This window comes from Triticum urartu, chromosome 3A, assembly GCF_056163025.1.
Source record: "Triticum urartu cultivar PI428250 chromosome 3A, HENAU_Tu73, whole genome shotgun sequence".
NCBI lineage: Eukaryota > Viridiplantae > Streptophyta > Magnoliopsida > Poales > Poaceae > Triticum > Triticum urartu.
The window spans coordinates 238,883,832-238,955,920 of NC_141875.1; the positions used below are offsets into that span (position 1 = coordinate 238,883,832).

The window sequence follows — 72,089 nt, forward strand, 5'->3', positions numbered from 1 at the left end:
TTCTGGTTCTTCGAAGTTCAACTCTTGCCACTGGCTCGCATCCTTAGGGTGACTCAGCATCTTGTCTTTTTTATCTATCTCCGGATCATTTGCGTCATCTTCTCGCTTCTTCTCCTCCCTATCCGCGTGCCAACGCAGGAGCTTTGCTACCTTAGGGTCCGCGAAATACTGCTGCAGACAAGGAGTGATCAGAAAGTACCACACCACTTTTCGAGGAGCTTTCTTCCTCTTCTTGTATCGAGTGACGCCGCACACCGGACATATGGTAGACTCCGCGTGCTCGTCCCGATAAATGATGCAATTGTTCATGCACACATGGTATTTCACGTGCGGTAAATCCAGAGGACACACGATTTTCTTCGCGTCCTCCAAACTGGTCGGGCACTTGTTCCCCTTGGGAAGACGTTCGTGCCAGAATGACATGTTCTCGTCGAAGTATGCGTCGGTCATTTTGTGTTTTACCTTCATCTCTAGAGCCATGAGCGTTACTTTCAGGCGGGTATCCTCGGGCCTGCATCCTTCATACAATGGAGTAACCGCGTCTAACTCAAGTTGATCCATCTTGGCTTTCTCTCGGGCGGCAGCTCTTGCGTTATCCGTCTGCTTGAGAAGCAGCTCTTGAATATGAGGGTCCTGCACCCAGCCCATCGATGTTCCAGCATCGTCTGCTCCGCCGACATCATCATCTTCATGATCATGCCCGTCGTCTGCTCCGGCATCTTCCTCATCATCATGTCCTGCATCTTCTACATGATGACTGTGTACAGCATCACCGTCGTGATCATCTCCTGGGGATTCTTCGTCTTCTCGCCCGCCCGAGCCGCGGTGGTTGTCTTGCTGCCCTTCCTTATTTCTTGCCCGGCCCCCATGGACGACTTCGTAGTCATCTTCATCACCTTGCCACCGATAGCCATCCATGAAACCACGCAAGAGCAGGTGGTCCCGCACCTGCCCGGATTCCAGGTCCGCAATAAGGCTCTTCAGCTTGCATCTTCGACATGGACATCTTATCTCTGTCTCGTTCTTTTGAAGCATCTCGGCCTTCGCGGACCTCAAAAACCTATTCACGATGCCTTCGGTCATCGTGCGGACCATGGTCGCCTGCGGGGTAGAGCAAAACGATATTTTAGAACCAAGAAAAAATTTGGCATGACTTTCCCTAAAAATAGGACCAAAAAGAATGCTTAATGCCAAAATTCTCGCCGAAACGGAAATGAATCAACATTCCGGCAAAATATTGGCAACTATCGCATTTCAAATACCGGTACACCTCCAAATACAAACACATATGCAACACCACAAACATATGCAACACCACGAACATACATAGATCTAGCTAGGCCATAAAAAGTGCATGTGCACATTGTTGTAGGGAGAACAACATAAATATAGCTTCCCCCCTTACTTACCTATCAAAACAAGGTAATTTAACCACTTAAATTGAATGAATCTATGGTGGAAATGAGGTGAAAAAGAGGAGGCACCCGAGACAAGGAGGAGGTGGAGAGAATGAAGTGGGGAGAAAGTGAGTGTGGGTAGGAAAGGCTGTCCAAAATATCTTGTTGCTGCCCACTTACTAATGGCGCACCAACTCTAAATGCGCCATTAGTAATCCAGGTTACTAATGGCGCACCTTCTGGTGGTGCGCCATTAGTAGTTTTGCAAAAAAAACATACTAATGGCGCACTGTCCCACAGTGTGCCATTACTAGTTTAAACTAGTAATGGCGCATGGTGGAACAGTGCGCCATTAGTAGTTTTGCAAAAAAAAGGAATAAAAAATATAATAAAAAAAACAACATTAGTGGCGCACTTTCCGATAGGTGCGCCATTACTAGTTACAACTAGTAATGACGCATTGTGTCTGGATGCGCCATTAGTATGTTTGGACAGGCGCACTAGTTCAAAAAAAATTTGATACTAATGGCGCACCCTGGGCCTGGTGCGCCATTAGTAGTTTCAACTCTAAAGGCGTATCAGAAGGTGGTGCGCCATTAGCGCACCGCTTGTCTGGTGCACCATTAGTGTCAATCCCATCTATAGCCCTTTTTCTAGTAGTGATCGGTTGGATCATGAAGACATACGACTACATCAACCGCATTGTGCTAACGCTTCCGCTTTCGGTCTATGATGATACGTAGACAATACTCTCCTCTCTCGTTGCTATGCATCACCATGATCTTGCGTGTGCGTAGGAATTTTTTTGAAATTACTACGTTACCCAACAGCCGGATAGATCAAATTAGTGGGGCCGAATTTGACTTTTGGTTTGGGACATATGTGGATATGAGAAAGTGGTTGAGGGCTTTTGGAGCATATCACTAAGCATTTTGAGCAAGCAAGCCATAAAGCAACACCTCATCCCCTTTTAATAGAATTGGCTTTTCCTATGGACTCAATGTGATCTTAGATCCCTAAAATGAAAATGTAGACTCTTGAGATTGAGCCAATGTGTGTCCTTAGCATTTTGTGGGGTCCACGTCTCTAGTCCATGCCATGCCAATCATTGAACTTTCTGACATGATTATCTTGAAAAAGTATTAGTTCAATGAGCTATATGTTGTTAAGAGTTACCAAAACCACCCATGGATTAGTTGCATTTTCAAAGGAATGTAGGGGTAGGAAGGGAATTTGCATGTGACTATTTTTCTTGGACTATAAGACTTATACTTAGGTCATAAAATGCTTTTGAAATTATTTTACATGTTTGAATTCAAATTTATTCTCTAATTGAACCAAATGTATTTAAATTAGGGATATGAGAAAATGGAGGGATAAAATTATGATAATCATATGGGAGGTTAGGAATGTGATAAGAACAACATGTGGAAGACTTTGGAGCAATTAGAGAAGTTTGATTTTTAAAGGATTCAAATCCTTTACAATATGGATTTGAATTGAAACCAAGGTTTAAAATAGTTTCTGGCCTTGAAAACTAAAACTAAAATGGCTGATATTTTTAAAATGTCACATATTATTTAATGGAGGAAAAACATTGATGATGGCATGATATGCAAAATTAACAATGAATTAGAAAGAACAATTGCAAATAAGGGCTTGTTACATTTGGAATGTTTCACTTTTTCTTGGATGCCAATATTATTTTTAGAAATTACCAGCGATATTTGAAATCTTGGCGGCACCACTATCTACACCTACAAGGGTTTCCCTGCAAGTGCTATTCTCTTCTAGAGACATGGCTATGCCTACCTATTTGATTGTCATTGATCCCTACCTATTTGATTGGCATTGATCCTTATTACTCATATATTCCATATATGACTTGATTTTCCACCTAAAATAGCCCATTTCTACAACAAACAAAATAATCAAGCATATTTGCAATCATGTGCTTTTAATAGTCATTAGTTTTTGTCTCTTCCTTATTTTGCAGAAACCCACGGTGTCCCCCCCCCCCCCCGAATTCCAGGAAGGATGCACATGTGCCACTCAGGGGCTACTGATGACAGGAAGGACATCAAGAGCATCCACTCGAGCGGGGGGGACTCGAGTAGGCGTTGAAGGAAAATTACCAAGAAAGTAGAATGGAACAGAATCATTGCTACTGCGCCCCTCGCTACTAGTGGGCCAAGCCTGGTGGCTCGGCCCATTGGTAGTGCCAGGATCACGTGACCTGATCCTGGCGAGAGATATAAGGTGCACGAAGGAAACCGTGGAGGGGACCCACTCTCTAGATAAAACAATCCACCATCCTCCTGTAAGTCGCAAGGAAAAGAGCTTGCAATCCTACAGATAGTTCTCTTTGGCAATCTTCCTGGCCGTCATGAGTTCCTAAGGAATACAAATACTAGAGGCAGGAGTAGGGTCTTACCTCCTCCCGAAGGGCCCGAACCCACGTAAATCCCTTATTTCTACATCTCATTATCTCAATCCACCGGTCGCACGCCCCTCCGAACAAATGGGTCACCCGTCGATGAAATTCCCGGTACTAAATACCGACATCATGCGCCAAGAGCGGCGGGGAATAAGTGGGAGAACAAGATGGTGTGGCGACCAAAATGTTGGAGAAGTGGTAGGACATCATGGAAAAGAAAGAGATGACAAGCGTCAAACACAATGAACTAAAGGAGGAAAGGAAGGAATAGAGATTTAAAGAGTTCATGGATAGGGGCGATTCCAAGGGGGGCGAGGGAGGGCTCTACCCCCCCCCCCCCCCCCCAACGATCACGTTGCCCCTTAATAGCATATTTTTGTGTGTACGCACATGATTTGTGGTTGTCTCGCACCCCCCTGTGCCCCTCGTAGTGAAAGCCCATGTGTATATTAGCAGGTCAAAGCCCATGTATATGCACGTAGTTTAGTAGGTTAAAGGCCAAAATATTAGGAGAAGAAAAAGAAAAGAAAACAGCGCACCGTGGAAGAGGACACGGGCTCACGCACGTACACGGTAGTTTTCTCTGGTCACTTGTTTCCAAAGTTCCTGCGATTGGAAAATCCTCGCCGACACTGCCGCCTCTGCCTAGTAGGCACACAGACAAGTGCCGTGGCACAGCAGGCACATTCCGGCCGGCCAACAACGACCAAGCAAGGAAAAGGGTTAGTTTATTTTTTAGGATTAGATGAGTTTGTGTCTTGTAATCTCATTATAGAACTACATACAAGGAAAACTAATTTGAAATTTTTTGATTCTCTAATTGTGTTTGTGTAGACATGAAGATGAAAAGAGATGAATCAATTCATAAATTTTTATGCCAATTGGTTCGAGCTGTGAGCCATGTGAACGTGATGCAAACGCAAACGATCTGCAACCTAGCCAAGAGAGCTAACCTAATACTGTTGAAGATGATTATCAACCTGATCATTGTTTTAGCCAGCAAAAAGTGGATTAGGGGAAGCACCATCACAAGGAGCCACCATGGACATAGCCAGCAAAAAGAAGAACAATTTGGTAGTCTTCTTCTAGTGTTTACATCAATGAAAACATGGTTTCAGTGTTGGCCTTCTACACGGTCTTAATGTTTTTTGGCTGGGTCGAAGCTCATTAGTATGTAAGAGCTCAAGTGAGGAACTCGCTCTGAGGGAGTCCTGCATTAGGGGGTCCCCGGGCGTCCGGGCTATGTGACGTGGGCCGGACTAGTGGGCCGTGAAGATACAAGATAGAAGGCTTCCCCCCGTGTTTGGATGGGAGTCTCCTTGGCGTGGAAGACAAGCTTGGCATTCGGATATGAAGATTCCTTTCTCTGTAAACCGACTCTGTACAAACCCTAACCCCCTCCAGTGTCTATATAAACCGGAGGGTTTTAGTCCGTAGAGGCAGTCATAATCATACAGGCTAGACATCTAGGGTTTAGCCATTACAATCTCGTGGTAGATCAACTCTTGTAACCCTTGTACTCATTAAAGTCAATCAAGTAGGAAGTAGGGTATTACCTCCATCAAGAGGGCACGAACCTGGGTAAACATCGTGTTCCCTGCCTCCTGTTACCTTCGATCTTTAGACGCACAGTTCGGGATCCTCTACCCGAGATCTGCCGGTTTTGACACCGACACGTCCCCCTATACCAAATTCTGCAAGCAAGAAAGGCTTGTATCAAGAGGAACAAGCTTGCACTTCATACAATGTGCGAGGAGTCCAAGGTCATATACGTCAAAGCCAACCACTTGGATGCCGATGCAGCAGTGTGGGGTTGCCAAATGCTAAGCGACATCATTGCACGCTATGCAAATGGCAGTGAGCAATGATTCTACGTAGCGGCATCAGTTGCTTTTTTTGCAATGTTGGATCCAAATTATTAACCTTATTTCATTTGTTTATTATGCACAATTTATCTTTAAAAGTAGCTTTTAAATGTTAAACATTGAAGAAATTTGACTTAGCGTAAAAGAAGGAAGATGGGGAAGAAGGGCAGACAAGTAGAATTTATTTGGGTGACAAGATTAGGTGGTTGGCGCCCGCACATTGTTCCACTGTCACGTCCGAACGTATCCATGGACGAATGAGGGTGTTGGTTTGGGTGCTAGCCTTAGAGATGCCCGCGAACTAACATGTGGCTGGATGGTTAGAGGGACTGTGGTATTCCCAGCTCCCCAGGGTTTAAATCCTGGTGCTCGCATTTATTTCTGAATTTATTTCAGAATTTCCAACGATGCACATTCAATGGGAGGAGACGTTCACGTCGACGACGAGGCGCCTACGGTGACTTTGTAAATCTCAAGATGATATGTCGGCTCATTATTTTGGAAGTGCTCATAGGAGTAAGGTGTGCGTGTCTACATTCATAGAGGTGAGTGTATGCGCGTGTATATAAACGCTTGTGTTTGTACTTATGTTAAAAAAAAGCTTAGAGATGCCCTAGTTCCGGCTATTCTCCAAATGAAGAACAGAAAAATAAACTAAGCGAAATTACGGACCCTTTCGAGTGCAACGCTGCTGCTTGCACGTATAAAATTTACAGTTCAGTCGAGGCAAAAAAGAAAGGAAAATTGCAGGACGTAGGCCTGACCGCCAAAAAGGGAAAAGAACAAGAGCTCGCGCATGATCACCGTTGAGAATTTGCATTCGAGCTCACAAGTGTCCTCTCAGCATCTTGGTCCTGTACAGTTGCGGGGCTACGTTCTCCTTCTCCTCCTCCTCCTCCGCAGCCCACGTCGTGCTGCCAGGCCGGTGAGATTACGAACAGGTCCGGCGCCTCGGGCGCCGCTTGCCGGTCCTTGACGTGCACACCCACAGCGTCCATCTTCTCCATCTCGCTGTAATCCATCCCCTGAAGGATCGCCGGGATGCCGCCAGGGCTGTAGTGCACGCCCTTGCGCCCCATCTCCAGATCGAGCCCGCCGCTCATCGGAGAGAGCACGCCGCCACCGCCGCCGCCGTACGCGTCGTCGTCCTCCGACACCCACGACCGGAAACGGTTGAGCGAGGGCGGCATCCGCGTAAAGAAGACCTCGGCGATGTTGGCTAGCGCGCCCCTGTTGTAGGGATTCTCCTTTTTGTCGTACCTGTACCTGAAGTTCTCGTACGTGGTCTGGTTGGTGCTCATGAGGTAGAGGTGGAACACGGTGAGGCCGCCGACGAACCACACCGACACGAAGGTGAAGACGATGAGCACGACGGACAACACCTCGCCGCCCATGGACTTCAGCAGTGAGCCGCCGTACTCCTCCCTCTCGGCGGCGATGTTGAGCCACGACAGGGCGAAGACGTAAAAGCAGAGGAGCGTGGACGTGGAGATGAAGAGGAAGAAGAAGCGGTAGTTCCGCTGCGACAAAAGGACACCAGAATCTATATATCAGCTCGAGTCGTTGGTGGCAAATTAAGAGAGAAGAATTGACGAAAGAATTGATCCAAACAGCAGAAAAAGCAGCAATATCAATTCGAGTGCTAGCGACCAATTTTACTCGAGCATATTCTAGCAAGTACTCAGAGAGGAAGCAGGATCACATATGGAAGCGGCCGGCAAATGATATGATAAAAGTTAATGTTGATGCTGCTTTTCAGGCCGATTCTCTGTCAGGAGCAACAGGAGCTATTGCACGCGACCAACGAGGGACTGTTGTAGCAGCAGCCACTTGGTATCTTCCTCAGGTCTTGACTCGAGCGTTGATGCAGCTGAAACTCTGGCAATTCGTAACGGTTTATATTTAGCCGGCAGGATTGGATGCAACAAAGTTCAAGTTGAATCGGATAGCAGTTTCGTGGTGGACTCAGTGCAGAATTAAGATTATACTGGATACAATATAGCCACTATTCTGGAATGCAGAGAGCTTGCTCTTGACTTTGCAAATGCTGATTACTCCCACTGTTTTCGTGAAGCTAACGAGGCTGCTCATATCTTAGCTAGCCACTCTTTTAGCATTAGATCTTCCTCATTCTGGGAAGCTTACATCCCGAACTTTATTTCTCAAGCTATTGTAAAAGATTTGTCTCTGATATGAGGAATAAAGTCTTGAAGTTTCAAAAAAAAAAGAGAGAAGAATTGATGATGCAGTTACTCCTATATGAATGAGGTGACTGACCAGGCCGATGCACTGGCCGACCCAGGGGCAGTGGTGGTCGAACTTCTGGACGCAGTTGTTGCAGATGGAGCAGTGGGACGTGCGGGGCGGGCGGTACAGCAGGCACGTGTCGCAGTACTTTACCTTGACCACGCACCCGTTGACGACCACGTCCTTGGAGCGGGGCACGCGGAGGTGGGGGCTCGCCGCGTTCACCCACTCGGTCGACGGCGTCGTCATGTCCACCACCTGCTGCTCGTCGCCGCACTCGGGAGGACGCGCGTTCCTCGGCACGATCCCCGGATCCCTGCTCGACGTCAGGAGCAGGAATGCCAAATCCTGCAGGCATGTACAACAGGACAAGAATCAGCACTTTGGCAAAAAAAAATAAAAGGACAAGAATCAGCAGCTGTGGTGTTGCTTCCGGTTTGCTGAATTTTGTGAAGCTCACGTACCGCTAGGCCGAGAAGGACCGTGGCGATGAGGACCGGCAGGCCAAGGACATTCTTCTTCTGATCCGAGGTGCTGGAGTTCATCTTTGTGATGCACTGGCAGCATAGGCCGACCAAGGGGCCTATGATTAGAACTGTGGACAGGAAGAGGGAACCCGCGTCCGGACCGAAGATTAGGCGCCCGCCGCAGAGAAATTTCTGAAATCGTTTTGGTGGGAGTAAAATTGCCGTCCGTCAGTTGAAACTAGTAGGAATCGAATGCTTTTATTATGCATAAGTAGGGAGTCTAATGGCTAACAGCTACGTAACAGAATGTGTCGATAATTTATTATGATCATTTCTTGAGATTTTCCTTTGCACCTTGTCCATATGTCAGCTGCTACAAAAACCTTCTTGTCTTATACAGAGGACCGGTTGAATCAATTTGACCAGAAAATGATGAACACTAGATTTTCTTTTGCTAAAAGATTCAAGCACACAAGAAGCAAATGTGACATCTTAATTTCTAATTTTCAGCAAAAAGTACTGGACAAGAGAGATATAGGAAGATGAAGAGCGGCATGTACGTACATTGCTTCCTCTCCAAACTTGATACAGCCTCCTCCGATTCGGCTCTTCTTCCATCCTGCTTGACTGCTTATTCCTCCAAACGGCCGACCTCTTTGTTCCAAGATCAAGGCCCAGTTGCTCACACCACAGGTGACCGACGACGAGGCCTGCCGCCTGCCGATTAGACGTACAGCTACTGGCCGCTCTTCAGTTTCCTCTCTTCTTTTTCTCGCTCTCCCAGTTCGTTATGGCCAAGGCAATGACCATCTCCTGCTTTTCCCCTTGGTTTTCTCTCTCTAGGCGTGGCGAGGGAGGGCGCCAGTTGTAGCTACGTGCGTATTGTTTTCCCTAGGAAATCGATCAAGGTTGGGCTCAACGACCTTCCTGCCCCAACGTGCCGGCCTGAACGACAGGGTGGATCGGCCGGCAAGTCTAGGCGTGTTGGGTCACCTGTCTGTCGGTGTACTAGGATATTCTAGGACTCATGTTCTATTATTCTCTTCGCCTATGTAATTATCAAATAGTAACACTAAAAGAAGGCAATTATCAAGACCTTCAAAATGGTTCTGTTTAATTGTTTTCTTAGGATTGTATTTAGGTCTATACAAAATTTGACGTGTAATCATATTTGTCCCACACTTTTCCAAAATCAGGGAGTAAATAGCATAAAACTACCACTTTTCGTGCTAGGGTTCCAAAAAACCACCATTTTTTTGTTTGTGACTGATACCTACCACTTTTTTGTCGGCTGTCTCAAAAAACCCAAATCGCCCGTTGCTAGCGTTTTGAACCGTTTTCTGACGGTACGGGCCCGCCAGTCAGGCCAGGTCAGCGCCGCGCGTGACGGCGAGGCCGTTAACGGCCGTTACTCGGATCGACCGGTGCGGTCGGACCGCACCCACTCGCTCACTGCCTTTCTCTCTCTGTCGGCAGCATCTCTCTCTCGCTCCTCCTTTCCCCGTGCTCTCTGTCTCTCCCGACGATGGCGGCGGCGAAGAAGAAGGACGACAGCGAGCCTGGGGCGACAGCCAGCGGCGAGAGCGGTGCTCACTCCGAGGTCAACAAGTGGCTAGGCAGCGCAAGTTTCCCGACCCAGCGCTCGTCTGGGCCACCGACGCAGGAGTTCCAGATCTCGCCGGCGTGGCGCGCGGCCAGGGCAGTGCCAAATCCATCCACGCGGATCCAGAAGGCGGGCACCAGTGGGCCTCCTCACTTGGTGGCGTGGAGTAAGTTATACTCGACTTGTTTTAATTATTTTTCGTAGTTTATTTATGAACTAGGGTTAGGATTTGTTTCTTAGATTGTTAACGAATTAGTTTCTTTGGTATATTATTATGTATACATTGTAAGCAATATATGAATCAGGGTTTAGGTTTGGATGATATGTTGTGCAAGTGAAACTGTTGCATACTTTTTAACTTGAAAATCTGAAGAAATCTGTATGTGTTGTTTATTTCTTTGCATAGTTTGGATGATGAAGTATGGCAATTGAGGCTGCATTTTCAGGGTAGAGACAACATGGAAAGGAAGTTTTCCTTATCAGAAATGAATTACCTGTTATTGTTAGCACTTATTGAACTTGAGGGCTATGGGTTGGATGCCTATCTGTCATATGTTAAGGATGAGGGTAAGGAGCTGGAGGGGATTGAGGTTTTGGATAGTGATGAGAAGGTGGAGGAGATGCTAGATTTGTTTGCTGAGAAGAAAGTATTGAACATAACAGTGAGAGAGGCTACTGACGCAAATCCAGCAGATGCAAACATGGACCACACCTTGCTTGAAGAGCAGATTCCAATGAGTCAAGTTGGTGATCCCATTGTATATAGTGTTTTCCAAGAAGGTGTCCTTTTCCCTGTCTCAAATTCTTCAGAGCCTCCAGTTATGCCTATTGATCCATATTTTAACACACAGCAGAGCTGTAATTTCAACAAGGGAAAAGAGGCAGTGGAAATTGAAGGCATTGAAGCAAAAGATCAAGATGATGATGAGTTGGAAAAATCCTCTTTAGATTTTGAGTTTTGCAGGGGTGATTACAGAGGGAAGAAAATTTCATACAAGTCTTGGGCTAGGGGAGAAGATGAAGGTGGTGAAGGAACAAGTCAGCACTACATGGAAGAGGAAGAGATGGCTGAGCATTATTTTGGGGCTGCTTCTGAACCCTCAGAGTTTTGGCAGGAGCGAAATGGTTCTGAAGAAGATGATGATGAAGAAGCTTCAGATCATGTGAGAACTGTGGCACAGAAGATACCTGTGAGGAAACAAGGCCCAACAAGCAGATCACACAGTGAGCCAGATTACATAAAGTTTGAACATTTCGTGCCAAAAGCTGATGAGTTCTGCTTTCCAGGTGATGAAGGCATTTCTGATGAAGAAGATGATGCACCTAGGTTGCCTTGTGGCAGTAAGAGAAAATTGAAGAAGAAGAAGGAGAGAATATGGTATTATTCCTCTAGGCCTGATGCACATGAACAATTTAGGATTCATTTGTGCTTTCTGAATGTGGTAGAGTTCAGAGAAGCATTGAGAAACTACCATGTTAGGACACTTGGGAACTTTGAGTACCATAGGAATGATCCAAGTAGGATCATAGCCTGGTGCTCAGATAGAAAGCATGGTTGTGAGTTTTATATTACTGCTTCTAAGATTGCCCATGAGTCAACCTTTAGCATCAAGAAGATGAATCTTGATCACACCTGTGGAGCAAGTGGAGAGAACACAAAGGTTACCATGAAGTGGGTTGCAAAGGCTGTTGAGGATACTGTAAGATCCAATCCTGGTGCAGGTGTTGAGACTATATTGAGTTATACAAAAAAGAAATTTGGAGTACATGTTCCAAAAAAATTGGCCTACAGGGCAAGGAGGAAAGCAGTTGATGTTGTGCAAGGGGATCACAAGACACAATACTACAGGTTAAGAGACTATCTGCAGTGTGTTTTGGACACAAACACTGGTAGTAGGTGTGTTGTGACAACAAAGGAATTTGAACTCCATCCAGCACCTACCCCAAGGTCTCATTACATGTTTTACTGTTTGTTTGCTTGTAAGGAGGGGTTCCTAAATGGTTGCAGGCCTTTCATAGGTAAATCTAGTCTGTATAGTGCTTAAATAGGGATTGCATAAAATGTTACTGCTTACTAATGGCTTAAAATGCAGGTCTTGATGGATGCTTCATCAAACTAAGCACTGGACAGCAAATCCTGGCAGCAACAGGGAGGGATGGCAACAACAACATCTTCCCTATTGCATTTGGTGTTGTTGACAAGGAGGAGACAGATAGTTGGACTTGGTTTCTTACACAGTTAAGGACAGTAATTGGTAGTGGCAACAAGTTTGGGCCCTACACAATTATGTCAGACAGGCAAAAGGTACAACTACTTCAGTTTGGTTTCTTGCAGTATGTAATGCTTTCTCTACTTACTTCACTAGTTATTAATACAAAATCAATGAACAGGGTCTGCTCAATGCAATACATGATGCATTTCCTGATTCCCCTCAAAGATTTTGTTTAAGACACATATATGACAACTTCCAATCAGCTGGGTTTAGAGGGGATGAATTGAAAAAACATCTAGACCAGGCTGCATATTCTTTCACTAAGCATGGGCATGATCTGGGCATGGAAGCATTGAAGAAAGAGAGTGAGGAGGCATGGAAGTGGTTGTCCAACATACCAGTCCATACTTGGGCCAGGCATAGAATGGATACTATATGCAAGACATACCTTGTTGTAAACAATCTTAGTGAAGTTTTCAACAGGATGATTTTGGATGTTAGGAACAAGCCCATAAGGACAATGCTTGAAGGAATGAGGACAAAACTCATGATCAAGTTTCAGAAGATTAGGGAGAAGACAGAGACATGTAGGTGGGATATCACACCCACTTACTCTGAGATATTGGAGGAGGCCAAGAAGTGGGCAAAATATTGTGATGCATATATGGCTGGACCAGGCATTTGGCAAGTTACAAGTAGTTCAAAGAAGACCTACTGTGTAAACCTAAACAACTACACTTGTGACTGCAGGAGGTGGGATATGACAACTGTTCCATGTAGTCATGCTATAGGAGCAATGCAGAAGGTCAAGCTACACCCTGAAGATTTTGTCCATGAGTTCTTCAAGAAGCCCCTCTACTGTGAAACCTACAAGCATATTATATACCCTGTTCCAGGACCTGATTGTTGTCCACACACCATGGGGGATGACATATCTCCTCCAGTATTCAAAGAAAAGAAGGGTAAAAAGCAGATAGCTAGGAGGAAAGGACATTTTGAGGTGCCTGCCAAGAAGGATACATTAAGAATTGGGACAGTGACTTGTAGCAATTGCAATATGCAAGGTCATAGGTATACCACATGTGGTGTTCCACTGAAACCCAAACTGCAGATGAGAAAGAATAATCACCAGGTATGCTTATTGATAAAGAAATTTATGTTTCATAGGCTAGGTGGTTTAATTCTAATTTGCTTTGTTAAATGTGCAGGAGAATAGGTCAGACTACACTTCATCTACCAGAGCTACTACAGGTGTGGTTCCACCACCACCACCACCACCATCAGCCCCATCTAGGAAGAGGCATGCAGCAGCCACAGCTACTCCAGGACCAGCAAAGAGGAACAAGGCAGCTGCTTGTGCTACTCCAACACCTGCCACATCAACACCTGCCAAGAAGACCAAAGCAACCAAGAAGGCAAGGGCTCCTAGCACATCTTCACCAGCCAAGAACACAAGGTCATCCATTGCCTCTCGAGCAAAGAAGACCAGAGCATCAACGGCTAGCAGAGGAGGGGGGTACACAAGTTTCAATGCTCCAAGGCAAGCTGCTCACTCTGAGATGGAGATTGGGTCCAAGAGGGTTAGGAAGCCAACTGGAAAGTGGAAGGCATATTTCACTACTAGTGGTAACTATTGAGCTTTCTGAAAAGTTGTCTTGTTTGCACTGTATGAGTGCTGAAACCTAAGTGTTTGCTTGCTGAAACCTATGTATTTGTTTGCTGAAACTTGAGTGTTTGCTTCCTAAAACCTATGTATTTGCTTCCTGAGACCTGAGTATTTGGTTCTTGAAACCTATGTATTTGCTTGCATTATGAAACCTGAGTGTTTGCATTATGAAACTACTGAAGATACCAACATTTGAGAAAGCTGTCTTGTTGTATGAGTGCTGAAACCTAAGTGTTTGCATTCTTAAACCTATGTATTTGCTTGATGAAACTTGAGTGTTAGCATTATGAAACCTATGTATTTGCTTGCATTATGAAACCTGAGTGTTTGCATTATGAAACTACTGAAGATACCAACATTTGAGAAAGCTGTCTTGTTGTATGAGTGCTGAAACCTAAGTGTTTGCATTCTTAAACCTATGTATTTGCTTGATGAAACTTGAGTGTTAGCATTATGAAACCTATGTATTTGCTTCCTGAAACCTGAGTGTTTGCATTATTAAACCTATGTATTTGCTTGATGAAACCTAAGTGGTTGCATTATGAAACCTGCTTGTTTGTGACATCTGGGTAGATTCAGACAACACTAATGCAAACATTGATTCATTTATTCAAACATTCATAGATTCCACCATCCAAACATTCTTTCATACAAATGGAAGGGATACATTCTTTCATACAAATTCATGGAGTAGGCTATTTATGAGCAGTGGAGGGTGGGTGCAGTAGGCCTAGGTTTGTAAATATAACTGGGCCACAAAGCCCAGGTACAAAGCACTAAAAAACAGATAGCATAAGAGGTTCAAATACATAGCATAGTCCAGCAGTGCTTATCACTGACTCCATAACATAGCATAAGAGGTTCAAATACAGGTAGAACATTCATTAAAACTTAGTTCATAACTTATCATTCAAGGTTCTGGCAGCATAAACTACAGTTCTTAACATTGGCATAGACATAGACTAGATTAGCTTCACATTCCCCAAAATGTACACCTCATATCTTCACATCAGATTTTTAGGCCACATACTTATAAAGGCCTTGGATGTACTTCACCATCTACAGAACACACTTCATGAATCAAGGATGGCCTTGATTTTCTCAAGTTTCTCCTTGCTTGCATGCCCATCATTCAACAGCTCATTCACCACATTCTCAAGCTTGGTCTTCTCTATCTTAAGCAAATCTCTCTCCTATTCAACCTCCTTCATTGTGTTCCTGGTATTCTTGATAATGTCAGCTTAACTCTGTAAAATGCACCTTTGTTCCTTGGCAAGTTTGAGCTTCTTCATCTGAACCTCCAACCTAGCACTCTCTTCTACCTCTTTCTTCTTCTTCTTCTCAAATTCTTCCTCCTCAACTGCCTTCTGGTAATCCATGTGGTCTACCCTACCATCCTGCCAATCAAACATCTTGGATACATCTTGGACAAGCTTTGTGTACTCAATGCACAGCTTGTCATTTTCAGTCTTAAGCTTGGCCAAATGCTTCTCATACTTCTGCTTATCAACTACCCTGCCACAATTCTGTTCATGGTACATGTCCCACAGCCTGGACAAGCAATTCTGAAGAATTGGATGCCAGGGCTTGTCAACCCACTCAGTAACACCACAGTTAACACCTTCACTTTGCATTTGGAAATTGAAATATACATCACTATGTAGCGACCCGACCCGAATGGGTCAAGTCTCTGTGCTTAAGTGTCATCCCTGGATCGGTATGCTGACACACACAGTACTCGAAGGATTTATAACGGAGGTAAATCACATGTATAAAGTAACGTAAATACTATTACCTCAATCCATATAGCGGAAGCAACAAGGTTGTGGATTCCCATCAACACCAACGGCAAAGTTGAGTGTGGAAATCATAACCCTAACGTATCACTTACTCGTCGTAAGATAATCCTGCAACATGAGACGTTGCAGCCCGAAACGGGTCAGTACATTGAATGTACTGGAAAATTCACACCATAGAGAAAATGATGAACAATGGCTATCACTATATGCATATATGGCTGGTGGAAAAGCTCTATGGTTATAAGGTTTTTGCGTAAAGCCAATTTTTCCCTACTGCAAAGGAATAAATTTTATTTAACTATCATGGTGGTTGTTGAACATTGAGAATGGTTGACAGCATTCTCAATCCCAATTAAGTAACATCATTAACCCAACAATATTCATTTAAAGTAACGTGATGAGATCAACAGGATAATCCAAGAACTAGATACTCAAGATGTCCATAACCGGGGACACGGCTAACCATGATTAGTTTATACACTCTGCAGAGGTTTGCACACTTTTCCCCACAAGACTCGATCGCCTCCGTTTGGTTTCTCGCACTACAGGGTGTTTGAGAAGACGGATGACCGAGACACAGTCTTTCAGAAGCGCTAGCACCTTACATGTGGGTAGACCGGTACACCTACTTTTCCCCTACATCTGCTAGTCTACCCGTAAGAGTTCGCACAACTTACTCAACTATGCCAGAGCCCATAATGGCTTGTGGCTGCACACAGAAGTTTCTAGTATGAATAATCTCATGATCCCTTTGAGCCTGGGTGGCGAACCATAGGATGATCACACGGTAACCCCGGGATCTCCTAGGACAACACTGGTAATCCCCAGGTGTCCAGGAAAGTCCGCTGGTATATCCCCAGGGTGCCCCAACCAATCCACCCAGATGTGTATTAAAGTAGCCACCTTAAGTTAAACCTTAGTTAACAATAATCTCTCACATCTGTCATGAAATTCTCTCAAACCCAATCCACGTCTACGAGCATAGCATGGCAATATAAGCATAACGTAATAGTAACTCCCAAGGGTTTGATAATAAACAGGTAATAGGTACTACCTCATCTACTTTCCATCCCACAATTTAATTAGATCCTAATCATGCAATGTGTGAGGATTGATCTAATGCAATAAAACTGGGTTGTAGAAAAGGTATGATCAAAGTGTGAACTTGCCTGCAATGTTGATGAAGATGATTCGCACTCAAAATTCTTGATAGTTCTACTCGTCACACTCCGGTCAATCTATCGTAAGCAAGCAATAGTAACCACACATAAGCAATCACTCAAAAGATCAGAAAGAACGAAGAAGACGATTCGGAAAACATCAAAACCAAGCAAATAACTCTTGCAACATAAAACAATTTCTAACAGTACCAAAATTATGTGAATTTGGCCTTATTAGAATGTTTAGGTCAAGAGCTTCGATTTGTAAAAGAATCAACTCAAACGGAGCTACGAAACTCAAGTTATGATCAAACGAAGTTTGAATTCAAATCTGATCTAATTCAAATTTTAAACTTTTCAAAAACATGTTTAAGTTGCTTATTCTGATAGAGGAGATCATAACGAAGAAGTGGGCGTTGGTTTCGTTGAACTTGGACTAACGAGTAAAAAGTAGTGATAGATTGAAGTACAGGGACTAATCTATGAAGAAAATTATCACGAATAGGTCCCTGGCCTAAAATAGAAAAAGAAAAAAAGAAAAAAAATAAAAAAATAAACAGCGAACGTTCACTCCTGAACCCTAAACTATGAACTCATTCGTTCCAGAGGCTAAACCAGTGAGCGTCCTCTAAATATACTAAACGGGGGTTTTTTTTTAAACCGGCTACTAAACCGAACCTAAAAAAACCGGTCCGAGCGGTTCTTACCGGTTCGATTGATTTGGGCGGTTTTTGGCGAGAAAACCAATGGCGGCGAGCGACGGCGGTTACTCCAGCGAGATGGCGCAGGGCTCCGGCGAGGGCGGCGCGCTCCGACGTGGCGGTGGCAGCGGCGCGGTGGTGCGGCGCGGGGCGAGGCGGCGACGGCAGCAGCAGCTAGCGGCGGCGGCGGCGGCGGCAAGCAGCGGCGTGCTCCGGCGGCGCGGGCGGCGTGATGCGGTGGCGGCGGCGCGGGATGCGGCGCGAGGCGGCATGGAGAGAGAGGCGGCGGCGACCTATTTATTGGGGCGGGGCGGAGCGCCTTGGGCGAGGGGCCATGGAGAGGCGGCGGCGCAACGGACTCCGGGGAGGAGTCCCGGTCGGGGACGACGGTCGAGGCGGCGCGGAGCTGGGCCTTGGCCTGGCTTCGGCTGGGCCGGCCCAGTTGGCGGGAAGGTTTTTTTTTTTATAAACATTTTTTTTCAGAGAACTAAAATAATAAAAACAAATTAACTAAAAATATTATATAGGCATATAATATATCAAAATTTTCAGAAAAAGTTTTTCTACGACATGAACATTTTTATAACTTCAAATAAAATCCACACAAATTCAGATAAATCAAAGAGTGCTACTGGTCTATTAAAATCCAACTAAAATTATTTTAAAATACCAAAATGATTTCAAATTAATTTTTCTCCAATTTTCTGTTGTAGGGAATCATGTTACCCTAATTTCCATATATTTTATTTTTGGAGAAAAATAATTTGAATAAAACTCAAATAAATCCAAATTGAAAAATAAATTCAAAAGAACTTGAAATTGATCCTTTGAAACTCCCAACTCATATTTCATAATTTGAAGAAGTCATTTTATCTTCTCTCGTGAAAATCATTGAGTTGCATAGAGTTTCTGAATTGGAAAAATATTTCCCAATGGAATTCAAATATTTTTCAAACACCCTTTTCATTTTTAAATGGAAGAAGTCATATCATCTTCACTCAAGGGTTTTGTATTTGAAAGGAATTTGAATTCACGGAGATCAAAAAGCAAATATGAAAGTTTGGGAAAGTCCTTTTGTTCCCTCTCATTTAACTTTCAAAAAGTTTCGAATTTCACTCACTTTCAGACAATCAATCAAATCTATCTATTTGTTTATAACATTCCAAAATTTAGAATTTTGGGATGTTACAAACCTTCCACCCTTAAAATGAATCTCGTCCTCGAGATTCGGAGAGGCTAGCAAGAAATAGGTTTGGGTTTGGGGGTCTCCTCAACTTTCATCAATCATCACCGGGTCTGGAGTGCTACCACCCTTAGAAGCATGGTTACGGTTCCATCAAAACTCATATACTTCATCCATATTCTTGACAGTGTCGGGCTTCTCAGATCCTGGAGAAAATTCCTTCTCTGAGCTCTTCAGGTAGTGGCATAACCTTTTCCTCAATTCTTCTGTCCTTTCCTCTTAGTAAGGTTATTCCGAGATTGGGTCTTCTTAGCTGACGGGTCTGGCACCAAAACTAAACAACTATCGATATCTCATGGTGGTCAACAATTTATGGTTTCTCCTGCAGGAAATGGGTCTGGGTGATCCTCACCGTATAACCTACGGTTGGCAAAGCTTCCTTGTACAAGGGAAAAATATCTATGCCATTCTAAGGTTTAACAAGGTTTAATATCGTCGTCTCTCTACTATAGGCAAGTCACTCAGATTTACCATCCCATATAGCAAGGCGAATAATAAGAGTAAGTCGGTATGGTGATCAATCCATCCCGCACCCAAATCATTACCATGTATATAGTTTAGCGAATCTCGCATTCTAACACTCGGTCATCCTCACAAGCATTGCAGAATTTCTCTTGTCGACGAACCAAGTTCGGATATATCCATAGATTCTGCAAGCCAAACAAACATCTATCGTTCCTTCACAACTCTCAGGTTTTGCGTTACTCCTATAAGATCGTCTGCCGATAAAACGTCGTATCTTCCTCCAGGGTTTTTCCTTCAGTAAGAATGTGCTTGCTTCTTGGCAGGTCCTGGGGCCTGTGGGTTATGGCCCATCTCATCACTTGTAGTCCTTGAACTTACATTGGGCAATTGATCATTATTCCAACTTCCAACTTCCTAGTATTCTTAAATCCATCCAATTGTACTGTCTTCCTTCCATTCTATTGGCACCAAACTAGGACATAATTACTCAGACTCATCATGGAATTTCCATTGATCCATATTTCCAACATCATACCTCCTTTATATCCAATGGTAACTCATATCTTCATATTTTTAGGGTATCCAACATATCGAGATAAGACTCGTACCTATGAAGTCCATATTCCACTTCGTGGAACATCCTTATCCTTTCCAGGGTCAAGCGTCCTTACACGGGAATATTGGCCATCTCTGCATGGCACTTCTTCAACTGGGAACCGTGAAACACATCCTGAACTCCTGACAGTCCTTCGGGTAACTCCAACTTGTAGGCCACTTCTCTCATACGCTTCAAAACTCGGTATGGTCCTACAAATCTCGGGGCTAACTTTACCTTAACTCCAAATCGTTTAACTCATCGCAGAGGGAACACATGAAGACATGCTCTATCTCCAATTTCATAGGATACCTCCTTGCGTTTTTGAGTCTGTATAACTCTTCTGCCTGGACTGAGCTACCTTCAGTCGATCTCGAATCAACTTAACATTCTCTTCTAACTCCTTTGATCACATTTGGTCCAAACAACTGACGGTCTCCAAATTCATCCCACATACTCTTGGGGCATCACACATATCGAGACAAAACTCGTATTCATTTTGTCCGAAATCCATTACAGGGTACTACCACCCTTAAAATGCACAAACCTTCCATAGACCATATTTCTCTTATCCTCAAAAATGGTCAAAATCCTTCTTCATAGAGTAACAACTCATAAAATCCATATCAGTACCAACGATGCTACTTTATTCATTCTCAAATGTTTACAATCTCTCGCTTCTCCATTACATGTCTCAACTCAACACCTCAATATAAAAGAAAAAATCTTCTCACTTCTACTACTCCATTTCTTTTGTTGCAAACTCAACTATCTAGCACAAGTTTCCTTCTCCTTGGGGCATTCTCTGGCAAAGTGCCCTGCTTCATTACAATGGAAACATATTACTTCTGGGAAGATTCGAGTTTTCCTTGTGATTATATAGCCTACTTGGGTCCTTGGCTTCCTTTTTGGGAAATTGTTGTGGTAGTGCCCTGACTCCTTGCACCTATAACAGGTGACATGACTCAGATCCTTCCTGGAATCCAATCTACTTCTCTTTCTGGACTTTTCCATTCCAATCAGGGCTTCTATTTCCTGTGGGTCATACTTTACTTCCTCAGTCGGGAATTCTACTAGATTCCCATTCATACAATTCTGGGAGATGTGTCCTTCTTCTCCACATGAATAGCAAGACTTGGTGTAGGGTTTAATTGGTTCCTCTTTGCGTCTGTCCTCCACCTCGTCCTTCATCGCAGGTTCTTTTAAAATTCCCATTAGGGCTCCTTTCATTGCTTCTTTTTTCTGCTGGATGGTTCCTTGTACCATGGTGTAAATGTGACATTGTGCAGGGTAGTGGGTAGTCCCTTCACACAAGAAACAAGTGATCTGCCTAGTTGGGCATTCTTCAGCTGGGTGACTTCCTTCACAATTAGGGCATTCATCATTGTGTTCTTTATGGTTGTGTCCTATTTCTCCACAAAGCTTGCATGCATAAGTTTTCTTCATATCCTTTCCATAAGGCTTCAATTTCTGGGACACAAACTGAGACTTTAGCAAAGTCAACTTAAATTCTTTCCAAGTGGTTACTCCTTGCCATCCATTGATGGTTTGGTACATCCTCCACCAAGTAGCAGCACCTCTTTCAAAGCATTGAAGAGCATGCTGGGCCATATCCTTTCCGACTATAGGGTTGTTCTCCATATGATCCTCCATGTTCTGAATCCATCGGTCTGTCTCCAATTGACTCATCGGTCCCGAAAATACAAGCTCATCTCCATTCATCCTCTATTGGGTCCATGGGTTTTGGGGTGAGATAAGAGAGATAGAGAGGGATACACACAATACAAACAAAAGTTTTGAAAAGACAGATTTTATTGTGGCTGTCGGAAAACAACAAACAAATGACAGCTCACAATCGTCGCATCTAACGTAGGTGTATAACAGGGGTTTGGTCTTCTAAGGTCAACGTCCCCAAACTCTTCAAGTCTTGTTCATGCCTCCAATGGCTTCTTCCGATCGTGTTTGTCCTTCTCAATTTCTTCTGCCAGATCCTCTCTGTTGACAAAATTTTCTCGTGACGTCCTTTAATATTTCTGGAGTGGCATTCCAAACTTCTGGTTTCAACATTGGCATGAACCATGGTACTACTGTCCTTCCATTCCTGACGAATCTCCGGTTTCTCGAGTTTTGCTCCTCTAGCTTGCTACTTCAGCTTCTTGGACCTAAGTTCCTCATGAAATACTTCCTTGTCTAATACGACTTCCTGGAGCTCCATTTTAACTTCTTGATGTACTACTCCAGACCCTGGTGATATAGCGGCTAGGGCTAAACTTCATCTTATGCTAGGTGCTCCATCAGCCTTCTTCCATCAAATCCATTCTGAAGACTTGCATCCTTAACTCAGCACGGTGACAATAGCATTAGCGGGTGATGACATCACGGATAACCGTGTTTCTGCCCTTGTCATTGCCATGAGCTATCTTCCATAATTGATATCCCCTGCCTTAGGGTTTTCTTTGACAAAACTTCGAGTTCTCATGCTCCTTGTTTCAGTCTTTCTCCAATACACCTTGATCTCGGGTATTGACAACTTCCATAATCTGTTAAGTTCTATCAGGGTAGCCTTCCTAGGTCATACAAATCTAGGAATTCTTCAGAGCCTTCAAATTCTACTTGTCTTTGGCCTTCAACCGTTGTAGTTTCCATTATCATAATGTATGGTAAAATCCTCTTCATTCTGAATGGTCTTACTGGTCTGATATCCTGTACTTCTTGGAGTGGTCTCATCAGTCGAATCTTCGTGTGGTCAAAAGGGAAAAAGGGTATGGTCTCACAAAAGGGAATCTGAATAAACTCAGAAGAGAAGAGAGGTAAAAGATCTTTTTGAAAGGGAAAGTTGTAGAGAAAAGTCTTTGCTGTGGGCTTGCCAGTTTCTAGGGTCACGTCCTACAGTCAACATGTGCTCTGATACCATCTTGTAGCGACCCGACCCGAATGGGTCAAGTCTCTGTGCTTAAGTGTCATCCCTGGATCGGTATGCTGACACACACAGTACTCGAAGGATTTATAACGGAGGTAAATCACATGTATAAAGTAACGTAAATACTATTACCTCAATCCATATAGCGGAAGCAACAAGGTTGTGGATTCCCATCAACACCAACGGCAAAGTTGAGTGTGGAAATCGTAACCCTAACGTATCACTTACTCGTCGTAAGATAATCCTGCAACATGAGACGTTGCAGCCCGAAACGGGTCAGTACATTGAATGTACTGGAAAATTCACACCATAGAGAAAATGATGAACAATGGCTATCACTATATGCATATATGGCTGGTGGAAAAGCTCTATGGTTATAAGGTTTTTGCGTAAAGCCAATTTTTCCCTACTGCAAAGGAATAAATTTTATTTAACTATCATGGTGGTTGTTGAACATTGAGAATGGTTGACAGCATTCTCAATCCCAATTAAGTAACATCATTAACCCAACAATATTCATTTAAAGTAACATGATGAGATCAACAGGATAATCCAAGAACTAGATACTCAAGATGTCCATAACCGGGGACACGGCTAACCATGATTAGTTTATACACTCTGCAGAGGTTTGCACACTTTTCCCCACAAGACTCGATCGCCTCCGTTTGGTTTCTCGCACTACAGGGTGTTTGAGAAGACGGATGACCGAGACACAGTCTTTCAGAAGCGCTAGCACCTTACATGTGGGTAGACCGGTACACCTACTTTTCCCCTACATCTGCTAGTCTACCCGTAAGAGTTCGCACAACTTACTCAACTATGCCAGAGCCCATAATGGCTTGTGGCTGCACACAGAAGTTTCTAGTATGAATAATCTCATGATCCCTTTGAGCCTGGGTGGCGAACCATAGGATGATCACACGGTAACCCCGGGATCTCCTAGGACAACACTGGTAATCCCCAGGTGTCCAGGAAAGTCCGCTGGTATATCCCCAGGGTGCCCCAACCAATCCACCCAGATGTGTATTAAAGTAGCCACCTTAAGTTAAACCTTAGTTAACAATAATCTCTCACATCTGTCATGAAATTCTCTCAAACCCAATCCACGTCTACGAGCATAGCATGGCAATATAAGCATAACGTAATAGTAACTCCCAAGGGTTTGATAATAAACAGGTAATAGGTACTACCTCATCTACTTTCCATCCCACAATTTAATTAGATCCTAATCATGCAATGTGTGAGGATTGATCTAATGCAATAAAACTGGGTTGTAGAAAAGGTATGATCAAAGTGTGAACTTGCCTGCAATGTTGATGAAGATGATTCGCACTCAAAATTCTTGATAGTTCTACTCGTCACACTCCGGTCAATATATCGTAAGCAAGCAATAGTAACCACACATAAGCAATCACTCAAAAGATCAGAAAGAACGAAGAAGACGATTCGGAAAACATCAAAACCAAGAAAATAACTCTTGCAACATAAAACAATTTCTAACAGTACCAAAATCATGTGAATTTGGCCTTATTAGAATGTTTAGGTCAAGAGCTTCGATTTGCAAAAGAATCAACTCAAACGGAGCTACGAAACTCAAGTTATGATCAAACGAAGTTTGAATTCAAATCTGATCTAATTCAAATTTAAACTTTTCAAAAACATGTTTAAGTTGTTTATCCGGATAGAGGAGATCATAACGAAGAAGTGGGCGTTGGTTTCGTTCAATTTGGACTAACGAGTAAAAAGTAGTGATAGATTGAAGTATAGGGACTAATCTGTGAAGAAAATTATCACGAATAGGTCCCTGGCCTAAATTAAAATAGAAAAAGAAAAAAGAAAAAAAAAGAAACAGCGAATGTTCACTCCTGAACCCTAAACTATGAACTCATTCGTTCCAGAGGCTAAACCAGCGAGCGTCCTCTAAATATACTAAACAGGGGGGGGGGGGTTTAAACCGACTACTAAACCAAACCTAAAAAAACCGGTCCAAGCGGTTCTTACCGGTTCGATCGATTTGTGCGGTTTTTGGCGAGAAAACTGATGGCGGCGAGTGACGGCGGTTACTCCGGCGAGATGGCGCGGGGCTCCGGCGAGGGCGGCGCGCTCCGACGCGGTGGCGGCAGCGGCGCGGTGGTGCGGCGCGGGGCGAGGCGGCGACGGCAGCAGCAGCTAGCGGCGGCGGCGGCGACTGGAGCAGGCGGCGGCGGCGGCGGCAAGCAGCGGCGTGCTCCAGCGGCGCGGGCGGCGTGATGCGGTGGCGGTGGCGCGGGATGCGGCGCGGGGCGGCGTGGAGAGAGAGGCGGCGGCGGCCTATTTATTGGGGCGGGGCGGAGCGCCTTGGGCGAGGGGCCATGGAGAGGCGGCGGCGCAACGGACTCCAGGGAGGAGTCCCGGTCGGGGACGACGGGCGAGGCGGCGCGGAGCTGGGCCTTGGCCTGGCTTCGGCTGGGCCGGCCCAGTTGGCGGGAAGGTTTTTTTTTCTTTTATAAACATGTTTTTAGAGAACTAAAGTAATAAAAACAAATTAACTAAAAATATTATATGGGCATATAATATATCAAAATTTTCAGAAAAAGTTTTTCTACGACATGAATATTTTTATAACTTCAAATAAAATCCACACAAATTCAGATAAATCAAAGAGTGCTACTGGTCTATTAAAATCCAACCAAAATTATTTTAAAATACCAAAATGATTTCAAATTAATTTTTCTCCAATTTTCTGTTGTAGGGAATCATGTTACCCTAATTTCCATATATTTTATTTTTGGAGAAAAATAATTTGAATAAAACTCAAATAAATCCAAATTGAAAAATAAATTCAAAAGAACTTGAAATTGATCCTTTGAAACTCCCAACTCATATTTCATAATTTGAAGAAGTCATTTTATCTTCTCTTGTGAAAATCATTGAGTTGCATAGAGTTTCTGAATTGGAAAAATATTTCCCAATGGAATTCAAATATTTTTCAAACACCCTTTTCATTTTTAAATGGAAGAAGTCATATCATCTTCACTCAAGGGTTTTGTATTTGAAAGGAATTTGAATTCACGGAGATCAAAAAGCAAATATGAAAGTTTGGGAAAGTCCTTTTGTTCCCTCTCATTTAACTTTCAAAAAGTTTCGAATTTCACTCACTTTCAGACAATCAATCAAACAATCAATCAAATCTATCTATTTGTTTATAACATTCCAAAATTTAGAATTTGGGGATGTTACACACTAAGTGCACTCAATTTCATAACAACAAATCATATCAGACTAAGAAACTGAAGGTGAGACTAAGAAACTAAAGGCGAGGCTTAATATAACTAAAACTATAACTGAAACCCAACCTGCTTGTACAGGTACATTCACAGATATATGCTTCCTATACATAAGCATTTTTATACATTCACAGATAATACAAGGCCAAATGCTTGGCCAAATGCTTCTTATACAAGTACATTCACAGATAATACAAGGCATATTGCATTTCATCCTAAATAATATAGTGCAGGTTCAGAACAGCAACTTGCCAACATAATATTGTGTGTGTTCAGAAGAGCAACTTCCAGTTAAGGTTCAGAACAAATACATGTGTGGGTTCAGAACAAAATGATTCCAATTAAGGTACTATACCTGCGGCACTGGACAACCATAGAAACGCCTTCCAGTTAAGGTTCCTTCAAATGCCACACACTTAATTGGCCTCATGTGGTGCATCATGCAGGTGGGTTCAGAAAGCTCCAGCTGGCCACAGAAAAGAGGCTCCACGGTGGTGTCAGGGGTCTCCTGCATGAACACATCAACAAAATAACCATAGCTCACAGAACCAGACATAGATCACAAATTAATTCCCCAATCCAGCAAGAACCCTAACTGTCGGCGTTCTGGGAATGGGGGTCCCCAAACTTGCCTGCTTGCGGCCTGCGGCGTGGCTCAAGGGGGGGCCCAGCACGACCCGTCTTCACCAACACAAACCCAAGACCCTCGCGAGGGGCCAAGCCTCGCGGGGCGGACGACGCGGAGCTTCCTCAGGCACGGCCTCGTCAGGCTAGCTCACGAGGAGGCGGAGAGATCAAGGCGGGGTACCTCACGAGGTGCCCGTGACGCAAGCCATGACGACTCAGGGCGCCAGGCGGGTGCCAGCCCGCGCAGCGTCCTCCCTTCCTCTTTGGTGCAAAGGGGTCAAGCGCAGCCGCGGAGTACCGAGGCATCAGGCAAAGGTTGCCATTTCGGTGCAACGAGACCAAGACCAGGAGGACTACGAGACAGAGGTCACCGTGGAGCCCAAGACGGCGTCATCACCAGAGCTTTGCGCAGGCGAAGACTACTTTTGTCAGGATAGCTGATACTTGCTGTCCCCCTTCAAATTAGCCCGCCATTGTTGGCTCCCTTCCCGCTCGATATTTTGGAAGAGGACCAGGGCCTCTATAAATAGGACCAGCCACCCACATAGCAAAGGGAGGCGGGAAGTGAGAGAGAGAGAGAGGAAAAGGTGACTGAACTCTTCTCAGTAGTTCATCCCCCCAGCCAAGAACAGACCCTCGTGAGGCTGTTATTCCTTGTATTGTTCATCATCATCAGCCCAAGAGGCAATCCACCACACCACACATTGGAGTAGGGTATTACACCACAACGGTGGCCCGAACCAGTATAAACCCTATGTCTCTTGTGTTGTTCTTTCCTTAGTTTTAGATCCTAGCATGGTGGAGGGGTGCAGGTAGGTAGGAGGCGAAATCTCCGCGCGCATCCCAGTGTTCGAACCTCAAGGGTCTGCCGGAACCCGAAATATGACATTTGGCGCGCCAGGTAGGGGTGCGCCGGAATCCACCTTCCACTGCTTCGTGCCCCGTCGCGTCGTCGTCACCATGCCCGGTGACCAGGAGGGCAACCCAGACCCATGGGCGGTGTGGCCCGCCCGCGCAGAGCCGCTCGCCTCGGGCGACCCCGTGCCCCAGGCAGCTCGCGGTCCGCAGGGCGCTGCGGGCCGCAGGCGACGCGGACAGGCTTCGACAGCTCTCACACCGCGGCAGGCGCGGTCGGCAGCAAGGGCCTCCAGTCACGCCGCGACCACGACACCGTACACCCGCCGGGAGCAGGCGAACTCGAGGGCCGCGCTCACGGTGGCCCGAGAGCTGCTACAGTGCAGACTGCTGGAGGGCGATCGTGACGTGCTGCTGGAGCAGGTGGCAGAGCTCCTGGGCTTTCGCCGCCTTGGGGGCTCACCCCTTCTGCACCCGGCTCCCATCTCCAACCCAGGGCGGCCCGCGCGGGGGCTCCGCGCGCGCTCGCGGGCTCCAAGGCTACTCCAACACCAGCGAGGCTGTCAGCACCGGACCGGCGGCAGCGCAGCCCCTGCTCCTGGTTCGCGAAGAAGAAGGACTCGACGCGACCCTCGGCCCCAGTGGACAGCCGCGCTGCCACCCCACGGTAGGCGTGTCAGGCAGGACCACATGGCGCGCAGAGCACTATGGCGTGCCTTGAGGGTGACGGTGCCAGAGGAATACGTGCCCCTCATGATGGACCAAGGACACCCACACGAGGGCGAACAAGGCTCGCTCCTCAGCCCAAGCTGGGGGATGAGGCACCAGAAGCTGAGCCCTTCCAAGAGTCCCGGGACGGTCCCACTGGGCACGCTGGAGGCAAAGATTATCGGGTATCGCTAATTCTTCAGCAGGCATACGCTAACCATGGATCGCAGGAGGTGCAGGTTGCCACAGCGAGCAGCTTCCCCGCTCCCACAGTCTCCTACCCCTTGGGAGGAGGGCGCAGGGGGCTGCATGAGAGGGGCAGGGATCCGACATCACCACCGCGGCGTTCGGAGCAAGGTGTTCTCAGGAGGTAGGCCCTCCACTGGGGAGGTGCCCCAGGGCCTGCCCCCGGCGGAGGACCCGTGGTCATCGGGGGAACCGCTGGCGACCGCTCTACCCCATCGGCGGCGTCCTGGTTTCCGGTCATCGTTGATGGCACTAGAGTGTGGCGCAAGGCGGGGCCCTCATGTGGCGATATGAAGCAAGGCCGGTACCTGTGAAGAAGGCCCAGTGCCTGTGAAGCTCGCCGCCCCGTGACACTCTCACGTAATAATGAGTGGGGCTGTACACGCCCCGGAGTCTCAGGGGTGCCGGCCTCAGGCCCTGGGGCTCCCTCCCACGCCCAGTGGCAGCACTTAGCTCCGCGCTGGTGAGAAGACGTCCAAGACTAGACTAGGTGCCGAACGCGGCCTTTTGTTTGCTTTCATTGCTCTTCCCTTTGGTTGTCGCTTTCCCCCGCTGGATTCAAGTTGGATTCAAATTTGAGATTTGCGTGTGTTCGGGGAAGGGGTGCTTAGTCTCGTTCGAGCAATTTCTCGCGTTTTGGTTACCACTTCGCCTCAGCTGCCTCCCCTCGTGAGCCCCTCGCGAGCCGGGTCGGGCCTAGCTTGCGCGCAGCCCATACTGCTGCCGCCGTGTCCTCTCAGGAGGGTGTTTTACTGCAGATCCTACGGATTCAATCAGGGGACACTCGAGACACCACAACCCCCCGCGGGCTGCCTCAGGGCCGGCCCGGAACAAAGGTAAACTAGCCGACCAGCGCGTCGCTTGGGCCAACCACTTGGCGCGGGCGCAAGGGCAGTGTAGCGTCTGCTAATACGATGAACACAAGTTTTACATGAGGGGCCCCTCCTCCAAAATTCTCTCACAGTCATCAGGCCAAAACCTGAGTTCTATTCATGCAGGGTAAGGAAGCCCCCAATGCGTCCTTAGGAGCACCACCTGAGCCATTGCTGGCGTCGCTGAACTCGCCATCGCTGTCCGCGTCGCCGCCAGCGGCGTCAGGGCCGTCCATCACGCCGCCCTTGTCGGCCGCCACGATCGCATCATCGTTGTCTGAGGCGAAGGCCCTGATAAGGGCATCCACATTGTCTTCCACCCAGCGCGCCAGATCGCCTCGGACGGCCTGGGGGACTGGGGCAATGGCGGCATCAAAATCGAAGTGGGGATCCATGTTCCGGATGTGGCTGAAGACGCAGAAAAAGGCGCGCCTGAGCAGGGCGCGGCTCCTCTCCTCCACCAACCTGTCAGCCCTGGTCGACCGCGCCTCCAGCTGCGTCACCACATCAGTGAAGAACTAAAGATTGCCCGCGTAGTTGACTGCGTGCGGCTCGCTGACGGCCTCCTCGCAGATGTTTCCCAAGGCCGCGTTGGCTCTCTCCCGGAGAGTGGTGAGCATGGGGCCGTTGTAACACCTCGGATGTGACTTTCCCAATATGTATTCCAACTCTTGCCGTTTCCGGCCTTAAGTTATTTTATTTTCTCGGGTTCGGGTTTTTTTGTCTTCGTGTGTTGTTGTCGTTGTCATGCATCTCATATCATGTCATCATGTGCATTGCATTTGCATATGTGTTCATCTCATGCATTCGAGCATTTTCCCCGTTGTCCATTTTGCATTATGGCGCTTCGTTCTCCTCCGGTGGTCATTTCTACCTTTCTTCCGTGTGGTGGGATTAAACATTTCCGGATTGGACCGAGACTTGCCAAGCGGCCTTGGTTTACTACTGGTAGACCGCCTGTCAAGTTTCGTACCATTTGGACTTCGTTTGATACTCCAACGGTTAACCGAGGGACCGAAAAGGCCTCGTGTGTGTTGCAGCCCAACACCCCTCCAAGTTGGCCCAAAACCCACCAAAACATTCTCCATCATCTAGAGCGTTCGATCACACCACGTGGCTGAAAACCGCACCTCATTTGGACTCTCCTAGCTCCCTCTATGCCTATATATAGACCCCCTCCTCGAAATTCCGGATCCCCTTCTTCAAAACCCTAAAAATCTGCTTCCCTCGCCGCCGGACGTGTCCGAATCGGGCCGGACATGTCCGCCCGCCGCCGCCGACCAACGGGCCACTGCCACGTGTCCCCGGGAGAGCCCCACTTCGCCGCCACCGCCCGCGGCCCGCCGAGCCCGCTCGGGGCCCTCGCGGCCCAGGGAGCGCCGCCCGCGCCTTCCTCGCCCAGAGCTGGCCGCGCCTCCTCCCGCCGCCTTCTTCTCCGTCGTCGGCGACCTCGTCGACCTCGTTGGCCTCCGCCGCCGCCCGCCTCCTTCCCCGGCCAAGCCGGCGAGCTCGGGTTGCCGTCCCGCGCCGGCGAGCGCGCCGCCCCGCCGCCAACCGCGCCGTTGCCGTCCCCCTCGCCAGATCCGGCCGGGCGCTCCTCCGGTGAGCTCCAGCCACCGCCCCTCTTCTCCGGCGAGTGGATCCGGCCGCCTCGGTTCGCGTGCCGCCAGATCGGGATCCAGCTACAGGAAACCCTAAGGGTTGACTTCTTTTTTTTCTAAGTCTGCAGTTCAAATGCCCATGTTCATCGTGCTATAACTTTGCATCCGCAGCTCCGTTTTGGGCATATAGCATATGAAAATGTTCATCTCAGAGAGTACATCATTTCATTCCATTGTATCATTTTCATTTGAGTTCATCTTGATGCCCAAAATGCTGTTAGAAGAGTGCTACTTGAGTTAATTGACAGATCTGTTACTCCATTTAGATATTTGTCATTTTTGCCATGATTATTGTGTGCATGATATGCCCATGAGCTCTACATGTGTTTTGTTAAGGGTTTTGCCATCTTTCCAGAGGTGCAACCCATGTATTTTTGTGATGTGTGTGGTGACTAGCACAAGCTTGCAAAGTGAGGCACTTGGTAATGCTGATTTCAGGGACTTAGCATTTCCACTAAGTCCTTGAGCTGTTTATCTCATATGGCCATATGTTCATGTTGTTTCCTGGTGATCCGTGCCTCTTTTGAGGATGATCAGTAAGTATGTTCTGTTAATATTGTAGTGATCTATCCATCCATGTATTTGTTTGCAATTATGGAGCACCCTAGCTTGAGTCAATCGAGCTCTACTTTTGTCATTTCGTGAATCTGGGCAGATTGTCTACTTGTTAGCAATTTTGCCGGGGATGTTGTAGTTGATCCGTGCATGCTATGCTATTGTTCTTGCCATGTCTAGCTTGCATTTTGTGTATTCTTGATGGGTGTATGCTTAGCTTGTCATGACTTTCTCCGTAGTGAGTGCATCGAGCTCGTAAACATGCCTACTTGATATCTGTTTCAGCATGCTCCAGTTTTCACTAAGTCTGAGAACTGATTATGTTTTTGCCATGTTCACATGCTTGCAATTTTATTTTCTGATCACTTTTGGCTCAAGGTCACTAAGGGACTTTTGTTAAGCTCTTTGAGTAGCTCCATGCGATGCTTTACTTTTCCATGTTCAGGTCCTGTAGCATATAGTTTTCATGCTCCGAAGAGTGCTATCTGATCTGGAATTCCAGACAAGTGTTAATTTCACTAAGTCTGAAATCTGTTTGTCATATGCATTTTTGCCATGCTTGTTTGAACCTGTTAATGGATGAATTGGCCGTAGCTCATTGCTAGACTTTTGTTAATCATCATGAATGGATTCCTGCCATGTGTTGTTTTGTCATGTTTGGGTGCTGTAGCATGTTCATCTCGTTGCATTTAGATGGCTACTTGCTGTAAATCGCAGAACGTGGTCATATTTGAATTGCTTGCCATTTCCAAACCGTAACTCCGATTCCGGCGTTCTTTATATCGTTTTCAAGAGATTTCATCTCATATTTCAAGTGGCACACTTGGATTCCCAATTTGAGGCCAGGTTCATGCATCACTTGTCAAATCTTGCATATGCATCCCGCATAGCATACCATCTTTGCATCATGTTGTTTGAGTTTTGCACGTGGTTGATTGTGTTCCGTTTGCTTGTTTGTCTTGTTTGGGTAGAGCCGGGAGACGAGTTCTCTAACAAGGAGCCCGTTGAGTTTGCTTTCGAGGATCCAGTCAACTCTGACAACTTTGCAAGCAAGATGATCTTACCCTCGAAATCACTACTATCTTTGCTTTGCTAGATGCTCGCTCTTTTGCTATGCCAATGCTACGATGCCTACCACTTGCTTTCAAGCCTCCCATATTGCCATGTCAAACCTCTAACCCACCATGTCTTAGCAAACCGTTGATTGCCTATGTTACCGCTTTGCTCAGCCCCTCTTATAGCGTTGCTAGTTGCAGGTGAAGATTGGAGACCATTCCTTGTTGGAACATTATTTACTTGTTGGGATATCATTATATTATCTTGTTATCTTAATGCATCTATATACTTGGTAAAGGGTGGAAGGCTCGGCCTCTCGCCTAGTGTTTTGTTCCACTCTTGCCACCCTAGTTTCCGTCATATCGGTGTTATGTTCCCGGATTTTGCGTTCCTTACGCAGTTGGGTTATAATGGGAACCCCTTGATAGTTCGCCTTGATTAAAGCTTTTCCAGTAATGCCCAACCTTGGTTTTACCATTTGCCACCTAGCCTCTTTTTCCCTTGGGTTTCCGGAGCCCGAGGGTCATCTTATTTTAAAACCCCCCGGGCCAGTGCTCCTCTGAGTGTTGGTCCACCTGTCAGCTGCCGGTGGCCACCAGGGGCAACTCTGGGCTGGCCTACCCGTACCTAGGACAATCTGAGTGTGCCCTGAGAAAGAGATATGTGCATCTCCTATCGGGATTTGTCGGCACATTCGGGCGGTGTTGCTGGATTTGTTTTAACCTGTCGAAGTTTCTTGAAGAACCGAGATACCGAGTCTGATCGGAACGTCTCGGGAGGAGGTCTATTCCTTCGCTGACCGTGAGAGCTTGTCATGGGCTAAGTTGGGACTCCCCTGCAGGGATTTGAACTTTCAAAAGCCGTGCCCGCGGTTATTGGCAGATGGAAATTTGTTATTGTCCGGTTGTAGATAACTTGAACCTTAACTTAAATAAAATGAATCAACCGTGTGAGTTACCGTGATGGCCTCTTCTCGGCGGAGTCCGGGAAGTGGACACGGTGTTGGAGTAATGCTTGCCGCAGGTTTGCCCTCTTTAGTTATGCGTTCGCGCTTTGCCTTCTCTTCTCGCTCTCTTTTACGAACAGGATAGCCACTATATATGCTAGTCACTTGCTGCAGCTCCACCATATTTACCTTGCCTTACCTATAAGCTTAAATAGTCTTGATCGCGAGGGTGCGAGATTGCTGAGTCCCTGTGGCTCACAGATTACTATTACACCAGATGCAGGGCCTGATGATTCCGCTCCAGGTGACGCGCTTGAGCTTAAGTGGGAGTTCAACGAGGACTCTCAACGATACTACGTGTCTTTCCTCGATGATCAGTAGTGGTGCCCAGTTGGGGGTGATCGGGACCGTGTCGCATGTTGGGTTATCTTTTATTTTTGCGTCGTAGTCGGGCCATGAGTGTTTGGATGATGTAATGTTATTTATGTACTTGATTGATGTGGCGAGTGTAAGCCAACTATGTTATCTCCCCTTTTATTATCTATATTACATGGGATGTTGTGAAGATTGTCTGACTTGCGACATATGCCTTCAATGCGATTATGTCTCTAAGTCGTGCCTCGACACGTGGGAGCTATAGTCGCATCGAGGGTGTTACAGCCGTGCTCATGCTCCAAGATCCGCCGCTGCCGTATCTCGTCCGCATTCTGGTGCGCGACGGCCTCAGCCTCCTCCACCCGCTGGCGAAGAAGGAGCACCTCAGCCTGGGAGGTGGTTAACTCACCTCGCGCCACCTCAAGGGCGGCCCGGGAAGCATCGGCCCGCCGCGTCGCCTCCTCCAGCTTGGCCCTCAAGGCGGCAGTCCTTCCTTCAGCTTCAGCCCGGATCAGCCCCAACTTCTCTTCGAACTCGAGCTCAAGGTTCAAACGCGCCATCGCCACTCGACGTCCGACCTCCTCTAGGACGCGGGCTTCATGTGCGGCAACATCATCCTCCGCCTGCGTCACCAAGCGCTCCCTCGTCTCCAGACGCTCGTACTCACGGGTACGTTCGGCGGCTTCCAGCGTCAACGCCTCCTCACGCTTCTGGAGCTCTGCTGAGTCGCCGGAGGCCACCTTCATCGACGTAAGGGCTGCCTCGCGCAGCTCCACCTGCTCCTCTAGCGAGTGGCACCAGGCCAGGAGCTCCCGAGCCCGCTCCTCCGCCGCCGTTCGCCGCCGGTCAGCTTCCCGAGCCTCCTCAGCGGCCAAAGATCGGGCCTCCCGAGAAGCCACCAACGACGCCTTGGCCTCTGCGTCGTCAAGATCGCGCTGACGGCGCGCAAGGGCGATGGCGCCCTCCAGCTCGCGCCTCTCTATAGCCAGGCGCAGGCCCTCGGCCTCAAGGCGCGCGTCTTCATCAGCAAGCTCCTCACCAAGCAAGCTCATTGCGTCAGCCGCCCTTCGAAGGAATCCCTGGCGGAGAGCGCGACGCTCCCGAGCGTGCTCCAGCACGTCTTCCACACCATCATCTGCCCCAAGTAAGCGCCGGAGGCCGCGAGTCAGCACCCCCACTCCGGGCTGGGGGCTGGGGGCTGGCACCCTCGCGACGGCCGGGCACGCCGTGTCAGAAGCCCGGCCTGGGGCCAGCCCATCCCTAGGAGAAGAGCGCAGGAAGCGCCTCAGCCAATCGCAGTCCACGACCAGGCGAGAAGCCCACGGCAGGATGGCTATGCCACGAGGAGGCCCGCGAAGGAGGACCACGAGGTGCGCAGGGCCACGATACGCCTCGGGATGGTTCGTCTCTTCGATCGCCCTCACCACAAGGGCTCCGCTGCTCGGAGCGCTCGAGGACGATGGAGGGGGCGAAGCCAAGGGGGACGGCTCCTCAGCCGTCTCCGCAAGCTCGGCTGGAAGGGGCCTGCGGAGCAAGGGTCAGTACAAGTAACAGAAGGATCAGGAGCCGGGAAAGGAGAAGGCTTACTCATCAGTGGCGAAGTACTTCCTACGCTTCAGCAGGCAACAAGGGTAATCGTCGCCCAGGGCCTCCCTTCTCTTCCGGAGAGCCTCGAAGTTCACGCGGAAGCGGCCCAAGAGTTGGGCGCATAGATCAACTTGCGACGAAGACGGAGCGTCAAGGCAATCTGCGGCAGGGGCGCCTGTTTGATGTGCACTGCCGATCGCCTCCCCAAGAGAAGCAGCTGGAGCCACAGGGGCCCCAGTCGCAGGCGTAGAGGGCAACTGTTTGTCACCCTTGGCCTCAGCGGCACGGGCCCCGATAACTGCTTCCTCATGAGCCTCGCCCGGCGCAGTCACCATGCCGGGAGCCCCCTCGCCTCTGGCGCCTCATGCCTCCCTGCTCCACCGCTTGAGGAAGAGTCGCCTTGGCCGACTGGAAGGGCAGTCACCATCACTGGGTTCTCGCGAGGTCCCTGAAGGCCGGCGGGGTGCGGCCCCCACTCATCAAAGACAGGCATCTGCTTCACAAAGTCGCCCCTGCTCTGGCAGAGGTACAACAAGGCCCCTCCCTGCCAGACGCTGCCGGGGTTGGGGTCCCCAGCCAGGGTCAAGAGCGCCGTCCTCAGCACCTCAGGAGCCAGGTCCTCTTCCTGGAGCCTCATACGATCCTCGCGCCCACGGAAGGCCCACATCCGGTGAGAATGGCATTGGAGAGGAGCAACGCGGCATAGCAGGAACTCCTTCACCACTTTGGGCGCTGTCACGCCACGCGACCTCAAGAGCGTGAAGCGGTGCCAGACGAAGACGAGCCGGGGGCTCTCAAGCGTCTCCTGGCCCCAGCCCGAATTGGGGACAGCAGGTGAGGTCGGCTCCGATAGCAGGGGGCTGGGCACCCCTGCATCCACATACAGCCACCGCTCGCGGAACCCAACCGCGAGCAGGGGGAGCTTGAAGTCAATCCCAGAGGACGCAGTCTCAGACGCGGCAACGAAGCTCACGCACGCCCAGCATTGGGTAGGGTCGACAAGGTGCAGCGAGAAGAAGTGGCGCAGCAAGGCAACCGAAGGAAGGATGCCCACCATAGCTTCGCAAACAAAGGCGAAGACCGAAAGGAGGGTGATGGATTCACGACCCAGATGCATCATGTGGATCTGATAGTGGGAAAGCACGGCATTGAAGAAATCAGAAAAGGGAGGAACCAGGCCCGCCCACAGGGCGTCGGCAAAATACGGGACCTCGGTGGCCGTCCTGTCGATGGAGAAGTGGGACGCGGGCCAGGCCGTCGTCCTCCCGCATTCATTGAAGATGGTGGCCAGAGCCGAGATGACCTTGCCCAAGCCCTCAGTGGGAGCCGCCAGTGGCGGCGGGCAAGGCGGAGACGCGGGTTCCCTCCCTCTTCCCTTCTTTGTTGGAGCCATGGCGATGGGAAGGGGGGAGGTTCGAGATTGAGTTGAAAACAGAAACCGGAGTTCAAGCGGAGGAAGGACAAAGGGCGCTCGAGCAATAAACGGGGAACGGCTGTGTACGACTGCAGGTCCGCCTAGCATGGCGCAAAGTAAGGAGGGCGTGGGGGAACAGTGCCACCCACGTCCAATCAGCCACCACGCGGCACCCAAGGCCGCAGGCTATTAGGGCCCGCGGCGCTTCGCTCTTTCCCTTCCGCCTCCCTGCACAGCCAAGTCCGGGCGCGCCTTGGGCCCGGGGGCTACTGTCGGCATTCTGGGAACGGGGGTCCCCAGACTTGCCTGCCTGCGGCCTACGGCGTGGCTCAAGGGGGGGGGGGCTAGCACGGCCCGTCTTCACCAACACAAACCTAAGACCCTCGCGAGGGGCCAAGCCTCGCGGGGCGGACGACGCGGAGCTTCCTCAGGCACGGCCTTGTTAGGCTGGCTCACGAGGAGGCAGGGAGATCAAGGCGGGGTACCTCACGAGGTGCCCGTGACGCAAGCCATGACGACTCAGGGCGCCAGGCGGGTGCCAGCCCGCGCAGCGTCCTCCCTTCCTCTTTGGTGCAAAGGGTGCAAGCGCAGCTGCGGAGTACCGAGGCATCAGGCAAAGGTTGCCATTTCGGTGCAACGAGACCAAGACCAGGAGGACTACGAGACGGAGGTCACCGTGGAGCCCAAGACGGCGTCATCACCAGAGCTTTGCGCAGGCGAAGACTACTTTTGTCAGGATAGCTGATACTTGCTGTCCCCCTTCAAATTAGCCCGCCATTGTTGGCTCCCTTCCTGCTCGATATTTTGGAAGAGGACCAAGGCCTCTATAAATAGGACCAGCCACCCACATAGCAAAGGGAGGCGGGAAGTGTGTGTGAGAGAGAGAGAGGAAGAGATAGAGAGGAAAAGGTGACTGAACTCTTCTCAGTAGTTCATCCCCCCAGCCAAGAACAGACCCTCGCGAGGCTGTTCTTCCTTGTATTGTTCATCATCATCAGCCCAAGAGGCAATCCACCACACCACACACTGGAGTAGGGTATTACACCACAACGGTGGCCCGAACCAGTATAAACCCTGTGTCTCTTGGGTTGTTCTTTCCTTAGTTTTAGATCCTAGCATGGCGGAGGGGTGCAGGTAGGTAGGAGGCGAAATCTCCGCGTGCACCCCAGTGTTCAAACCTCAAGGGTATGCCGGAACCCAAAATCTGACACTAAACCTAACCCTAGTTTTCAAGCATACATAAACATAGCTCAAACAGCAACCATAGCCCTGCCTACTAAATAACAGTAACCAAAGCTAACCCTAGCTCACCAAGATGAACACTAACCTAATCTAGCTCCTAGATGAACCCTAACCCTAGCTTAGCAGATCGAAAAACTTACCCAAAGAGCCATGTCCATGCTTGTGATGTCGCACTCATCCTCTGAGCTCGTATCCCCGTCATTCCAGGAAGGCATGGTGGCGGTGGAGCTTCCACAGCGCAAGTCGCCGCCGGCGTCGAAGAGCAGAGAGGAGAGTGAGAGCGAGAGAGAGATGAGTGCGGGCCGGGGAGCAGAGTGAGAGCAGAGAGAGGGAGGGAGACGACTTAAGGCAGCGAGCGAGCGGGTGCGGTCCGACCGCACCGGTAGGTCCGAGTAACGGCCGTTAACGGCCTCGCCGTCACGCGCGGCGCTGACCTGGCCTGACTGGCGGGCCCGGACCGTCAGAAAACGGTTCAAAACGCTAGCAACGGGCGATTTGGGTTTTTTGAGACAACCGACGAGAAAAGTGGTAGGTATCAGTCACAAACAAAAGATGGTGGTTTTTTGGAACCCTAGCACGAAAAGTGGTAGTTTTATGCTATTTACTCAAAATCAGGGCATCATTTATTTGAAGTAATTACGTAGGATTTTAAATATAATGCTATAGTCAAGATTTCTCTGCTTGTCGTAAAATATGATGCTATTTCTATGTTTCCAAATACTTCAACATCCAGCAATGAGGCATTCCTTAAAGCATGAGATCTCCATTCTCCGTTTGGCCTCTAGTAACATCACAATCGTATCCATATCAGCATTCCATCAAACACCAGGGCAAACTAGAAACTTTGACTGAATTCACATAATACACATGAGTTATTTTCTATATAGAAGTTCTTCATGTTCAAGAGATTTATCGTATTTAGCCTGTCATGTCCATTTCCAAAAAAAATAGCCTCTCATGTAGTATCTGCAACAAGAATTTTAAAGAAATGGGACGGGTCCCGCGATGGGCGGGAAGATTAGGGACGGGTCTCGCGACCACGGCGCCGGCGGCGACCGGTGAGTCCGAGGTCGGTTCTAGGCGCTCATGGAGAGTGACGGGGAGGAGGACAAATACGGTGGTCACCCTCTTGACGCTTGCTCGCCAGAGACGGCGTTACCTACACCTTCAGATCACATCTGCGAGGCTTTCAAGATAGGATATTCTAAGGAAGAGGTTGCGTTGTTGGTTGATGAGGCGATTCCGCAGGACGATCCGGCAAGGAATGGATTAGGGAAGACGAAGAGGATCGAGCTCGTTCGACACATCGTGCACCGGAGGACAGCAGCGACGGCGATCCGGCCATGGAGGGGCCCTCTACCAAAGGTATGTCTTCCGGCACTTACGTTCGGTGATTTTCTCGGTTCGGAATGGAAGGTTGTGCCCAGTCGCCGGAAGAAGGGCCGGCGGCCGGAGCTGACGATGGTGCAGCCGTCCGGTGAGATCCCGATCGGGGTAGCTAGGCAGCTGCGTTTGAATTCGTTGCTAGGCTTGGTTGGGCCTGGAGATGATGCCACGGTTGTGGGCCACGAAGCTTCTCAGTATTCGGCCCAGAAGGAGTGCCAGACCGATGGGCCATGCATTACTGCGGCGGTTGCTGCCCGCGAGATCGATCGTATGCGTGAATCGGGACTTGCAGAACCGAGCGGCTCTAGGATTCGTCGCATCGCTACTCCGGGCTTCCCGTCGCTGGGGTCCGGACGCGCCTCGAGGGTCTACATGGGCGCGCCGGCTTCTGCTATGGCTGGGTGCCGTCCGCTAGGCATGCGCCGCCACCCGCTGCTGGAGCCGTTCGAGGTGCTCAGCCTCGTGCGAGGCAGGGACCGCGGTCGGCCTCTTTAGGGCAAGGGCCGCCGCTCGCCGCTGGGGCTGGTTGGGGTGCTCCACCTCATGCGGGGCAACCGACGACGGCCGCTTCACGACCGCAGGCTTCAGGACCGCCACGAGTTGCTAACCGGCCGAACGCACGGTAGCCGGAGGAGCCGGCACAGCCGCCAACGGCCAAAGTGCAGGCCCTCGGGCATGGCCGCGGTGCAAATCAGGGCTGGGATGGCCATGGCCACAATGGCTATGGCAGAGATGGTCATCGTTTCAACTGGTACGGGCAGTGGGGCGACGATGGCTACGATGTGTATGGCAAGGGTCAGCACCGTGGGTCATCCTCGGGTGGCGGTCGAGGATACAACTAGCACAATGGCGGCGGCCGAGGACATGGCTTTCAGGGTCCGCCCGGGAATTTTGTTGAAGGAGTTGTCGGCCCCAATGACCGTTATTGGGGGGGGGAGGGGGATATCGCCACGGCGGGAGAGGGCATGGGAGGCGCCCACCTCCACCGCGTCAACCTCCACCACCACCACCACCGGCTGACACGACACACATGCCCCTGGGGCCGGTGTTGGATACCACAACAACTGCGGCGGTGACTATACCTACTCTGCCCGTGGTGGCTATAGACACAGTCAGGGCCCTGGCAGCGATCACTATTCTGATGGCCACTGGAGCTGCTAAGATAACTGATGATGGGACGAACAAAGGCTCAGACAAAAGCGGAAGGAGAAAAACTTTCGAAGTGGGCAATTAAGAAGAAGAAACTACCTTTCTAAAGATGTGGCGAGCCGGGGCACTTTGTCGCAGAGTGTACTAATGAACTTTGTGACTACTGCCAAAGATCGTAGCATGTGACCGGTGATTGCCCACTCCTGTCCGGTCCCAAGCCAGGGGTTAACATTTTTGGAGTGTGCTGCAAAGAGTTAATGTTTTTTCGAGTCTCCTGAGGTGGCACCTTTGACATAGATTGTGAGGTAGTTGCGATAGTTGGTACCTGTCGTGGAATTGTCACAGCAGATGTCCTAGTGTGAGGACTTAGTCGTGAGGCCAACACATCTATGTGGTAGCTTGAGAGGGGTTGAGCGGAATCGAGAGAAGCAACAGAAGACAAGGATTTAGACACCTTCAGGCCCGGGAAACATCATCCGGTAACAACCCTACATGTTGTTTGTGGCTAGGTCTCATTATCCTCATCAGGGAGTCGCCGTAAACCGGCTCTCCTAGTTATGTCTAACCCTTAAGATTATTTCTCCCCCCTTTGGGGTGCCCTGCCCCTCCTTATATATGTTGAAGGGGCGGGTTACATGTAGAGTCCAACTCAGATTAAGACTTAAACTATTTTGACTTCTCTTCATGGGCTTCTTAACATCTTGGGCTTCTTAACGTCTCGGGCTTGTTAACCCCAGACAACTCTGTCTGCCGGGTTATGATTGTCTGCCGGGTTATGACTGTCTGCCGGGTTATGACTGTCTGCCGGGTTATGATTGTCTGCCGGGTTATGACTGTCTTCCGGGTTATCATCTGACTTAACACCTGCCGGGTTATCATCTGACTTAACACCTGCCGGGTTATCATCTGATTTAACACCTGTCGGGTTATCATCTGCTGGATTACCATCCGTTATAACCATCTGTCTTAACTATCTGTCTTAACTCTCTGCTGGTTTACCATCTTCCGGTTTACCAAGTCCCAGCCGGGTTATAACTCCGGCCGGATCATACCGCGGGGTATATCCCCGACATTAGCCCCCAGTTTAATTTGGATTTATCCATGTTAAACTGATCCCGATCATCCTTAAGTCCTTTTCATTTCCTTCTTCTAGAAAATATGGGTCAATAGGCCAGCTTCATAATCAATTTGCTGACATTGGTTTATCACAGAGAAATATTGTGAAGGATAATTCAATTGATTCAGCTCCTAATGCTTAACAAAAATATTGGTCCTTGAAATCCCCATCTGATCTTCAGCCGGCTTAAGGATGTAGAACTTGTCGGTTTATCATAGCCAAAATTGCCGGTTTATAAATATTGATGGCACCGGGTCATAATTGTAGTTAACATCAAGCATGAAAATATACCTCTTATATGCCTATCACTTGTAGCCCCCAAGTCTTAAGAAGGTAGCAACAGCTTAAGACTTGCTTCAATATAAATGTCACAACCTGGAAGACATCCGATTTGTTCATCTCAGTCACGAGTCATAAACTGAATATTTCACATATGTAGCCCCCAAGTGCCGGATTGTCATGCTTGCAGCAACCTAGGACTTGAAATTGCCTTATACTCATAAAAACTTCAACCAGTGTAGCCCCCAAGGGCCGGATCATTATGCAATAATGAGCAGGGACTTTGATATATATAGTTCAATGAAAATAACATCTTATAATATAGCTTCCATCGTAGGGCTTGAACCCACGTCCACAAGGTTTAAGAGCTTTGTGCTTTATCAACTGAGCAATGGACCCTTCAATATAATGGATTTAACTTGTGTACCTTGAATTGTTGACATGAGCAATTGGTAGCCCCCAAGGGCCAGCTCATTATGACGTGACGAGTCGGGTCTTCAATAAGGCCAATAAAAATGACTTTGCATTAGCCCCAAGTGCCATGGTGCATGCTGGCAGTGACATGGGACTTGCATATTTAATATAATCTCAACTTGAATAATGTAGCCCCCAAGTGCTGGGTCGTAAGCCTACAACGACTCGGGACTATTCCTTCCATTCTAGAATAAATTATATCCATTGATTAAATAATAGCCATTGCGCTGAAGTGACTTTGAAAACCTCAATCATAATATTGGTTATTGATAACCATAATAAAAATCCAGCCATGTTGGCTATTAAAGATTTGAATAATATAACACGGCCTAAAAACCGATTCCTGCCATATAAACCAGTATATCCATACTCATATGATGGATGCTATGATGATGTAATGATGATGCAATGCATGATGCAATATATGATGATGTATATGTATGTGGCATTGATCTGATCAAGAGGGTTTAAGCTATGGTTCAAATACTGAAAGTGCGTTATATCAACTAGAGGGGGGGTGAATAGGCGATTTTTATGAAAGTCTTCAAAACGTGAGAGTTATGAAGACAAACAGTGAAGATTATGCCTATTACTATGCAGCGGAAGTTAGATTACACTAGGCCAGCCATGGTCATGTATTCAATAGTGTGAAAGCGCAATGACAACCAGCTTCAGTGTAATAAGGATCAGGTAGGATGAAGTTATGAAGCCAAACAGATCATACATTCATGTTGTGAAGACAAAAGATAAAGCAAGCACGCAATGGCTTCACAATGAATAACTGTAAGTAAAAAGGAAGTGCAGATGAAACCAGTGACACGTCGAAGACAATGATTTGTTGGACCAGTTCCAGTTGCTGTGACAACTGTACGTCTGGTTGGAGCGGCTAGGTATTTAAACCGAAGGACACACAGTCCCGGACACCCAGTCAAGGACACTTAGTCCAAGACACCCAGTCCTCACCGTTTTCTCCTTGAGCTAAGGTCACACAGACCTCGCCCAATCACTCTGGTAAGTCTTCAAGGTAGACTCCCAAACCTTCACAGACTTCGTTCACCGGCAATCCACAATTTCTCTTGGATGCTCAGAACGCGACGCCTAACCGTCTGGAGGATGCACAGTCCTCAAGTGTAATAAGTCTTCAGATCACACAGACAAGAAGACTTAAGTGATGCCCAATTTACTCTGGCTCTGGGTGGTTAGGGCTTTTCTCCTCACTAGGAATTTTTCTTTCAAAGGCTTCGAGGTGGGTTGCTCTCAAACGACAAAAAGCCGTGTAGTGAAATCTGAGCAGCCAACCGTTTATGGTTGTGGGGGGTGGACTATTTATAGCCACTTGGCAACCCGACCTGATCTGTCCGAAATGACCCTGGGTCACTAAGGAACTGACACGTGTACCAACGGTCGAATTTTGAACTCACACGGCAACTTTACTTGGGCTACAAGTAAAGCAGGCTTGTCTGACTCTGGACAAGATTTTCTCTCAAAGTCTTCGCTCGAAGACATAGGATTTGAATTAGGCATCACTTCAGTCATTCTGACTAGTTCTCTTGGACCCCACTTAACAGTACGGTGATTCCTATGACACAACATAAATGAAATAAAACTACGAAGGATCTAAGTCTTCGAGTTCCATAAGCTTCATAGGGAGTCTTCTCATGTCATTGTCTTCAATATGAATATCTTCATAAACCACCATTGTCTTCAATGTCTTCGTACATTTTTAGGGGTCATCTCTGGTAATAAAACCGAATCAATGAGGGACTTCTACCTGTGTTTTCCTGCAATTCTCACAAACACGTTAGTCCCTCAACTAGGTTTGTCGTCAATACTCCAAAACCAGCTAGGGGTGGCACTAGATGCACTTACAATCTCCCCCTTTTTGGTGATTGATGACAAACTAGTTGAAGTTTTCAACGGGGAACATAATTTGTGAAATAGTAAAGGAATTTGTCTTCATAAGTTGCAAGGGCTCCCCCTGAAGATGTGCATATAAGTAATTTGCCTTTTGAATGCAAATGCACATGGCAGGTTGTACTTGTGGAGATCCACTTCAACTTATGATGACAATCCACTATGCATGTGAAAGTATATGAAGATAATGACATGCATAATGGACAATGGACGTCTGCAGTAAGAGATGAGTGCGGAATTTATCGTCGCACATGCGGAATTTATCTTCGCATAACGGAGTGACAAACAGGTAGCAGACGGCCATCAAGGCTAAGTGTTACAACTCAAAGAAGCAAATGTAGCAAAAACGGGAGTTGTAAGCACGAAGCAAAATGTAGCAAAAACGGGAGTTGTAAGCATGAAGCAAAATGTAGCAAAATATAAAGGCACCCGCCCAGAGTGACCCGCTTGAAGACTGTAAACATCATGCTTCTCCCCCTTTTGTCAGTGATGACCAAAAAGGTTTGAAGACATAGAGTTTTCTACGCGTTCCCAGGCGCAGCAGGATCGGTGGAGTTGTTTGGTGGCGGTGCAGATGAGCTTGGTGCAGATTCGACGTGTGTTGAAGCAGGTGGAGATGATGTCGCGTCGTCGTCTTCTTCAATAATCCGGGCAGACACGGTGGCAGCAGAAGAAGAGAATTCTGACTCTTCAAGTGATGGTGTGCTTCGCATCACAGCTCTTCTTGGAGGCGTGGAGTCAAATTGGAATCTCTCTCTGAAGCCATCCTCTTGCAGTTCAGCTTCATTGCTCATCATGATGAGGCCTTTCCAAGTGCGGCGACAGGTCTCGTGTGTGACAAACGCATTCTTGGTTGCCAGATTTCTGATGCGATTGACGTCTTGCATGATGCTTCTCATCTGCCGTTTGAGCCAGTCGTGATGCCTATCTTGCTTTTGTTGAAGAGCCACAAGAAGCTCTCGGTCATTGAGTGCTCGAGCGCGCTTACTGGGTCTCTTGGCAGCTGTGCTGTCAGTGGCTTCAGTTGATGCAGGGGCACGTGTGGTGCCAGCCATTGGATACACTCGGGAGAGAGCTTCAACACCTTCAATATTTTGAGTGAAGCTCTGGTGTTCTGCATTTTGAAGACTTAATGGTTGCTTGCCAGGCTCTGGATATATTGCTTCAGCAGATGTGTCCACATCTGGCAAAAATATCCTATGGTTGCGGGCTGAGGGTTGATAGGAGATTGCAGAGTGAAGCTTGATCAGCCTCATAACCCAAGGAGCATAGAACTTTAATCCAAACAGTTCTGAGGCAGACGCTGCAAAGTGACGGATGAAGAGATCCTGTGCATTGAAGCATTTGCCATGAAGAATGCAGAAGATGAGAGTCTTCATTGCACCATCAATTGTTGCATATCGAGAGTGTCCCTTTACAGGCCATAGAGTCCGCCTTATGATGTGATATATTGTTCTGGGCAGGTACTCTAAGTCTTCAACGAAGAACCTAGTTGGATAGGGTGCATTAGGAGGCAGTGGCTTCATTATTGAGAGCATCTGACTCATATCTGGCTCAGGACGCTGAAATATGCTCTCAATTGCTTCAGCATGGAGTTGGCTTCTTGGGGCTTGGAGACTCGTGATATGTCTTCAGACTGCACACTGGCATCAGGAGGTGCAGTTGTCAATGGCTTCGCTCGTGAGATTTTGGGAGAAGCGGCTGGCTTTGAAGCTTTTGGAGCTTTTGGCTTCTTCTGCTTTGGCTTCGGAGCAGCAGGGGCGTCATCTGACTCAGTATCTGCTGGAGGGTTATTCACAGTAGTCCCTTGGACTAGGATGCGAGTGATGAGGCCTGCAAGATTTGCATACGGCCCGATGATATTGGGATGGGCGTCGCGTGTGCCATCTGCCCTTGGTGAGGAGGGACCAGGGTTGAAGTCAAGCCCAAATTTCTTCTTGTTTATCTTCGCTGACTGTTGTGCAAACTGAAAGTTGCGCATGAAGAGATTATCATCGCGGCACCAGAGAAGTGATGACGGATGTGCTTCAGCTGGCTTTGGTCCTCTCACCATGCATGGATAGAAGCCTTGAGCAATGGCTTCGACTCTCGACCTGGGTACGAGATTTTTGTATAGTATGTCTCCCCACGGTCTCTTGATGGCGCACTTCTCCGCATATTCCTGAGTGACGAAGCGGTAGTGGAACCATTGCTCTGCCCAATATCTTCGAATCCATTGGATTCGTGTCTTGCGCTGACCATAGCTTTCTTCAGGATCAGTTTTGTACATCTCTGCCAATTCATCAGGCAGATCTTTGGACGTTTCACCACGTCGCTGTCTGCCTCCCTTCCTTGCTGCTGTTTCTGAAGCCATGAATAACTTGGAAGGCTTCAAGATGTTCAAAGGCTTCAAAGGCTTCCTTTTGTAAGAACTGGCTTCAGGAGAGTTGATGTGATGCTGCAAGTACTCTGCAAATGAATGCAGACTATGAGAACCAAAGGATTCTCCCACGGACATGTCCCTGTGACAGCATTAAGGTGCGAGGGAAGGGGAAGAGGTCATATGTATTCTCAGAAGATTTTGAAGATAAATCGGTTTAGAAGACATAGACCTCATTGTGCGAAGACATTCACTCATAGATAAGAAGTTGGTTCCAGATTTGTACGAACCCACAGATCAGTACAAGTGAGGAATCTAACTACCTTATGAAGCACAAGTGAATATACTAGGCATGTCATGAGATGTAGCGAGATAACTAACTGATGTGAAGAGAAACTCCTTATGGCAGAAAGTGACTGAACTATGGGATCAAAAGAGGCTGTAAAAAGAGGTTTTATTTTCCACACTTGGAACTGCTAGACGAAGTGAGAGTTGAGGTCGAGCAGTTCGATCCTCCGTGCCCTAACTTGGCGACGGAAGACACCTACGGCGACGGCGGAGAGAGCGATGTCCACTGTCGGCGTGAAAACGGCGTCGGAGAGGTTGCGGCAGTGAAGCGCTTCGTCGCCGGCGTCGTCGAGTGCTAGCGGTGGCGCTAGGGTTCATGCGAGGGTGGAAGAAGGAGATAATGACCGCAGTGAATCGTGTATTTATAGGGATAGAGGCGGAACTGCGCTATTACGCAGGTACCCCTGGCGGTTCGCATTTGAGGCACGCGTGGCCAGTTAGAGGAAGATTGGGATTTGTTCCACGTCCCACGCACGCCTAAATTGTCGGGCGGTCGTTCCTGCTTCTCCGGATCTTATGTGGAGGAATGAGCATTAAAAACAGACTTTTATGGTTGTCACTATGTCTTCAGCTGACAAGGACACAGTGAAGACATTTGACAGTTTCAACAGAATGCATATGACTTGGAGAGATAGAGTTTGAGATAGAAAGCATAGAGAGGTTAGGGTCCGATCACATTCACTTAGTTCAAAAGATTCAACCAAGAAGACATAACTATAAGTGAATGCTGTAGAGGACAGAACATCAGTACATATATATCCATATAATCAACGCAGTGAAGATAATCATGAAGACATATTGAGAATGAAGCCAAACCAAATGTGAAGACATTAAGAGGTAACGCCATGAGAGAAACACTTCAAAATGGAACGTTTGGTGGTGGCGTTACCCACCGTATAGGAAGTATTAGACCCAGACACGGCGCACAATTATCGTGGCGCTCCGAAGTCAAATTCCACATTAATGTATTCACACTTAGAATGTATGTCTTCATTGTTTGAACATATACGCTACTTCGTGTGTTGCACATCTATGTCATCAATATGCTTAATTGTTAGGATGTGTGCCTGATCACAGGACATTTGAGGATTCCAAGATATTTAGCTCACACCGTAACTTGCAAAATCTCTTCTCATCCAATTGCTCTTCAGTGTTGACGTGTATGATATCAATGTCTTCCTTCACAACATGATCTCTGAGAAAGTGATGACGAATTTCAATGTGCTTTGTCTTCGAGTGCTGAACTGGGTTGTTGGCAATCTTGATGGCGCTTTCGTTGTCGCAGTAAAGTGGCACTTGCTTCAGATGAATGCCATAATCCTTGAGTGTTTGCTTCATCCACAGAAGCTGAGCGCAGCAAGATCCAGCAGCAATGTATTCAGATTCAGCAGTGGAGAGTGATACACAGTTCTGCTTCTTTGAAGACCAACATACAAGTGATCGTCCCAGAAAGTGACATGTGCCTGATGTAGACTTGCGATCAACTTTGTCACCAGCATAATCAGCATCCGAAAATCCAACCAAATCAAACTCTGAGCCCTTTGGATACCATAATCCTAGAGTTGGGGTGTGAGCCAAATATCGAAGAATTCGCTTCACAGCTAAGTGATGCGACTCCTTTGGTGTCGCTTGAAATCGAGCACACATGCAAACACTAAGCATGATATCTGGCCTAGATGCACATAAATAAAGCAAAGACCCAATCATGGAGCGGTATACCTTTTGATCGAACTCTTTACCATTGTCGTCGGGACCCAGATGATGCTTGGCTGGCATTGGTATTGTGAAGCCTTTGCAGTCTTGCATACCGAACTTCTTCAGGCACTCTTTAAGATATTTCTCTTGAGATATGAAGATGCCATTGCGTTGTTGCCGTATTTGAAGACCGAGGAAGAACTTCAGCTCCCCCATCATGGACATCTGATATTGCTCTTGCATCATATATCCAAACTCTTCACTATACTTCTGATTGGTGCAGCCGAAGATAATGTCATCCACATATATTTGGCACACAAACAGTTCACCATCATATGTCTTCGTGAAAAGAGTGGGATCCAGGGAACCAGGTATGAAGCCTTTGCTTTTCAGAAAGTACTTGAGTGTATCATACCAGGCCCTAGGGGCTTGTTTGAGGCCATACAGTGCCTTGTTGAGCTTGTATACCATATCAGGATGTTTTGGATTTTCAAAGCCAGGTGGTTGTGCAACATACACTTCTTCTTCAATCTTGCCATTGAGAAAGGCACTTTTCACATCCATCTGATAGAGAAGTATGTTATGATGATTTGCATAGGCCAGCAGTATGCGTATGGCTTCAAGCCTAGCCACAGGAGCAAATGTTTCATCGAAGTCAATGCCCTCCACTTGAGTATATCCTTGAGCTACGAGACGAGCTTTGTTTCTGACAACTTGACCATGCTCATCTTGCTTGTTGCGGTATATCCATTTGGTGCATATTATGTTGTGCTTCCGTGGATCAGGACGCTTAACCAGTTCCCATACATTATTCAGCTCAAACTGTTGAAGCTCTTCTTGCATAGCTTGAATCCATTCAGGTTCCATGAAGGCTTCTTCAACTTTCTTGGGTTCTGATATTGAGACGAATGCGAAATGCCCACAGAAGTTTGTTAGCTGAGTTGCCCTTGAACGAGTGAGTGGACCAGGTGCATTGATGCTGTCAAGTATTTTGTCAATTTGTACTTCATTTGCAACACGAGGGTGTGTGGGGCGAAGACTTTGCTCTTGCTGATCTATGTGGTCATTTGAAGGTATATCTTCAGGCTGAGCATTGTCTTCATGTGGATCAGGTGCTGAGATGATAAGTTCTTCTTCAGGATGAGCTTCAGAAGGTACAATCTCTCCAGTTCCCATAAGCTTGATTGATTCATTAGCTGGAACTTCATCTAGCACATTTGGCAATTGCTCTCTTTGTGATCCATTGGTTTCATCAAATCGCACATCCACTATTTCAACCACTTTGTAGTGGAAGAGATTGAAGACTCTGTAGGAGTGCGAATCCTTTCCATATCCAAGCATGAAGCCTTCATGTGCTTTTGGTGCAAACTTTGAGGTGTGGTGTGGGTCCTTGATCCAGCATTTTGCGCCAAATACTCTGAAGTAACTGACATTTGGCTTCTTGCCAGTTAGGAGTTCATAAGATGTCTTGTTCAGAAGCTTGTGAAGATAAACACGATTGATTGTATGGCATGCAGTATCAATGGCTTCAGTCCAGAATTTTCTTGGAGTCTTGTATTCATCTAGCATTGTTCTGGCCATCTCAATGAGTGTTCTGTTCTTGCGTTCGACGACGCCATTCTGCTGTGGCGTGTATGGAGCTGAGAATTCATGTGTGATCCCCAAGGTATCCAGATATGTATCAAGGCCAGTGTTCTTGAATTCAGTGCCATTGTCACTTCTGATGTGCTTTATCTTGGCGCCAAAATTATTCATAGCTCGATTTGCGAAGCGTCTGAAGACATCCTGCACTTCAGTCTTGTAAAGGATTATGTGCACCCAAGTATATCTAGAATAATCATCAACAATTACAAAGCCATAGAGGCATGCAGAAGTAGTAAAAGTTGAGTAGTGAGTGGGACCGAAAAGATCCATGTGAAGCAGTTCGAAGGGTTGTGTAGTAGTCATGATTGTCTTCGAAGGATGTTTTGCCCTTGTCATCTTCCCTGCTTCACAGGCACCGCATAAATGATCTTTCTTGAACTTGACGCCTTCGATGCCTATGACATGCTTCTTCTTTGCAAGGGTGTAGAGGTTCCTCATGCCAGCATGCCCAAGCCTTCGATGCCAAAGCCAGCATTCTGAAGCTTTTGCAAGAAGACATACTGCAAGTTGTGGTCCTGCTGAGAAATCTACCACATACAAATCATCTTTCCGATACCCTTCAAACACTAGAGATTTGTCAGATTCCATAAGCACCAGGCAGCGATATTTGCCAAACATTACAATCATATTCAAATCGCAAAGCATTGAGACAGACATTAAGTTGAAGCCAAGGGATTCAACAAGCATGACTTTATCCATGTGTTGATCCCTTGAGATTGCAACTCTACCTAGACCCAATACCTTACTTTTACCAGTGTCAGCAAATGTAATGTGGCTTTTGTCGGATGGACGTAAAGTTGAGTCCATGAGAAGGCTTCTTTTGCCAGTCATGTGATTTGTACACCCACTGTCAATAATCCATTCTGAAGACTTTGAAGTCACTGGTGTCGTACCCTACAGTGCAGTTAGGGGGATAGGCTTCACGAAGGGTATTGTGAAGCATAAACATTTGACGAACCAATGGATTATGAAAACTTAAATCCAGATTAGGACTAATAGGGAGAGTAGCATGCGATTCAGGAACGAAGTACATAATGATCCCATTTGGGCATTTTATCTTGCGCCCTACAAGATTTTTAAGGTCCCCAGCAATAGCATCAGAAGATTTTGTTTTTCTGCTGGAGACCTTTCCCTGCAAAAGAGAGTTAAGCTTTCTTAACCACCCACATCTTCAAGGGTGGCTTAGAAGCAATAAGTCTAAGTGCAGCATCTGAGAATTTTGGCTTTGAGGCCTTAGCAAACAGTCTAGCAGGTGGACAATAATACTCATAAGAATAAGCAGAATAATTTTTGGTCATATGAACATGACGGTTCGAAGAACCGCTCTCATATTCGTATGCCTGAGTATGGTTTCCCTGCAAAACATTAGCGTTAGTGTGACTCAGGTGAGTCCTCTGTTCATATGAAGCCTTTCGACCGTATGAAGCCTTTGGTCTGAGGTTTGTCTTCTTCAAGTGAGGTGTCATGAAGACATTCACAGGAAGATTTTCCAGACACTTTTTCGGAACCCAGATCTTTTTCATAGGCGGTCCATTCCTGCAGTTAGTACCAATGTACCTGGCAAACACTTCACCATTCTGATTCTTAAACAGTTTATAGTTTGCATCAAAGGATTCATCAATGATAATAGGGTTAGCACAAGTGAAGCCAGATAAATTGGATGGATCTGCTGAAAGTTCCTTTGCAGCAACCCATGTAGTTTTGGGGTACTGCTCAGGTTTCCAGTAAGAGCCATCTGCATTGATTTTCCTCACAAATCCAACACCCTCTTTCCTAGGGTTACGATTCAGGATCTGCTTTTTGAGGACATCACATAATGTCTGATGCCCTTGAAGACTTCTGTACATCCCTATTTCAAACAATGTCTTCAACCTAGCATTCTCATCAGCAATAGCAGTGGTATCCTCAGCAGAGGGGTTAGTTACCACATCAACATTTGAAGATATTCGAACAGCAGTAGCAGTGCAACATTCAACAACAGAATTAGCATTATCGCGCTCAATGCATTTAAGACATGGTGGTTCAAATCCTTCCTGAACGGAACTGATCTGTTCGGAGCAAAGTGACTCGTTTTCCTTTTGAAGGTCTTCATGAGCCACCCTCAATTTCTCAAGTTCTTGCTTCCTTTGAAGATAATCATAGGCAAGCTTTTCATGAGTTGTTGAGAGAGTATCATGACGATCTTCAAGTTCCTGATACTTAACGTGAAGGTCTTTTATGTCTTCAATTAAGGATTCAGATCGAGTCATTTCAGCACCCAACAGATCATCGCTTCTGTCTAACAGTTTTTGAATATGTTCCATAGCTTTCTGTTGTTCAGTTGCAATTTTAGCAAGCGTTTTGTAGCTAGGTTCTGAATCACATTCAGAGTCATCGTCACTGGATGTTTCATAGCGAGTAGTGCGTGTGTTTACCTTGGCACCGCGGGCCATGAAGCAGTAGGTAGGAGTGGAGTCGCTCTTGTTATTTGTGTCAGTGTCAGTGATGCAGTCATTGTCTTCAGTGTTGAAGATGGACTTGGCGACGTATGCTGTAGCCAGACTCGCAATGCCAGAATCAGACTCCTCCTCAGACTCCACCTCTGCCTCCTCAGATGCGGACTCCTCCTCTGAATCCATCTCCTTTCCAACAAACGCACGTGCCTTGCCAGATGAGCTCTTCTTGTGTGATGAAGACTTTGAAGAAGACTTTGAGAATTTCTTCTTCTTCTTGTCGTCAGAATCATATTCCTTGCTCTTCTTCTTCCTTCTGTTCTCATTGTCCCACTGTGGACACTCAGAGATGAAGTGTCCAGTTTTCTTGCACTTGTGACATGTTTTCTTCTTGTAGTTATGAGCAGAAGCTTCATCATTCCTTGAGCTTGATTGTGAAGATTTCCTGAAGCCTTTCTTCTTAGTGAATTTTTGGAACTTCTTCACTAGCATTGCAAGTTCTCTTCCAATGTCTTCAGGATCATCAGAACTGCAGTCAGATTCTTCTTCAGATGAGGAGACAACTTTTGCCTTCAAGGCATGAGTTCGCCCATAGTTTGGACCGTAGATATCTCTTTTCTCAGAAAGCTGAAACTCATGTGTGTTGAGCCTCTCAAGTATGTCAGACGGATCGAGTGTCTTGAAATCAGGACGTTCTTGAATCATCAGGGCCAGGATGTCAAACGAACTATCAAGTGATCTCAGCAGCGTCTTGACGATTTCATGTTTGGTGATCTCAGTGGCGCCGAGGGCTTGAAGCTCATTTGTGATGTCAGTGAGCCGGTCAAATGTGTGCTGGACATTCTCATTGTCATTTCGCTTGAAGCGGTTGAAGAGGTTGCGAAGAACACTGATTCTTTGATCTCTCTGGGTTGAGATGCCTTCATTGACCTTGGAGAGCCAGTCCCAGACTAGCTTTGATGTCTTCAAGGCACTCACACGGCCATACTGTCCTTTGGTCAGATGACCACAGATGATATTCTTGGCAGTAGAATCCAGTTGAATGAACTTCTTGACATCAGCAGCAGTGACACCTTCTCCAGCCTTGGGAACGCCGTTTTCGACGACATACCATAGGTCGACGTCAATGGCTTCAAGATGCATGCGCATCTTATTCTTCCAGTAGGGATATTCAGTTCCATCGAAGACGGGGCAAGCAGCGGAGACTTTGATTATCCCTGCACCTCGACATAGCTAAAACTTCAGGTGGTTAAACCGAATCACACAGAACAAGGGAGCACCTCGCTCTGATACCAATTGAAAGTGCGTTATATCGACTAGAGGGGGGGTGAATAGGCGATTTTTATGAAAGTCTTCAAAACGTGAGAGTTATGAAGACAAACAGTGAAGATTATGCCTATTACTATGCAGCGGAAGTTAGATTACACTAGGCCAGCCATGGTCATGTATTCAATAGAGTGAAAGCGCAATGACAACCAGCTTCAGTGTAATAAGGATCAGGTAGGATGAAGTTATGAAGCCAAACAGATCATACATTCATGTTGTGAAGACAAAAGATAAAGCAATCACGCAATGGCTTCACAATGAATAACTGTAAGTAAAAAGGAAGTGTAGATGAAACCAGTGATACGTCAAAGACAATGATTTGTTGGACCAGTTCCAGTTGCTGTGACAACTGTACGTCTGGTTGGAGCGGCTAGGTATTTAAACCGAAGGACACACAGTCCCGGACACCCAGTCAAGGACACTTAGTCCAAGACACCCAGTCCTCACCGTTTTCTCCTTGAGCTAAGGTCACACAGACCTCGCCCAATCACTCTGGTAAGTCTTCAAGGTAGACTCCCAAACCTTCACAGACTTCGTTCACCGGCAATCCACAATTTCTCTTGGATGCTCAGAACGCGACGCCTAACCGTCTGGAGGATACACAGTCCTCAAGTGTAATAAGTCTTCAAATCACACAGACACGAAGACTTAAGTGATGCCCAATTTACTCTGGCTCTGGGTGGTTAGGGCTTTTCTCCTCACTAGGAATTTTTCTCTCAAAGGCTTCGAGGTGGGTTGCTCTCAAATGACAAAAGCCGTGCACTGAAATCTGAGCAGCCAACCGTTTATGGTTGTGGGGGGTGGACTATTTATAGCCACTTGGCAACCCGACCTGATCTGTCCGAAATGACCCTGGGTCACTAAGGAACTGACACGTGTACCAACGGTCAAATTTTGAACTCACACGGCAACTTTACTTGGGCTACAAGTAAAGCTGACTTGTCTGACTCTAGACAAGATTTTCTCTCAAAGTCTTCGCTCGAAGACATAGGATTTGAATTAGGCATCACTTCAGTCATTCTGACTGGTTCTCTTGGACCCCACTTAACAGTACGGTGATTCCTATGACACAACATAAATGAAATAAAACTAAGAAGGATCTAAGTCTTCGAGTTCCATAAGCTTCATAGGGAGTCTTCTCATGTCATTGTCTTCAATATGAATATCTTCATAAACCACCATTGTCTTCAATGTCTTCGTACATTTTTAGGGGTCATCTCTGGTAATAAAACCGAATCAATGAGGGACTTCTACCTGTGTTTTCCTGCAATTCTCACAAACACGTTAGTCCCTCAACTAGGTTTGTCGTCAATACTCCAAAACCAACTAGGGGTGGCACTAGATGCACTTACAAATACAACCAAGCCCCCAAGTGATTTCTCCGGTGGCCTTACGCCGATCAAGAGGTGTAGCTATGGTTCGAATACGACCAAGCCCCCAAGTGATTTCCCTGGTGGCCTTACACCAATCAAGAGGTGTAGCTATGGTTCGAATACGACCAAGCCCCCAAGTGATTTCCTTGGTGGCCTTACGCCGATCAAGAGGTGTAGCTATGGTTCGAATACGACCAAGCCCCCTAATGATTTCCCTGGTCGCCTTACGCCAATCAAGAGGTGTAGCAATGGTTTGAATACGACCAAGCCCCCAAGTGATTATTGTGAGCTGTGCTCAAGGGGCATCCTATGTTTGAGCTGTGCGTTTGCAACAGACTCTCTCTGGTCCCTTTAATTTTTCCTGAGAACTCGTACTTGCGAGATATTATTCTTTTGAACCGAAAATTCTTAAACCAGATATTGAGAGTTTCAAAGCTTTGTGGGAGACAGCTTTCCCTTGAGCCGGATTTTAAACCGGAATCCTTCTTTTTAAGCCGAAAATTTTCTGACGGCCTTTAAATTTGCACCAATATGGCAGTTTAGGGTCCTGCATTAGATAACTCTACAAGCCAGAGTAATTTATTTTTAAAGAAAGCAATATATAAAAAATATACTGGATGGATTTCACCTGATACGCCAGGCCAGAAATTATCCACCGGGGAGTTGATCATCACCACGGTGAAGCTGAAATCAATCACGGGCGGATCGACCATGGGAGCAAACAGATGAGTCGACTGCGACATTATAAACCGGTGCGGACGGGCGAGTCAATCATAGGCTCAGTCCCAGCGAGGTGATGTAGATCAAACTACACAGGCGGCGTTTTGCGCTCGTCCATTCATCAGGTAATATGTCACGCACTATCACCGGGCAGAATATTATCATCCCGAAGTGAATAATTATCCTGTATACAAAAATTTACAGATCAAAGTAATAGTTTTTTTGACGAAAACAATATATGCTAAAATAAATGAAACTGATAGAACCTGGTATTTTTATAGATGAATGCAGGCATTGATGCTTGATAATGCTGGACGCAGAGGTCGACACAAATTATCCTGATTAGCGGAATTTGCATGCCTCCACTTTCAATCATCCATCCGTTCATTTGACTCGATTGGACACTTCTGTTTCTGCCACTGTTTACTTTACTAGCAGCACCAATTGTGCATGTAGTTGCGGCTTGTCGTACAGGGACAACATGACATCATCATAGTTTGCCTGGTAACTTCTTGGTGTGCATGTAGCAAGAGGAGACTGAACCAAAATCTCATCCAGTAGCAGATGACTTTATGTAAAAAGACAAAAAGGCGGGGCACATCCGGCGGAGACAAGTCGGTTTGAATGGGGATCATGGCGGAAACCACAGCAGCGGCAACTCACAGGCCATGGCTACGGCCGGGTTGCGCGGATGCGGCCGACAGTAGCGGGTTGGAGAGGCGCAGCCGGTTTCAGCGCGGGCGTGTAGAACAGGAGGAATTGACGATAGTTTAAGGCGGAGGCAGGGCCGACTCTGCTTGAAAGCAGCGAGGTGAATCCAAGCCCGTGATGTGGCGGTTACTGTTACAGCGGCGATTTGGCCAGCCAGCACGGAGATCTACAGGTCTGCAGGCGCGCAGCTTTGGGCGCGCAGGGGAGCAACGCAGAGGCGGCTCGGAGTGGAAAGTGAAAACGCCACGGCACAAGAAGCACCAGCGAGTCGGGCTCGCGGCGGCTCTGCTTGAGACGACGCCAGTGTGGGATGGCGGCGACAGCGGAAAGCTTGCGGCTTAAGGGCCGAACAAATTACAACCAGGTCCACTACGGCGGCTCGAGGGCAGCATGCTCGTGAGACGATGCACGGGTTATGGACGGAGCACGTGGGCGGCCCGAGCTACGGGCCAGCGGGCGCGATGACGGTTTGTAGGCAAGGGTGCAGGGCGATTCAGAGGAGGCGGACACGACGCACGGCTCGGAGGCGGCTTGAGGCCAGTAACGCGGAGCCACGGCGATGGGCCTTGGTCGATGCGAGACGGAGTCCAGTTGCAGGCGGTTCTCAGTCGGGAGCAAGCCGGATTGGAGTGGAAACGGCTGACGGATTGAAAACCGGAGGCGAAGCGAGTTATAGCGGCAAGGCGCACCAGCGAGTGGAAAACGCCTCGTCGCTGGGCTAGGGGAACAACGATGCAGGGCGGCCCGCAGGCGACTAGGAGGAGACAAGGCCGCGATGGATTGTAGCGATGATGGCGACTCAGGCGGAAGCTAAGCCGGAGCGGCTCAGAAGCAGGCGGTTTAGCACAAACGGCGTCCGGTTCATATCGAAGGTACAACAGCGGGTGATACGCTGATGGCTGGCGAGGTGATCCAGTGCAGCCGTGACGGCGGCCCGGTGGTTGAGGAGGCCCAGTGCAGCGATGGCCCGCGGAGACTCACGAAGATGGTGAATATTGAATCCAGGGCGTTTCGAGCAGCATAGTCCGGGGCGGCTTTGACGACAGCAACTGAGACCAGTTTGTGGAGACGACGGCGGCGGCACTCCGGTGGCGGTTCATCGACAGTAGCAGAGGTGAGCAGGCTGCTCCTGGGGAAGAGCTCGAGGAGCCCCCGAGGAAGCAGAGTGAGGCATCCATAACGGCGATTTAGCGCGGAGGACGAGAACGGCGGCGCCTGGTGCCTCGGTCTACACAGGGGTGGCTCAGAGGTAACTGCGGTCAGCAGAGGCGGTTCTCCGCTACAACAGTAGCTCTCCCGAGCTCATCTTGGAGGCGAGGGCGTGCAAAAGGCAGGCCAATGGCAGCGACGGTTCTGAACCGGCGAGGCGGCCGACTGACCCATCCAGGGCGGCTTGGTCATGGCAGAGTCAGAGCACAGCCAGGGCGGCTCAACGTCAAGGGGAGACTATGGCAGTGGAGACGGCTGGCGATGTGGCAACTCGGAACGGTACCGCGCAGATGCAACGACGGCAAACAGCGGCTCGACAACAGCGGCCTGGCGTAGGAGCCTGGGCGGTTCAAGGTCGAAAGAGGGTTGAGTCGCGACAGGCAGTTCAAAAGAGGCCAGGAATAGAGGTCGGTGACTCAGCGCGGGTGGACCCCAGCAGCTGAAGAGGTGAGATGTCCACGGCAATCCGCATAGTATTAAAACGACGACGACAAATCACTTTTGATCAGCAGCCTGCACAGGCATCTATGGAAGAAATACTCAAATCGCTTGGTGCTTCCTCGATCCGTGTGTGAGTTAAACTTGTAGCACTTTAGAGTTGATTTTGTTCTCAACGCCCAAAGTAGCAGGAGCAACAGTTAATTTCCTCGGGACTCATAACATGGGTCAGCAATGATCCGGCCGATCGGACTACTGCTTGTGGACGCAGTAGCAATCTGACGCGGCCACCGCTGACAGCTTCGGTTGACTGTCGCAGTATCTCGGTTTCAACGGAAAAAAATCTCTTCTCGATCTTGGCAAATTATGGAAGTTGTAGTAGAAATTGATCTCCTATCTGATTCAACGGCTCGACGACACACAGAATACCAAACCCTAATTTCTTCCTCGACTTCAATCTTAAAAAATCTTCATCTGAAAAAATTGCTCCTGATGAAGATCCCAATCGAACCTTGAATCAAACTGATCGCGAGCTTCTCGATCCCTAAAAGAGATCCCTCCAAAAACTTAACACCACCGTGCGCGAGGCCCCATGGTGGGCGCCAACTGTCATGGAATTGTCATGACAGATGTCCTAGTGTGAGGACTTAGTCGTGAGGCCAACGCATCTATGTGGTAGCTTGAGAGGGGTTAAGCGGAATTGAGAGATGCAACACACGATAAGGATTTAGACAACTTCGGGCCCCGCGAAACATCACCCGATAACAATCCTACATGTTGTTTGTGGCTAGGTCTCATTATCCTCATCAGGGAGTCACCGTAAACCGGCTCTCCTAGTTATGTCTAACACTTAAGATTATTTCTCCCCCCTTTGGGGTGCCCTGCCCCTCCTTATATATATATGTTGAAGGGGCGGGTTACATGTAGAGTCCAACTCGGATTAAGACTTAAACTATTTTGACTTCTCTTCATGGGCTTCTTAACATCTTGGGCTTCTTAACGTCTCGGGCTTGTTAACCCCAGGCGACTCTGTCTGCCGGGTTATGATTGTCTGCCGGGTTATGACTGTCTGTCGGGTTATGACTGTCTGCCAGGTTATGATTGTCTGCCGGGTTATGACTGTCTGCCGGGTTATCATCTAACTTAACACCTGCCGGGTTATCATCTGACTTAACACCTGTCAGGTTATCATCTGACTTAACACCTGTCGGGTTATCATCTGACTTAACACATGCCGGGTTATCATCTGTCGGATTACCATCCGTTATAACCATCTGTCTTAACTCTCTGCCGGTTTATCATCTTCCGGTTTACCAAGTCCCAACTGGGTTATAACTCCGGCCGGATCATACCGCGGAGTATATCCCCGACAGTACCGGGCAATTATCAGTGGCATCTTGACAAGTTGGAGAACTAGACTTACAAAGGTGGATTTTCCCACTAATGAGGATCAATTGCATATTCTAAAGTGGGGTTTGTGCAGAGTTCCGAGCACCAACATTATCATGGCCTTCGACGAGTGGAAGCAGCCGCAACTAGAGGGTACGTAAGTGCATCTAGTGCCACCCCTAGTTGGTTTTGGAGTATTGACGACAAACCTAGCTGAGGGACTAATGTGTTTGTGAGAATTGCAGGAAAACACAGGTAGAAGTCCCTCATTGATTCGGTTTTACTATCAGAGATGACCCCTAAAAATGTACGAAGACATTGAAGACAATGGTGGTTTATGAAGATATTCATATTGAAGACAATGACATGAGAAGACTCTCTATGAAGCTTTTGGAACTCGAAGACCTAGATCCTTCGTAGTTTTATTTCATTCATGTTGTGTCATAGGAACCACCGTACTGTTAAGTGGGGTCGAAGAGAACCAGTCAGAATGACTGAAGTGATGCCTAATTCAAATCCTATGTCTTCGAGCGAAGACTTTGAGAGAAAATCTTGTCCAGAGTCAGACAAGTCAGCTTTACTTGTAGCCCAAGTAAAGTTGCCGTGTGAGTTCAAAATTCGACCGTTGGTACACGTGTCAGTTCCTTAGTGACCCGGGGTCATTTCGGACAGATCAGGTCGGGTTGCCAAGTGGCTATAAATAGTCCACCCCCCACAACCATAAACGGTTGGCTGCTCAGATTTCAGTGCACGGCTTCTGTCGTTTGAGAGCAACCCACCTCGAAGCCTTTGAAAGAAAAATTCCCAGTGAGGAGAAAAGCCCTAACCACCCAGAGCCAGAGGAAATTGGGCATCACTTAAGTCTTCGTGTCTGTGTGATTTGAAGACTTATTACACTTGAGGACTGTGCATCCTCCAGACGGTTAGGCGTCGCGTTCTGAGCATCCAAGAGAAATTGTGGATTGCCGGTGAACGAAGTTTGTGAAGGTTTGGGAGTCTACCTTGAAGACTTACCTGAGTGATTGGGCGAGGTCTGTGTGACCTTAGCTCAAGGAGAAAACGGTGAGGACTGGGTGTCTTGGACTAAGTGTCCTTGACTGGGTGTCCGGGACTGTGTGTCCTTTGGTTTAAATACCTAGCCGCTCCAACCAGACGTACAGTTGTCACAGCAACTGGAACTGGTCCAACAAATCATTGTCTTCAACGTGTCACTGGTTTCATCTTCACTTCCTTTCGCTTACAGTTATTCATTGCGAAGCCATTGCATGCTTGCTTTATCTTTTGTCTTCACAACATGAATGTATGATCTGTTTGGCTTCATAACTTCTTCCTACCTGATCCTTATTACACTGAAGCTGTTTGTCATTGCGCTTTCACTCTATTGAATACATGACCATGGCTGGCCTAGTGTAATCTAACTTCCGCTGCATAGTAATAGGCATGATCTTCATTGTTTGTCTTCACAACTCTCACGTTTTGAAGACTTTCATAAAAATCGCCTATTCACCCCCCTCTAGTCGATATAACACACTTTCAATTGGTATCAGAGCTCGGTGCTCCCTTGTTCTGTGTGATTCGGTTTAACCACCTGGAGTTTTAGCTATGTCGACTGCAGGGATAATCAAAGTCTCCGCTGCTTGTCCCGTCTTCGATGGAACTGAATATCCCTACTGGAAGAATAAGATGCACATGCATCTTGAAGCCATTGACATCGACCTATGGTATGTCGTCGAAAACAACGTTCCCAAGGCTGGAGAAGGTGTCACTGCTGCTGATGTCAAGAAGTTCGTTCAACTGGACTCTACTGCCAAGAATATCATCTGTGGTCATCTGACCAAGGACAGTATGGTCGTGTGAGTGCCTTGAAGACATCCAAACTGGTCTGGGATTGGCTCTCCAAAGTTAATGAAGGCATATCAACCCAGAGAGATCAAAGAATCAGTGTCCTTCGCAATCTCTTCAACCGCTTCAAACGAAATGACAATGAGAATGTCCAGCACACCTTTGATCGGCTCACTGACATCACAAATGAGCTTCAAGCCCTCGGCGCTACTGAGATCACCAAACATGAAATCGTCAAGACGCTGCTGAGATCACATGATAGTTCGTTTGACATTCTGGCCCTGATGATTCAAGAACGTCCTGATTTCAAGACACTCGATCCGTCTGACATACTTGAGAGGCTCAACACACATGAGTTTCAGCTTTCTGAGAAAAGAGATATCTACGGTCCAAACTATGGGCGAACTCGTGCCTTGAAGGCAAAAGCTGTCTCCTCATCTGAAGAAGAATCTGACTGCAGTTCTGATGATCCTAAAGACATTGGAAGAGAACTTGCAATGCTAGTGAAGAAGTTTCAAAAATTCACCAAGAAGAAAGGCTTCAGAAAATCTTCACGATCAAGCTCAAGGAATGATGAAGCTTCTGCTCATGACTACAAGAAGAAAACATGTCACAAGTGCAAGAAAACTGGGCACTTCATCTCTGAGTGTCCACAGTGGGACAATGAGAACAGAAGGAACAAGAAGAGCAAGGAATATGATTCTGACGACAAGAAGAAGAAGAAACACTCAAAGTCTTCTTCCAAGTCTTCATCAAAGTCTTCATCACACAAGAAGAGTTCATCTGGCAAGGCGCGTGCGTTTGTAGGCAAGGAGATGGATTCAGAGGAGGAATCCGCATCTGAGGAGGCAGAGGTGGAATCTGAGGAGGAGTCTGATTCTGGCACTGCGAGTCTGGCTACAGCATACGTCGCCAAGTCCATCTTCAACACTGAAGTCAATAATTGCATCACCGACACCGACGCAAATGACAAGAACGACTCCACTCCTACCTACTGCTTCATGGCACGCGGTGCCAAGGTAAACACACGCACCACTCGCTATGAAACATCCAGTGACGATGACTCTGAATGTGATTCAAAACCTAGCTACAAAACACTTGCTAAAATTGCAACTGAACAACAGAAAGCTATGGAACATATTCAAAAACTGTTAGACAGAAGCGATGATCTGTTGGGTGCTGAAATGACTCGATCTGAATCCTTAATTGAAGACATAAAAAACCTTCACGTTAAGTATCAGGAACTTGAAGATCCTCATGATACTCTCTCAACAACTCATGGAAAGCTTTCCTATGACTATCTTCAAAGGAAGCAAGAACTCGAGAAATTGAGGGTGGCTCATGAAGATCTTCAAAAGGAAAACGAGTCACTTCGCGCCGAACAGATCAGTCCCGCTCAGGAAGGATTTGAACCACCATGTCTTAAATGCATTGAGCGTAATAATGCTAATTCTGTTGCTGAATGTTCCACTGCTACTACTGTTCCAATATCTTCAACTGTTGATGTGGCAACTAACCCCTCTGCTGAGGATACCACTGCTATTGCTGATGAGAATGCTAGGTTGAAGACATTGCTTGAAACAGGGATGTACAAAAGTCTGAAAGGGCATCAAACATTATGTGATGTCCTTAAGAAGCAGATTCTGAACCGAAACCCTAGGAAAGAGGGTGTTGGGTTCATGAGGAAAATCAATGCAGATGGCTCTTACTGGAAACCTGAGCAGTACCCCAAAACTACATGGGTTGCTGCAAAGGAACTTTCAGCAGATCCATCCAATTTATCTGGCTTCACTTGTGCTAACCCAATTATCATTGATGAATCCTTTGATGCAAACTATAAACTATTTAAGAATTAGAATGGTGAAGTGTTTGCCAGGTACATTGGTACTAACTGCAGGAATGGACCGGCTATGAAGAAGATCTGGGTTCCGAAAACATGTCTGGAAAATCTTCCTGTGAATGTCTTCATGACACCTCACTTGAAGAAGACAAACCTCGGTCCAAAGGCTTCATACAGACAGAGGACTCACCTGAGTCACACTAACGCAAATGTTTTGCAGGGAAACCATACTCAGGCATATGAATATGAGAGCGGTTCATCGAACCGTCATATTCATATGACCAAAAATTATTCTGCTTATGCCTATGAGTATTATTGTCCCCCTGCTAGACTGTTTGCTAAGGCTTCAAAGCCAAAATTCTCAGATGCTGCTCTTAGACTCATAGCTTCTAAGCCACCCTTGAAGATGTGGGTGGTTAAGAAAGCTTAACTTTTTTTTGCAGGGAAAGGTCTCCAGCACAAAAACAAAATCTTCTGATGCTATTGCTGGGGACCATAAAAATCTTGTGGGGCGCAAGATAAACTGCCCAAATGGCATCATTATGTACTTCGTTCCTGAATCGCATGCTACTCTCCCCATTAGTCCTAATATGGATCTAAGTTTTCATAACCCACTGGTTCGTCAAATGTTTATGCTTCACAACACTCTTCGTGAAGCCTATCCCCCTAACTGCACTGTAGGGTACGATACCAGCGACTTCAAAGTCTTCAGAATGGATTATTGACAGTGGCTGTACAAATCACATGACTGGCAGAAGAAGCCTTCTTATGGACTCAACTTTACGTCCATCCGACAAGAGCCACATTACATTCGCTGACACTAGTAAAAGTAAGGTATTGGGTCTAGGTAGAGTTGCAATCTCAAAGGATCAACACATGGATAAAGTCATGCTTGTTGAATCCCTTGGCTTCAACTTAATGTCTGTCTCAATGCTTTGCGATTTGAATATGATTGTAATGTTTGGCAAATATCGCTGCCTGGTGCTAATGGAATCTGACAAATCTCTAGTGTTTGAAGGGTATAGGAAAGGTGATTTGTATGTGGTAGATTTCTCAGCAGGACCACAACTTGCAGTATGTCTTCTTGCAAAAGCTTCAGAATGCTGGCTTTGGCATCGAAGGCTTGGGCATGCTGGCATGAGGAACCTCCACACCCTTGCGAAGAAAAAGCACGTCATAGGCATCGAAGGCGTCAAGTTCAAGAAAGATCACTTATGCGGTTCCTGTGAAGCAGGGAAGATGACAAGGGCAAAACATCCTTCGAAGACAATCATGACCACTACTCAACCATTCGAACTGCTTCACGTGGATCTTTTCGGTCCCACTCACTACACAACTTTTACTACTTCTGCATGCCTCTATGGCTTCGTAATTGTTGATGATTATTCTAGATATACTTGGGTGCACATAATCCTTTACAAAACTGAAGTGCAGGATGTCTTCAGACGCTTCGCAAATCGAGCTATGAACAATTTTGGCGCCAAGATAAAGCACATCAGAAGTGACAATGGCACTGAATTCAAGAACGCTGGCCTTGATACATATCTGGATACCTTGGGCATCACACATGAATTCTCAGCTCCATACACGCCACAGCAGAATGGCGTCGTCGAACGCAAGAACAGAACACTCATTGAGATGGCCAGAACAATGCTAGATGAATACAAGACTCCAAGAAAATTCTGGACTGAAGCCATTGATACTGCATGCCATACAATCAATCGTGTTTATCTTCACAAGCTTCTGAACAAGAAATCCTATGAACTCCTAACTGGCAAGAAGCCAAATGTCAGTTATTTCAGAGTATTTGGCGCAAAGTGCTGGATCAAGGACCCACACCACACCTCAAAGTTTGCACCAAAAGCACATGAAGGCTTCATGCTTGGATATGGAAAGGATTCGCACTCCTACAGAGTCTTCAATCTCTTCCACTACAAAGTGGTTGAAACAGTGGATGTGCGATTTGATGAAACCAATGGATCACAAAGAGAGCAATTGCCAAATGTGCTAGATGAAGTTCCAGCAAATGAATCAATCAAGCTTATGGGAACTGGAGAAATTGTACCTTCTGAAGCTCAACCTGAAGAAGAACTTATCATCTCAGCACCTGATCCACATGAAGACAATGCTCAGCCTGAAGATATACCTTCAAATGACCACATAGATCAGCAAGAGCAAAGTCTTCGCCCCACACACCCTCGTGTTGCAAATGAAGTACAAATTGACAAAATACTGGACAGCATCAATGCACCTGGTCCACTCACTCGTTCAAGGGCAACTCAGCTAACAAACTTCTGTGGGCATTTCGCATTCGTCTCAATATCAGAACCCAAGAAAGTTGAAGAAGCCTTCATGGAACCTGAATGGATTCAAGCTATGCAAGAAGAGCTTCAACAGTTTGAGCTGAATAATGTATGGGAACTGGTTAAGCGTCCTGATCCACGGAAGCACAACATAATAGGCACCAAATGGATATACCGCAACAAGCAAGATGAGCATGGTCAAGTTGTCAGAAACAAAGCTCGTCTAGTTGCTCAAGGATATACTCAAGTGGAGGGCATTGACTTCGATGAAACATTTGCTCCTGTGGCTAGGCTTGAAGCCATACGCATACTGCTGGCCTATGCAAATCATCATAACATACTTCTCTGTCAGATGGATGTGAAAAGTGCCTTTCTCAATGGCAAGATTGAAGAAGAAGTGTATGTTGCACAACCACCTGGCTTTGAAAATCCAAAACATCCTGATATGGTATACAAGCTCAACAAGGCACTGTATGGCCTCAAACAAGCCCCTAGGGCCTGGTATGATACACTCAAGTACTTTCTGAAAAGCAAAGGCTTCATACCTGGTTCCCTGGATCCCACTCTTTTCACGAAGACATATGATGGTGAACTGTTTGTGTGCCAAATATATGTGGATGACATTATCTTCGGCTGCACCAATCAGAAGTATAGTGAAGAGTTTGGATACATGATGCAAGAGCAATAACAGATGTCCATGATGGGGGAGGTGAAGTTCTTTCTCGGTCTTCAAATACGGCAACAACGCAACGGCATCTTCATATCTCAAGAGAAATATCTTAAAGAGTGCCTGAAGAAGTTCGGTATGCAAGACTGCAAAGGCTTCACAACACCAATGCCAGCCAAGCATCATCTGGGTCCCGACGACAATGGTAAAGAGTTTGATCAAAAGGTATACCGCTCCATGATTGGGTCTTTGCTTTATTTATGTGCATCTAGGCCAGATATCATGCTTAGTGTTTGCATGTGTGCTCGATTTCAAGCGACACCAAAGGAGTCGCATCACTTAGCTGTGAAGCGAATTCTTCGATATTTGGCTCACACCCCAACTCTAGAATTATGGTATCCAAAGGGCTCAGAGTTTGATTTAGTTGGATTTTCGGATGCTGATTATGCTGGTGACAAAGTTGATCGCAAGTCTACATCAGGCACATGTCACTTTCTGGGACGATCACTTGTATGTTGGTCTTCAAAGAAGCAGAACTGTGTATCACTCTCCACTGCTGAATCTGAATACATTGCTGCTGGATCTTGCTGCGCTCAGCTTCTGTGGATGAAGCAAACACTCAAGGATTATGGCATTCATCTGAAGCAAGTGCCACTTTACTGCGACAACGAAAGCGCCATCAAGATTGCCAACAACCCAGTTCAGCACTCGAAGACAAAGCACATTGAAATTCGTCATCACTTTCTCAGAGATCATGTTGTGAAGGAAGACATTGATATCATACACGTCAACACTGAAGAGCAATTGGCAGATATCTTCACAAAGCCCTTGGATGAGAAGAGATTTTGCAAGTTACGGTGTGAGCTAAATATCTTGGAATCCTCAAATGTCCTGTGATCAGGCACACATCCTAACACTTAAGCATATTGATGACTTAGATGTGCAACACACGAAGTAGCGTATATCTTCAAACAATGAAGACATACATTCTAAGTGTGAATACATTAATGTGGAATTTGACTTCGGAGCGCCACGATAATTGTGCGCCGTGTCTGGGTCTAATACTTCTTATACGGTGGGTAACGCCACCACCAAACATTCCATTTTGAAGTGTTTCTCTCATGGCGTTACCTCTCAATGTCTTCACAATTGGTTTGGTTTCATTCTCAATATGTATTCATGATTATCTTCACTGCGTTGATTATATGGATATATATGTACTGATGTTTTGTCCTCTACAACATTCACTTATAGCTATGTCTTCTTGGTTGAATCTTTTGAACTAAGTGAATGTGATCGGACCCTAACCTCTCTATGCTTTCTATCTCAAACTCTATCTCTCCAAGTCATATGCATTCTGTTGAAACTGTCAAATGTCTTCACTGTGTCCTTGTCAGCTGAAGACATAGTGACAACCATAAAAGTCCATTTTTAATGCTCATTCCTCCACATAAGATCCGGAGAAGAAGGAACGACCGCCCGACAATTTAGGCGTGCGTGGGACATGGAACAAATCCCAATCTTCCTCTAACTGGCCACGCGTGCCTCAAATGCGAACCGCCAGGGGTACCTGCGTAATAGCGCAGTGCCGCCTCTATCCCTATAAATACGCGATTCACTGCGGTCATTATCTCCTTCTTCCACCCTCGCACGAACCCTAGCGCCACCGCTAGCACTCGACGACGCCGGCGACGAAGCGCTTCACTGCCGCAACCTCTCCGACGCCGTTTTCACGCCGACAGCGGACATCGCTCTCTCCGCCGTCACCGTAGGTGTCTTCCGTTGCCAAGTTAGGGCACGGAGGATTGAACTGCTCGACCTCATCTCTCACTTCGTCTAGCAGTTCCAAGTGTGGTAAATAAAACCTCTTTTAACAGCCTCTTTTGATCCTACATTTCAGTCACTTTCTGCCATAAGAAGTTTCTCTTCACACCAGTTAAATCTCTCGCTGCATCTTATAACATGCCTAGTATATTCACTTGTGCTTCATAAAGTAGTTAGATTCCTCACTTGTACTGATCTATGGGTTCGTACAAATCTGGAACCAACTTCTTATCTATAAGTGAATGTCTTCGCATAATGAGGTCAATGTCTTCTAAACCGATTTATCTTCAAAATCTTCTGAGAATGCATATGACCTCTTCCCCTTCCCTCGCACCTTAATGCTGTCACAGGTACATGTCCGTGGGAGAATCCTTTGGTTCTCATAGTCTGCATTCATTTGCAGAGTACTTACAGCATCACATCAACTCTCCTGAAGCCAGTTCTTGCAAAAGGAAGCCTTTGAAGCCTTTGAACATCTTGAAGCCTTCCAAGTTATTCATGGCTTCAGAAACAGCAGCCAGGAAGGGAGGCAGACAGCGACGTGGTGAAACGTCCAAAGATCTGCCTGATGAATTGGCAGAGATGTACAAAACTGATCCTGAAGAAAGCTATGGTCAGCGCAAGACACGAATCCAATGGATTCGAAGATATTGGGCAGAGCAATGGTTCCACTACCGCTTCGTCACTCAGGAATATGGGGAGAAGTGCGCCATCAAGAGACCGTGGGGAGATGTATTATACAAAAATCTCGTACCCAGGTCCAGAGACGAAGCCATTGCTCAAGGCTTCTATCCATGCATGGTGAGAGGACCACAGCCAGCTGAGGCACATCCGTCATCACTTCTCTGGTGCCGCGATGATAATCTCTTTAAGCGCAACTTTCAGTTTGCACAACAGTCAGCGAAGATAAACAAGAAGAAATTTGGGCTTGACTTAAACCCTGGTCCCTCCTCACCAAGGGCAGATGGCACACGCAACGCCGATCCCAATATCATCGGGCCGTATGCCAATCTTGCAGGCCTCATCACTCGCATCCTAGTCCAAGGGACTGCTGTGAATGACCCTCCAGCAGATACTGAGTCAGATGACGCCCCTGCTGCTCCGAAGCCAAAGCAGAAGAAGCCAAAAGCTCCAAAATCTTCAAAGCCAGCCGCTTCTCCCAAGATCGCAAGAGTGAAGCCTTTAGCAACTGCACCTCCTGAAGCCAGTGTGCAGTCAGAAGGCTTATCACGAGTGTCCAAGCCCCAAGAAGCCAAGAAGCCTCAGCCACACACAGGCAAAGAGCTCACAGCTGCTGACATTCTGCGCTACGAAGCCATTGATCTCTCAAGTGATGAAGATCTTGGAGATGATGCTCTTGAGCAGCTCATCAAGAGCAAGGAGGAGGCTGAAATCTTCAACAATCTGCCTCTGTTTGATGTCGCCATCATCCACAACTTCATCGATGAATGGTTTGACACACCAGACATAAGCTTCAATGATCTGCAGCTACCCATAGGCCTCAGCGTTGCCTTTCAAGGTGCAATTGCTTCAGAACTTGCAATAGCCCAGCGAATTGTAGAACAGAAGCAGAAAATTGATCATGAAAAGGCTCAGTTCAAGAAGCACGTGGCCAAGCTCAGTGTGCAAGAAGTGAAAAACTTCAAGATCATGTTGCACGAGCTGAAAGAGAACTTCCTGAAGACGCGTGCCGAAGGTCAAGGCTCGCGAGAATGCATGAAGACTTTGGCTGATCGCTGCGTGCAAGCCTACAATGAGGCAGAAAAGCGCAAGGCACTTGGGCGTCCCGGCATTGACCCCAGGATGGCCGCGAAGAAGAAAAAGAAGGCGGCTGTGCCCGAACCTGAAGCGCCAAGGTCAGAAACTGCTCCGCTTGTCTTCCCCGCTGCAACGACTGGCTCGAAGCCAAAGAGTCGATCAACCGCCTCACAGCACAAGAAGACACGGACTACAGAGGCTGAAGCTAAGAAGAGAAAACATTCTGAAGCCTCTCCTTCTGAACCCATCATCAAGAAGCGCAAGACCAAGAAATCTCGGGCTGCTCCCACAGAACCCCTGATAGTTGAACCCCTCTGCGTCCGCTATCCTGACACAGATCATCAGTTGACTGTGCATGAACCCAACACTGAAGACATTCCAGCAGACGAACCCTACGCTGCTGAAGACATTGGTCTCCAAGACAATGTGCAAGGTGATGCAGCCCTTCCTCAGCTTGAGACAAGCGAACAGATCAGTATTGGTCGTCCATTAACGCCAATCACACAAGATGCGTCGTGGGCAGATCGCCCACAGGAGGAAGATGAGCCCCAACCCACTGCAACTCCACCGGCGCCTACACTCCGTAGGCTTCGCAAAGGGCCAAGGGCTCAGGCTGCTGAAGACATTCCGGCTGCATCAGCCGAAGAGCAAGCAGAAATACCACAAGCTCCAACTCCCCCGCACCAACAAGAAGCAGTTCTCAAGGAGAACGTGCCTGAAGCTGAAAATGTTGAGGCTGCCACAAACAACGCCGAAGCAAATGTGGAGCCCTCCCCAACAACAGCTTCAGAAGACACCGAAGCTACTGCTCCTGAACATTCTGTGCCTGAGTCTGCTGCCGGACCACAATTCAACTATCATATTGCGCACAGGCCCCATGTCCAGAAGCCGATCCCACGACTACCAAGGTTCCCAGGTCCTGCATCAGCTCCTGGTTCCTTCAACATCAACGGCTTCAGGGCAGATAACACGTTTTTCGACCGCTCCAAGAACCCTTATTCAAGGGAACGGATTGTATCAGATAGGTTCTGGAGCCATCAACAGCGCAGCTATTATTCATGCATCCTTTACAACCAAGGCCGCATCTTTCCTCACAAGCGCCTTGAGGTTGAAGCTGTTGCTGGTCTACCTGGTCTGGAAGAAGCACTGGATTGCTTCAAGCAAGTGGGTTTGCTGCCATTTATCACTGATGAAGAGCACTGGAACGAAGAGCTTCTGCTCCAGTTCGATGCCACTGTGCATATCAAAGGCTATAACAGAGATCCGAAGACATGGATTCTGGAGTGGATGACAGGCAATATCCATCATGAAGCCAATGCTTTCGACCTAATTGAGCTTACCGGCCTTCCCACTCCTGGCGAATTATTTGAAGAAGGGTGCCAACTCCATGCTGAAGAAATTGAGAGCATATTTCAGTGTCCTGAGCCAGATATGAGTCAGATGCTCTCAATGATGAAGCCACTGCCTCCGAATGCACCCTATCCAACTAGGTTCTTCGTTGAAGACTTAGAGTACTTGCCCAGAACAATATATCATATCATAAGGCGGACTCTATGGCCTGTCAAGGGACACTCTCGATATGCGACAATTGATGGTGCAATGAAGACTCTCATCTTCTGCATTCTTCATGGCAAATGCTTCAATGCACAGGATCTCTTCATCCGTCAATTTGCAGCGTCTGCTTCAGAACTATTTGGATTAAAG

At 47.3% G+C, this 72,089-nt stretch overlaps 2 protein-coding genes across 2 annotated transcripts; one reads left to right on the top strand and one right to left on the bottom strand.

The window, feature by feature from the left end:
• Positions 1 to 6,249: 6,249 nt before the first annotated feature.
• Positions 6,250 to 9,306, bottom strand: LOC125521590 (putative protein S-acyltransferase 4). The gene is made up of 4 exons (XM_048686651.2): positions 8,978 to 9,306; positions 8,411 to 8,605; positions 7,977 to 8,294; positions 6,250 to 7,219 (listed from the first exon to the last, which is right to left on the bottom strand). Exons 1-4 carry the CDS (start codon positions 9,029 to 9,031, stop codon positions 6,500 to 6,502), a joined length of 1,287 nt encoding a protein of 428 aa, XP_048542608.1. The 5' UTR covers positions 9,032 to 9,306; the 3' UTR covers positions 6,250 to 6,499.
• A 632-nt stretch (positions 9,307 to 9,938) lies between these two features.
• On the top strand, positions 9,939 to 13,866 carry LOC147979329 (uncharacterized). Its single transcript, XM_087515155.1, has 5 exons — positions 9,939 to 10,182; positions 10,524 to 12,035; positions 12,110 to 12,321; positions 12,408 to 13,361; positions 13,438 to 13,866. Exons 1-5 carry the CDS (start codon positions 9,939 to 9,941, stop codon positions 13,864 to 13,866), a joined length of 3,351 nt encoding a protein of 1,116 aa, XP_087371281.1.
• The last annotated feature ends 58,223 nt before the right edge of the window (positions 13,867 to 72,089 follow it).

Bases quoted from the DNA above. Each gene is read 5' to 3' on its own strand.
- LOC125521590 (XM_048686651.2), bottom strand. From the start codon at position 9,031: ATGGAAGAAGAGCCGAATCGGAGGAGGCTGTATCAAGTTTGGAGAGGA. The intron at 8,606-8,977 runs GTACGTACATGC...AAACGATTTCAG, and splicing joins AAGTTTGGAGAGGAAGCAAT to AAATTTCTCTGCGGCGGGCG. The intron at 7,220-7,976 runs GTCAGTCACCTC...CTTTTGTCGCAG, and splicing joins TCGGCCAGTGCATCGGCCTG to CGGAACTACCGCTTCTTCTT.
- LOC147979329 (XM_087515155.1), top strand. From the start codon at position 9,939: ATGGCGGCGGCGAAGAAGAAGGACGACAGCGAGCCTGGGGCGACAGCC. The intron at 12,036-12,109 runs GTAAATCTAGTC...CTTAAAATGCAG, and splicing joins TGGTTGCAGGCCTTTCATAG to GTCTTGATGGATGCTTCATC. The intron at 12,322-12,407 runs GTACAACTACTT...ATCAATGAACAG, and splicing joins TTATGTCAGACAGGCAAAAG to GGTCTGCTCAATGCAATACA.